This window comes from Pseudophryne corroboree, chromosome 11 (genome assembly GCF_028390025.1).
Source record: "Pseudophryne corroboree isolate aPseCor3 chromosome 11, aPseCor3.hap2, whole genome shotgun sequence".
Lineage (NCBI taxonomy): Eukaryota > Metazoa > Chordata > Amphibia > Anura > Myobatrachidae > Pseudophryne > Pseudophryne corroboree.
The window spans coordinates 73820279-73892367 of record NC_086454.1 but is presented as its reverse complement, the minus strand read 5'-3'; the positions used below and the strand labels follow the sequence as shown (position 1 = coordinate 73892367).

The 72089-nt window shown below is 45.5% G+C and overlaps 1 pseudogene; it reads right to left on the bottom strand.

The window, feature by feature from the left end:
• Positions 1 to 24994: 24994 nt before the first annotated feature.
• Positions 24995 to 25113, bottom strand: LOC134971375 (5S ribosomal RNA; annotated as a pseudogene).
• Between the last annotated feature and the right edge of the window lie 46976 nt (positions 25114 to 72089).

Here is a 72089-nt window from a genome sequence, read left to right as displayed (position 1 = left end):
CTGGAGGGGGGGACCCCTTGATTTAAGGGGTTCCCACTCCTCCAGGGTACCCCGGCCAGGGGTGACTAGTTGGGTATGTTATGCCAGGGCCGCAGGGACCACTATAAAAGTGTCCCCCGGCTGTGGCATTATGTACCTGGCTAGTGGAGCCCGGTGCTGGTTTCAAAAATACGGGGGACCCCTACGCATTTTGTCCCCCGTATTTTTGGAACCAGGACCAGGCGCAGAGCCCGGTGCTGGTTTATGAAATATGGGGGAACCCATGTAATTTTTTTCCCCATATTTTGTAAACCAGGACCGGCTCAAAGAGCCCGAGGCTGGTTTTGCTTAGGAGGGGGGACCCCACGCATTTTTTTTTTAAATTAACACTTTCCCACCCCTTCCCACTGATAAACATGCACGGATCTCACGGATCCGTGCATGCCTATCAGAACACGGTAAAAAAAAAGCAGGTCTATTTTAAAACTGCTTTTTTTTACGATTTGTATTTATTCACGGCAGTGTTTGGCTATTGCCGGCAGTGTTTGTGAAATACAAATTTTAGTAAATGACCGAGTTCTATCAAATAACAGGCGTATTTGACCGATGGTGTATTCATTCGTATTTTTTTTCTTGGACTTCAAAAAAAATACGAATGCCCTCATCACTGCCGAGATTTGTGCTTAGTAAATTCCCGAGGTGACACTTTGAAGAAAAAACGCAAAATCGGTCAAAATTGGGAGCTTAGTAAATATACCCCATAGAATTTGTCGGCAGATAAGAACCACTTGGTCCATCTAGTCTGCCCCTTTTTTTTTTTTTTACAGTATTTTTATCTCTAACCTTATTTGATCCTTATTTCTTGGTAAGGATATCCTTATGTCTATCCCATGTATGTTTAAATTGTTCTACTGTCTTAGCCTCTACAACCTCCGATGGGAGGCTATTCCACTTGTCCACTACCCTTTCTGTGAAGTAATTTTTCCGCAAATTTCTCCTGAACCTCCCCCCCTCCAGTCTCAGTGCATGTCCTCGTGTCCTATTGCTTCTCTACATTTGGAGAATGTTTCCCTCCTGGACTTTGTTAAAACCCTTGATATATTTGAAAGTTTCTATCATGTCCCCCCTTTCTCTTCTCTGCTCCAAACTATACATATTGAGATTTCTTAGTCTTTCTGGGTATATTTTGTGATGTAGGCCATGCACCATTTTAGTTGCCCTTCTTTGTACAGTTTCTAATGTATTAATATCCTTTTGAAGATATGGCCTCCAGAATTGAACACAGTATTCTAGATGAGGCCGTACCAATGACCTATACAGTGGCATTATTACTTCTTTCTTTCTGCTGCTGAATCCTCTCCCAATGCAGCCAAGCATCGGAATAGCTTTCCTCATTGCTTTGTTACATTGCTTACCTGCCTTTAAGTCATCTGAAATAGTGACTCCTAGATCCCTTTCCTCCTCAGTAGTTTCCAGTATAGTGCCATTAATACTATATTTAGCCTCTGGATTTTTGAGACCCAAGTGCATGATTTTGCATTTTTTGGCATTAAACTGTAATTGCCACACTCTTGACAATTCCTCTAGTCTACCTAGATCCTCAATCATTTGTTTTACCCCACCTGGTGTGTCTACCCTGTGGCATACCTTTGTGTCATCTGCAAAAGGCATACTTTCCCTTTAATGCCATTTGCAATATCACCAATAAAGATATTAAAAAGCACTGGTCCAAGTACAGATCCCTGGGGTACTCCACTGGTAACACTTCCCTCCTGTGAATGCACTCCATTTTTCACAACTCTCTGTTTTCTATCCTTCAACCAAGATCTTATCCATTCAATAATCTTAATATCCAATCCCAAACTTTCAAGTTTATTTAGCAGTCTGCAATGTGGAACAGTGTCAAAAGCCTTACTAAAATCTAGATAAGCTATATCCATTGCTCCACCTTTATCCATCACTTTAGTCACACAGTCAAAAAAGTCAATAAGATTTGTTTGATGTGATCTCCCCCCAGTGAATCCATGCTGTTTGGGATCCTGTAAATTGCCGGATTTGAGATAATCTACAACTATTTCTTTTAAGAGTGTTTCCATCAATTTCCCTACTACTGATGTAAGACTCACTGGTCTGTAGTTGTTTGCTTCTTCCTTGCTTCCACTTTTGTGCAGTGGGACTACGTTTGCTCTTTTCCAGTCCTCTGGAATTACTCCTGTAGCTAATGACTGGTTGAATAATTCTGTCAATTGTGCTACCAGCACCTCTTTAAGGGGGTAATTCTGAGTTGATCGCAGTAGGAATTTTGTTAGCAGTTGGGCAAAACCATGTGCACTGCAGGGGAGGCAGATATAACGTGCAGAAAGAGTTAGATTTTGGGTGTGGTGTGTTCAATCTGCAATCTAAATTGCAGTGTAAAAATAAAGCAGCCAGTATTTACCCTGCACAGAAACAAAATAACCCACCCAAATCTAACTCTCTCTGCACATGTTATATCTGCCTCCCCTGCAGTGCACATGGTTTTGCCCAACTGCTAACAAAATTCCTGCTGCCATCAACTCAGAATTACCCCCTAAGCTCTTTTAGTATCCTTGGATGTATCCCATCTGGCCCCATAGATTTGTCCACTTTCAGCTTTGAGAGTTCTGTTAGGACCTTCTCCTCTGTAAATGTACTTGTGTAATTTTCCTGAATATCCCTGCAACTTAACTGTGGCCCCCTTCCCCTCTCTTTCAGTAGTAAATACTGAGCAAAAATAATTATTGAGATAATCTGCTATTAAATTGTCTCCCTCAACAAGACTCCCGGTGTCTGTCTTTAGTTTTATTATTCCGCCTTTTGTTTTTCTCCTTTCGCTTATATACCTAAAAAAAAGTTTTGCCTCCTTTACCCACTGACTGGGCCATTTTTTCCTCAGCTTGTGCTTTTCCACATCTGATTACCTTCTTAGTCTCCTACTGTCTAACAAGATATATCTCTTTGTCTTCATTATTTTGTGTCTGCTTATATTTCCTAAAAGCCATCTTTTTTGCTTTCACAATATTTGCTACTTCTTTTGCAAACCACACTGGCTTCCTTTTCCTTGTGTTTTTCCTAACACTTTTGATACAAAGGTCTGTTGCCTTTAATATTGCACATTTTAATGTTTCCCACACAAATTTTGCAGATCCGAACTGAACCAAAACCTGGTCCAAATCTCCCGAGGAGATCCGAACCGAACCAAGTCCAGTTTTATCTTTGGAATTTGGATTTTAAATCCGAATTTCAGGTTTTGGATTGCTAAAATTACATGGTTTTAGCTGTTTTTATTGATTTTTATAAATGATTTTCATGTTTTTGTTGATTTTAAACCGAACCAAAAACCAAATCCGAACCAAAAACAATTGAGGTGGTTGTGCCAAAACCAGATCATGGCGGATTGTGCACACCTCTAGCACTTATTTATTAACATTTATTCATGTCATGCCAGCTTATACTATGCTATACTATACTATACTATGCAGGTATCTGGTATCTGCAGCAAATGGAAATGGTGGCACTCTGATCTATTACAAACCAGTGCTGTAACACAATCAGTGTTTCAGCTCTTTAGTACACTTTTTTCATGTTCTGTTAATCTTGAAAAAAAAAGCTCATTAAAGAGCTGAAACATTGATTTAACACACCATTGTGTTACGAGTTGGTTTGTAATAGTCCAGAGTGACGCTCTTTGTTTTTTTTTTGTTTGCTATTTACAAACACACACACACACACACACACACACACACACACACACACACACACACACACACACAGTATAAGCGGTTCCGGTATGAATGGTCGATCATGTTATGGTCGACAGTCATTAGGTCGACCACTATTAGTCGACATTGACATGGTCGACACATGAAAATGGTCGACACATGAAAAGGTCGACATGAGTTTTTTTTACTTTTTTTGGTGTCGTTTTTTGCGTAAAGTGACTGGGAACCCCAATTAGTGCACCGCATCCCCTCGCATGGCTCACTTCGCTCGCCATGCTTCGGGCATGGTGCCTTCGCTTCGCTCGGCACAGATTACCATTCCAATCGTAGTCCACGTGGATCGTAAAGTATGGAAAAGTTCCCCAAATTAAAAAAAGTTAAAAAACTCATGTCGACCTTTTCATGTGTCGACCTTTCATGTGTCGACCATTTTCATGTGTCGACCATGTGTCCATGTCGACCATGTCAATGTCGACCAATAGTGGTCGACCTAATGACTGTCGACCATAACATGGTCAACCATGTGAACGGATACCAGTATAAACACCATGTATACCCACCCACCCACATTCTACACTATGTATACCCACCTTATCCCTCCCCCCTATTCTACATTTAATTTTATTTGTGGTTTCTTATTTACTATCCCTGTTGTTGTGACAATAACACATGCTGCAACGAATGACCCCTTTCTTCCTTGCAGCCTGTGTAGGCTGCAGACAGGAACAACTGAGGAGCTCAGTGTCTCAGTAATCACTTAGCTGTGCTGTTGTGATGAATATGAAGGTGGTCTGAGGCTCTGCACAGCTGGACAGAACTGATTGGCCATGGTGAGCTACCATTTCCCTCACTCGTGGCTGGACTCCACTCCCCAACTCACAGACGGTCCCCCTTCCCCACTTGCGGATGCCCCCTTTCTCACCTTATACTAAATCCAACCCCGGCTGCCACGCATGTGCGGCAGCTCTGATGACTGAACGGGTAGCGTGTGGAAAGTGCAGAGACCTCTGAAAATATGTGGTATGTTAGGGGGGGTTTCTGGGTACTCAGAAACCCTTCCTGTGTACGGTGGTCTTCCTGGGCAGGCGGCACATGTTATATTTCTGCGGCACATCTCCTCATGCTGCTGGCTGCCGCTGCTGCCTGTGGTAAGTGTTACAGGTGCTGGCAGCAGCGGCAGCCGAAAGCAGCAGACAGGACAGTGCGGCTCGTCAGTGAGGAGGCAGGGAGACGGGAGACGCTGTTCATGCTGCTGGCGCCGCTGATGCCTGTTAGAGTGACAGGCGCTGGCAGCCGACATCAACAGCACACATCAGCAAGGTCGCACAGAGGGGAGAGCGCCTCTCAGACCCGGCGCCTCCCTGCTTTGCAGGACCTTGCTGATATAGATGGCTACTGAGTTGCTGTCTCAACACAATAAGTCGGATCATTTAGAAGTTGGAATGATTGGAGTCACTCACAGTTTGGTGTGTTGAGACAGCCCCCAGTAGCCTCTCTCAGTCAGTCACAGTGATTGGGTGGCAGCACTCATGGGTGACACCCCCTGGGAGGGAGCAGTGTAATGCTGCTCAGTGTCAGGGCTGCTGCTGCTCTGCCTGGCTTCCTGTGACACTGAGTTGAGACAGTGAACAGCTCAGTGGAGACTCATAGGATTCATTACTGATTCATCCAGTGCAGCTGAACAGCAGAGGTATGAGTCACTGACTAACTGTGAAACTGATGCTCACTCAGTGGAGATGGATCAGAATCATTACTGATTCATCCAGTGCAGCTGAATAGCTGACACATTCCCAGAGGTCTGACTCACTGAGCACTGACTGCCTGTGAGACTGATGCTGACTCAGTGGAGATGGATCAGATTCATTGATTCATTCAGTGCAGCTGTATAGCTGACCCACTCCCAGATGTCTGAGTCAGGTGTGGATCATTGGGTCGACCCTATCCAGGTCGACAGTCACTAGGTCGACCACTGAAGGTTGATAGTGAGTAGGTCGACACTGACTGAAGGCCAACACATGACTATGTCGACATGTAAGGAAGGTCGGCATAGGCTAGGTCGACACACAAAGAGTCGACACAGTTTTTAGTGTTTTTTTGGGGGGGGTCTTGACCTGAATTTCCATCTGGAACCACCAACAAATAAAACATATTCGCTCGCCACGCTTTGGGCGCAGTGTCTCGTTACGCTCACCACAAGATTTCTAAACAACTCTATGCTCACTTGGATAGAAGAGGTATGAAAAAGTCCTGAAACCCCCCAAAAAACTGTGTCGACCTTGCCCATGTCGACCTAATGACCATGTCGACCTATGCATGTGTCAACCTGATCACTGTCGACCTTCAGTGGCCGACCTAATGACTGTCAACCTAGACAGGGTCGACCTAAAGACCGGATACCGTCTGAGTCACTCCCTCCACGAGTCCCAGCACTGCCAGCAGTCTCTGAACTCTCTGCATGTGCAGTCTGCAATGCATTACAAAAGAGCCATATACTGAGACACTGTCTCCAGACACTACACTGAGCTGAGTCATGTGTCCCAACTCACTTCGCTCTATCTCTTTGCCCATGACTACTTGCTAAGTGGGTAGCGCCGGACCTGCATGCAACAATGTTAGGCTGGGGTCATAGGATTGCTTGAGTATGGAAAGAGAACATCGGCGGAAGGGGATACATATGAAATCCTGGAAGACGGGATGCCGGCTGTCACTAGACCGACAGCGGCATTCCATCTGCCAGAATCCTGGCAGCAAGTCACCTAGCGAGCTCGCTATACTCGCCACGCATCGGGCCCGGCAGCTCACTGCACTTGCCACAGGTTCTATTCCCACTCGGCTGGTGGCGTGGATCCACTGGGAAAATGGGAATGCCAGGTCGGTGTTGGGATTCCGGCTGTTGGTTTATCGGTGGGTGTCGGGATTCCGGCGTCGGTCTCCTGTACGCCGGGATCCCAACAGCCAGTGAAGTGACTGTATGCAGCATGAGATCGCCGGAGTTGCGAGAAGCCAGCCGATATCTGACTTTTTTTTAAAGGGGCAATCACTTACAAGACATGGATTTGCCTTGTACGTTTTTGCCCCTTTAAAAAAATGTCTGAGATCAGCCGGCTTCTCGCAATTTCCTTTGCCGTCCCGTCCCCCCTCTAAAAAAATTAGTACATCCAGTATATTAGTTTGAGCAGAACGATATGTGGTGTACTAAGGCCCTCATTCCGAGTTGTTCGCTCGCTAGCTGCTTTTAGCAGCATTGCACACGCTAAGCCGCCGCCTACTGGGAGTGAATCTTAGCTTTGCAGAATTGCGAACGAAAGATTCGCATAATTGCGAATAGAAATTTCTTTGCAGTTTCTGAGTAGCTCGGGACTTACTCTGCCACTGCAATCAGTTCAGTCAGTTTCGTTCCTGGTTTGACGTCACAAACACACCCAGCGTTCGCCCAGACACTACCCCGTTTCTCCAGCCACTCCCGCAATTTTCCCAGAAACGGCAGCTTTTTTCCGCACACACCCATAAAACGGCCAGTGTCCGCCCAGAAACACCCACTTCCTGTCAATCACACTCCGATCACCAGAACGAAGAAAAATCCTCGTTATGCCGTGAGTAAAATACCTAACTTTTGAGTAAAATAACTAACCGCATGCGCTCTGCGAACCTTGCGCATGTGCAGTAAGCGACTAATCGCAATATAGCGAAACTTGGCAACGAGCGAACAACTCGGAATGAGGGCCTAAATTCTTGGATTAGTATGTTAACTGACCACTCTATACTAGTGATGTGCACCGGAAATTTTTCGGGTTTTGTGTTTTGGTTTTGGATTCGGTTCCGCGGCCGTGTTTTGGATTCGGACGCGTTTTGGTAAAACCTCCCTGAAAAATTTTTGTCGGATTCGGGTGTGTTTTGGATTCGGTTTTTTTTTTACAAAAAACCCTCAAAAACAGCTTAAATCATAGAATTTGGGGGTCATTTTGATCCCATAGTATTATTAACCTCAATAACCATAATTTACACTCATTTTCAGTCTATTCTGAACACCTCACACCTCACAATATTATTTTTAGTCCTAAAATTTGCACCGAGGTCGCTGGATGGCTAAGCTAAGCGACACAAGTGACCGACACAAACACCTGGCCCATCAAGAAAAGCACTGCAGTGTCAGGCAGGATGGCACTTCAAAAAAATTGTCCCCAAACAGCACATGATGCAAAGAAAAAAAGAGGCGCAATGAGGTAGCTGTGTGACTAAGCTAAGCGACCCAAGTGGCCGACACAAACACCTGGCCCATCTAGGAGTGGCACTGCAGTGTCAGACATGATGGCAGATTAAAAAAATTGTCCCCAAACAGCACATGATGCAAAGAAAAAAAGAGGCGCAATGAGGTAGCTGTGTGACTAAGCTAAGCGACCCAAGTGGCCGACACAAACACCTGGCCCATCTAGGAGTGGCATTGCAGTGTCAGACAGGATGGCACTTCAAAAAATAGTCCCCAAACAGCACATGATGAAAAGAAAAAATAGGTGCACCAAGGTCGCTGTGTGACTAAGCTAAGCGACACAAGTGGCCGGCACAAACACCTGGCCCATCTAGGAGTGGCACTGCAGTGTCAGGCAGGATGGCACTTCAAAAAAATTGTCCCCAAACAGCACATGATGCAAAGAAAAATAAAAGAAAAAAGAGGTGCAAGATGGAATTGTCCTTGGGCCCTCCCACCCACCCTTATGTTGTATAAACAGGACATGCACACTTTAACGAACCCATCATTTCAGCGACAAGGTCTGCCACACGACTGTGACTGAAATGACTGGTTGGTTTGGGCCCCCACCAAAAAAAGAAGCAATCAATCTCTCCTTGCACAAACTGGCTCTACAGAGGCAAGATGTCCACCTCATCATCATCCTCCAATTCCTCACCCCTTTCACTGTGTACATCCCCCTCCTCACAGATTATTAATTCGTCCCCACTGGAATCCACCATCTCAGGTCCCTGTGTACTTTCTGGAGGCAATTGCTGCTGGTGAATGTCTCCACGGAGGAATTGATTATAATTCATTTTGATGAACATCATCTTCTCCACATTTTCTGGAAGTAACGGAGGTCATTCCGAGTCGTTCGCTCTGAAAATTTCTTCGCATCGCAGCGTTTTTCCGCTTAGTGCGCATGCGCAATGTCCGCACTGCGACTGCGCCAAGTAAATTTGCTATGAAGTTTGGATTTTTACTCACGGCTTTTTCTTCGCTCAGGCGATCGTAATGTGATTGACAGGAAATGGGTGTTACTGGGCGGAAACAGGCCGTTTTATGGGCGTGTGGGAAAAACGCTACCGTTTCCGGAAAAAACGCAGGAGTGGCCGGAGAAACGGAGGAGTGTCTGGGCGAACGCTGGGTGTGTTTGTGACGTCAAACCAGGAATGACAAGCACTGAACTGATCGCAGATGCCGAGTAAGTCTGGAGCTACTCAGAAACTGCTACGAGGTGTGTAATCGCAATATTGCGAATACATCGTTCGCAATTTTAAGATGCTAAGATTCACTCCCAGTAGGCGGTGGCTTAGCGTGTGCAATACTGCTAAAATCGCCTTGCGAGCGAACAACTCGGAATGAGGGTCAACCTCGTACGCCGATTGCTGACAAGGTGAGCGGCTGCACTAAACACTCTTTCGGAGTACACACTGGAGGGAGGGCAACTTAGGTAGAATAAAGCCAGTTTGTGCAAGGGCCTCCAAATTGCCTCTTTTTCCTGCCAGTATACGTACGGACTGTCTGACGTGCCTACTTGGATGCGGTCACTCATATAATCCTCCACCATTCTTTCAATGGTGAGAGAATCATATGCAGTGACAGTAGACGACATGTCAGTAATCGTTGGCAGGTCCGTCAGTCCGGACCAGATGTCAGCACTCGCTCCAGACTGCCCTGCATGACCGCCAGCGGGTGGGCTCGGAATTCTTAGCCTTTTCCTCGCACCCCCAGTTGCGGGAGAATGTGAAGGAGGAGATGTTGACGGGTCACGTTCCGCTTGACTTGACAATTTTATCACCAGCAGGTCTTTGAACCTCTGCAGACTTGTGTCTGCCGGAAAGAGAGATACAACGTAGGTTTTAAATCTAGGATCGAGCACGGTGGCCAAAATGTAGTGCTCTGATTTCAACAGATTGACCACCCGTGAATCCTGGTTAAGCGAATTAAGGGCTCCATCAACAAGTCCCACATGCCTAGCAGAATCACTCTGTTTTAGCTCCTCCTTCAATGTCTCCAGCTTCTTCTGCAAAAGCCTGATAAGGGGAATGACCTGACTCAGCCTGGCAGTGTCTGAACTGACTTCACGTGTGGCAAGTTCAAAGGGTTGCAGAACCTTGCACAACGTTGAAATCATTCTCCACTGCGCTTGAGTCAGGTGCATTCCCCCTTCTTTGCCTATATCGTGGGCAGATGTATAGGCTTGAATGGCCTTTTGCTGCTCCTCCATCCGCTGAAGCATATAGAGGGTTGAATTCTACCTCGTTACCACCTCTTGCTTCAGATGATGGCAGGGCAGGTTCAGGAATGTTTGGTGGTGCTCCAGTCTTCGGCACGCGGTGGCTGAATGCCGAAAGTGGCCCGCAATTCTTCGGGCCACCGACAGCATCTCTTGCACGCCCCTGTCGTTTTTTAAATAATTCTGCACCACCAAATTCAATGTATGTGCAAAACATGGGACGTGCTGGAATTTGCCCAGATGTAATGCACGCACAATATTGCTGGCGTTGTCCGATGTCACAAATCCCCAGGAGAGTCCAATTGGGGTAAGCCATTCTGGGATGATCTTCCTCAGTTTCCGTAAGAGGTTGTCAGCTGTGTGCCTCTTCTGGAAAGCGGTGATACAAAGCGTAGCCTGCCTAGGAACGAGTTGGCATTTGCGAGATGCTGCTACTGGTGCCGCCGCTGCTGTTCTTGCTGCGGGACGCAATACATCTACCCAGTGGGCTGTCACAGTCATATAGTCCTGAGTCTGCCCTGCTCCACTTGTCCACATGTCCGTGGTTAAGTGGACATTGGGTACAACTGCATTTTTTAGGACACTGGTGACTCTTTTTCTGAGGTCTGTGTACATTTTCGGTATCGCCTGCCTAGAGAAATGGAACCTAGATGGTATTTGGTACCGGGGACACAGTACCTCAATCAAGTCTCTAGTTGCCTCTGAATTAACGGTGGATACCGGAACCACGTTTCTCACCGCCCAGGCTGCCAAGGCCTGAGTTATCTGCTTTGCAGCAGGATGACTGCTGTGATATTTCATTTTCCGCGCAAAGGACTGTTGGACAGTCAATTGCTTACTGGAAGTAGTACAAATGGTCTTCCCACTTCCCCTCTGGGATGACGATCGACTCCCAGCAGCAACAACAGCAGCGCCAGCAGCAGTAGGCGTTACACTCAAGGATGCATCGGAGGAATCCCAGGCAGGAGAGGACTCATCAGACTTGCCAGTGACATGGCCTGCAGGACTATTGGCTTTCCTGGGTAAGGAGGAAATTGACACTGAGGGAGTTGGTGGTGTGGTTTGCAGGAGCTTGGTTACAAGAGGAAGGGATTTAGTGGTCAGTGGACTGCTTCCGCTGTCATCCAAAGTTTTTGAACTTGTCACTGACTTATGATGAATGCGCTGCAGGTGACGTATAAGGGAGGATGTTCCGAGGTGGTTAACGTCCTTACGCCTACTTATTACAGCTTGACAAAGGCAACACACGGCTTGACACCTGTTGTCCGCATTTGTGTTGAAATAATTCCACACCGAAGAGCTGATTTTTTTTGTATTTTGACCAGGCATGTCAATGGCCATATTCGTCCCACGGACAACAGGTGTCTCCCCGGGTGCCTGACTTAAACAAACCACCTCACTATCAGAATCCTCCTTGTCAATTTCCTCCCCAGCGCCAGCAACACCCATATCCTCATCCTGGTGTACTTCAACAGTGACATCTTCAATTTGACTATCAGGAACTGTACTGCGGGTGCTCCTTCCAGCACTTGCAGGGGGCGTGCAAATGGTGGAAGGCGCAAGCTCTTCCCGTCCAGTGTTGGGAAGGTCAGGCATCGCAACCGACACAATTGGACTCTCCTTGGGGATTTGTGATTTAGAAGAACGCACAGTTCTTTGCTGTGCTTTTGCCAGCTTAAGTCTTTTCATTTTTCTAGCGAGAGGATGAGTGCTTCCATCCTCATTTGAATCTGAACCACTAGCCATGAACATAGGCCAGGGCCTCAGCTGTTCCTTGCCACTCCATGTCGTAAATGGCATATTGGCAAGTTTATGCTTCTCATCAGACGCTTTCAATTTTGATTTTTGGGTCATTTTACTGAACTTTTGTTTTTTGGATTTTACATGCTCTCTACTATGACATTGGGCATCGGCCTTGGCAGACGACGTTGATGGCATTTTATCGTCTCGGCCATCACTAGTGGCAGCAGCTTCAGCACGAGGTGGAAGTGGATCTTGATCTTTCCCTATTTTAACCTCCACATTTTTGTTCTCCATTTTTTAATGTGTGGAATTATATGCCAGTATCAATAGCAATGGCCTACTACTATATATACTGCTCACAACTAAAATGCACCACAGGTATAGAATGTAGATGGATAGTATACTTGACGACACAGAGGTAGGTACAGCAGTGGCCTTCCGTACCGTACTGCTATATATACTGGTGGTCACTGTGTCAACAAACTGCAAAACTAAAATGCACCACAGGTATAGAATGTAGATGGATAGTATACTTGACGACACAGAGGTAGGTACAGCAGTGGCCTTCCGTACCGTACTGCTATATATAGTATACTGGTGGTCACTGTGTCAGCAAACTGCAAAACTAAAATGCACCACAGGTATAGAATGTAGATGGATAGTATACTTGACGACACAGAGGTAGGTACAGCAGTGGCCTTCCGTACCGTACTGCTATATATACTGGTGGTCACTGTGTCAGCAAACTGCACAACTGAAATGCACCACAGGTATAGAATCTAGATGGATATTATACTTGACGACACAGAGGTAGGTACAGCAGTGGCCTTTCGTACCGTACTGCTATATATACTGGTGGTCACTGTGTCAGCAAACTGCAAAACTAAAATGCACCACAGGTATAGAATGTAGATGGATAGTATACTTGACGACACAGAGGTAGGTACAGCAGTGGCCTTCCGTACCGTACTGCTATATATAGTATACTGGTGGTCACTGTGTCAGCAAACTGCAAAACTACAATGCACCACAGGTATAGAATGTAGATGGATAGTATACTTGACGACACAGAGGTAGGTACAGCAGTGGCCTTTCGTACCGTACTGCTATATATACTGGTGGTCACTGTGTCAGCAAACTGCAAAACTAAAATGCACCACAGGTATAGAATGTAGATGGATAGTATACTTGACGACACAGAGGTAGGTACAGCAGTGGCCTACTGTACCGTAATGCTATATATTATATACTGGTGGTCAGCAAACTGTGCAAAACTGAAATGCACCACAGGTATGGGTGGATAGTATACTTGACGACACAGAGGTAGGTACAGCAGTGGCCCACTGTACCGTAATGCTATATATTATATACTGGTGGTCAGCAAACTGTGCAAAACTGAAATGCACCACAGGTATGGATGGATAGTATACTTGACGACACAGAGGTAGGTACAGCAGTGGCCTTCTGTACCATACTCCTTTATATTATATACTGGTGGTCAGCAAAATTTTGCACTGTACTCCTACTATATACTGTCTACAATGCAGCACAGATATGGAGTGTTTTTCAGGCAGACAACGTATACTGGTGGTCACTGGTCAGCAAAACTCTGCACTGTACTCCTCCTATATAATATTATACTGGTGGTCCCCAGTCCCCACAATAAAGCAGCACACTGAGCACAGATATGGAGTGTTTTTCAGGCAGATAACGTATACTGGTGGTCACTGTCAGCAAAACTCCTCACTGTACTCCTGCTATATAATACAGCTGCTCCCCAGTCCCCACAATTAAGCAGTGTGAGCACAGATATATGCAGCACACTGAGCACAGATAAGGAGCGTTTTTTTCATGCAGAGAATGGATAAAACTGGTGGTCACTGATCAGCAAAACTCTGCACTGTACTCCTCCTATATTAATATACAGCTGCTCCCCAGTCCCCACAATTAAGCAATAAGTAAAGCAAGCACAAATATTTGCATCAACAATACACGGAGAGGACGCCAGCACGTCCTCTCCCTAACATTTCCAATGCACGAGTGAAAATGGCGGCGACACGCAGCTGCTTATATAGAATCCGAATCTCGCGAGAATCCGACAGCGGGATGATGACGTTCGGGCGCGCTCGGGTTAACCGAGCCATACGGGAGAATCCGAGTTTGCCTCGGACCCGTGTAAAAAGGGTGAAGTTTGGGGGGGTTCGGTTTCCGAGAATCCGAACCCGCTCATCACTACTCTATACCCCTACGCTACATCCTTGTGATGGCTAACATTGCTGCATCATAGCACGGAGGTCATGGGTTCGATTCTCACCATGGCCCTAACTGTGTGGAGTTTGTAGAGTCTCCCCTTGTGCGATGGGAAGAAGGTGAGAGGAAGAGGGTGTCAGGGAGAGGCACAGGGTGACAGGGAGAGGAGAAGAAGCCAACGAACAATGAACAATCACAATTGCAGTGTGGGCGACCCCACCTGGTGACATTTAAGAATACATGATACACAAATTTTTACTCTTTACTGCAATACATACCGACACCAGGAACCCAACAGCCAGAATACCGACGCCGAGCGCAGCGAGCCCACGAGGGGACATGCTACACTCACCGTCGCAAGGTGTAGGGTCGTGCATGCGCACTACGTGCAGTGTGCATGTGCAGACCCTCCGAATGCAGTCGATGCATACAGACGTGCGCAGTGTCGGACTGGGGCATATAGGGCCCACCTGGGGAATGCAGGGGTAGGGGCCCATGTTATGGGGTGTGGCCAGTCTGCTGAGGGGGTGTGGCCTGCCACCTTACTGGTTTGACTAATCATTAGAGAGTCCAACGTCTGGGCCCAGGGATTAGGCACTATTGCAGGCTGTAAGGAGGAGATGATGTTATAAGTAAGTGAAGAGCTTACATAATAGATATATCACAAAGTCTGTATTTAATCAATACTTCAGCACCATTTTATGCACTGCTTTATAATCTACATCTATTTATTATCCATTGGTAGCACTAATACATAGAATTTCCGTCTATTTATAATTTTCTTTTATTCATGTAATATTTTATAAGTAATAGAGCTATTTATTTATACAGTTATTACATTTCCATTTGTCAGATTACAATCATCTTCCTTGAAGTTAACCTTTTGGCACATTTCACTTTACTAAGATATTTACACTGTCTATCCAAGTACAATAAAACCTGTCTTTTAACCTTTATTAATATTTGCTTGGCATTCTCACCATGATGTGCCCAAGAACATGTCGTGAACAAATGTCGATTTAACATTTCCACCACTAAACCTTTGTGACAGCCATGCAACTTAAACATTTTCACAATCCATAGTTTAAGAAGTTGAGATGTTTGTATTAAAAACTTCAAATTGAACATTTTGAGAACTTTACAAAACATCTTGTCGAAATATTTTGTTTTCAAAATGCTACTCACAGTAGGCTTCTCGTTGCTGTGATGGTGGAGACTCTGCTGCTGTTCTCAAATCACAGTAATATAACTTCACATAGCTTTTGACCTGAAGAGAACAGCAGTGAATCATACAGATGGAGTAGAATGTGTTGTAGTGAACTGTGGAACACGGCAATTTTTTTTTTTTTACAATTAACTTGAATATTGCGATGTATCCACAGCACACGTAATCAGAGATCTATCAGAAGATAGCACATATTCCTTACTTTGGGACATATTCCAAACAGGTTCAGTATGAAGCCGGCAGCCAGGATCCCGTTGTTCGAAATACCGACATCGGGATTCCGACTGCGAAGAAGCCGACAGGGGTGAGTAAGGGGTGCAATACCCTCTCCCCTAACCCTCCCTACCCGGTGCCAAACCCTAACCTCCTCCTTAGTGCCTAACCCTAACCTTCCCCCCGTAAGTGCCTAAACCTAAACTCCCGTCCCCGCTGCCTAAACCTAACCCTTCCGGCCTGCAACCTAACCCTAACCCTTAAAGGGGGGTGCTTAACCCATACTGCCCCCTCCATAACCTTCCCGGGACGCAGTCTAACCCTAACCCTCCCACCGCAGCTTATCCTAACCCCCCTCGCGGCTTATCTCCTCAGTGCCGTTGTGTCAGGATGTTCGGCATCCCAGCTGTCGGGATTCCGACGCCAGGATGTCTACCTATTTGGGATGCCGTCTGTAATATGACTGCCGGGATCCCAACCGGCTGGATCATGACTGCATCCCTTCAGAACCAGGAGGCCTACTTGTCAAGTAGGTGTCTCCAGTGTGCTGGATGGACGTGTAAGCAGCAACTCACCACAGAGCACTGGGATTCTGTGGATAGGTGGCTATCAGGAGCCAGGCGCTGTGTATACAGCTGCAGTGAGACACAACATTGCAGCTCTGCTGTGAGCCGCTGTTTGCATTGCTTTTGGTAAAACCTGGAGGCGCGGAATTTGTTCACAGCACATCCTAGACTACAGTATATTTTGGTGTAATAGCCGTGGTTATAATGGGCAAACAAGAGTAATTCAAAGAGATTCTAAAATGTGCAATACTGTAATAAGAATGGAATCAGAACTCAGCATCATCTACAAACTGTCACTCTAGGCTGCTAATAATACTGTTTTTTGCAAGCAATGGAGAATGATTATGAGCTACAGTTTGAATGTTTTCTTATTGTTAGCAATAAGAAACTGTGGGGCAGATGTACTAAGCCTTGTAAAGTGGACAAAGTGGAGAGAGATAAAGTACCAGCCAACAAGCGCTTAACTTCTTCAGTCTGTAACATGGCAGTTAGGAGCTGAATGGCTGGTACTTTATCTCTGGACACTTTATCTCTCTCAAAGGCTTAGTATATAGGGGGTAATTCAGACCCGATCGCTAGGCTGCGTTTTTGCACACAGTCTGCTATCTGCATCGGTGCCTGGTGACGGGATGGTGCGAAAAAAAATATTGCACGGGCGATCGCAAGGAGATTGACAGGAAGAGGCCGTTTGTGGGTGGCAACTGACTGTTTTACAGGCGTGTCCGGAGAAACGCAGGAGGGACCAGGCGTTTTGAGGGAGGGTGTCTGAAGTCAGCTCCTGCCCTAATCAGCAGGAAACAATCACAGCGGCTGAGTAAGTCCTGGGCAGTGCAGAGACTGCACAAACTGATGTTTGTGCAGGTCTCCTAGAAAAGCAAACACACACCTGCACACACTCCATACCCTCCCCCTGTAGGTGGCGACTACCGGATCGCAGGGATGCAAAAAACGCACCCTAGCGATCCAGGTCTGAATTACCCCCTTAGATCGCTTTATCTCTCTCAACTTTCTCTCTCTACAAGGTTTATTGGGGGTCATTCTGAGTTGATCGATTGCTAGCAGTTTTTAGCAGCCATGTAACGCATAGTCGCCGCCCACTGGGGAGTGTATTTTCGCTTTGTAGAAGTGCGAACGCTTGTGCAGCAGAGCGCCTGCAAAATCTGTTTGTGCAAAACAAGACCAGCCCTGTAGTTACTCTTCGTGTGCGTTGATTCTAACGACGGAGGGACGGCTTTTGACATCACACACCTGCCCAGCGAACGCCCAGCCACGCCTGCGTTTTTCTGCCATGCCTGTGTTTTACCAAACACTCCCTGAAAAAGGTCAGTTGCCACCCAGAAACGCCCACTTCATGTCAATTTCCTTGCGATCAGCTGTGAGTTTTGGAATCGTCGCTAGAACCAGTGCAAAACCACAAAGGACTTTGTACCCATACGACGAGCATGCGCATTGCGGCACATATGCATGCACAGATTAGCCTTTTTTTCACTGATCGCTACGCAGCGAACAACGGCAGCTAGCGATCAACTCGAAATGACCCCCATTATATCTACCCTTGTGTAATCACTGTGTATAAATACTTTTCTCTGACGTCCTAGTCGATGCTGGGTACTCCTTAAGGACCATGGGGTGTAGACGGGCTCCGCAGGAGACTGGGCACTCTTAAAAGAAAGATTAGGTACTATATCTGGTGTGCACTGGCTCTTCCCTCTATGCCACTCCTCCAGACCTCAGTTAGTATCTGTGCCCGGCCAGAGCTGGATGCACTCTAGGGGCTCTCCTGAGCTTCCTAGAAGAGAAAGTATTTGTTAGGTTTTTTATTTTCAGTGAGATCTGCTGGCAACAGACTCACTGCTACGTGGGACTGAGGGGAGAGAAGCGAACCTACCTGCTTGCAGCTAGCTTGGGCTTCTAAGGCTACTGGACACCATTAGCTCCAGAGGGATCGAACACAGGCCCAGTCCTCGGTCGTCAGGTCCCGGAGCCGCGCCGCCGTCCCCCTTGCAGAGCCAGAAGAACGAAGAGAAGTTGAAAATCGGCGGCTGAAGACTCCGGTCTTCATTAAGGTAGCGCACAGCACTGCAGCTGTGCGCCATTGCTCCCTTAGCACACCACACACTCCGGTCACTGATGGGTGCAGGGCGCTGGGGGGGGGGGGGCGCCCTGGGCAGCAATTAGATTACCTTACTTGGCGAAAAGCACCCAATACAGTCTGATAAACTGTATATGTGCATTAACCCCCGCCATTAAAGTACATAAAAGGACAGAAGCCCGCCGCTGAGGGGGCCGGGCCTTCTTCCTCAGCACACCAGCGCCATTTTCTCTTCACAGCTCCGCTGGAAGGAAGCTCCCCAGGCTCTCCCCTGCAGTATCCTGGTACACAAAGGGTAAAAAAGAGAGGGGGGGCACATAAATTTAGGCGCAAAACTGTGTATATAAGCTGCTATAGGGGAAAAATCACTCAGTATAGTGTACATCCCTGTATTATATAGCGCTGTGGTGTGTGCTGGCATACTCTCTCTCTGTCTCTCCAAAGGGCCTGGTGGGGGAACTGTCTTCAAATAGAGCATCCCCTGTGTGTGTGGTGTGTCGGTACGTGTGTGTCGACGTGTCTGAGGTAAAAGGCTCCTCTAAGGAGGTGATAGAGCGGATAAGTGTGTGGGAGGGTGTCTCCGTCAACAACGCCGACACTTGTTTGGATATGTGTAAGTGCTGAGGTAAAATTATTGCACAAAAGGTTAGGGAACAGAAAGGAAATCTACCCTGGTCTGTCCCTATGTCACAGAGTCCTTCAGAGTCTCTCTATGTTCACTATCCAAAATAACAAAGTATCGACACGGAGTTTAACTCCACTGTCGACTACGATAATGCAAAGTTACAGCCAAGAGGGCTAAAAGATATTCAATATATGATTATTGGAATAAAAGATGATTTGCATATCACTGATGACTCATCTGTCCCTGACACGAGAGTACACATGTTAAGGGGAAGAATGCTGAGGTAAATTTCCCTCCTCTCATGAGGAAAAAGAGCGGGAATCTCCAGACAAGAGACGGCAGCTTCCCACAAGAGAATTCTCAGGCTGTATACTTTCCCCACTAGGGCCAGGATGTGTTGAGAATCTTCCCCTTGGGTGTCCTGTTTGCACTAGCTATTCTCAGGGATCCTGCAGATAGCGTGCACATTCTAGTATACTACACAGACAGGCGCTTGTGTCGGCATGGGTTTATAGCGCTGTGGCAGCGGGGACATGTACCTTATCAGCAGAGATTGAGACCCTAGTATACATATAAATATTTTAAGATGCTGTCTTAAGTGATAGATATATAATTATAAAGCATGCCCAAAGGGACATGAGTATACTGGGTCCTAGAGACAAAAGCTATGTCGATTTCTGCTTGACGTGTCCTGTAGAATATACATTGGACAGATGATGCCGACTTAAGAGGCATATGGAAGGCTGAGGATTGTGTGGAGAAAGGTTCTCTGGCCTGGTCTCCACAGTTATAGCTGGTAATTCTGATATTTTGCCTTATATTCCTGCACAGCCTAGGAAAGCACGACATTATTAAATGCAGCTTTTTGAATAAAGAAACAAGAAAGTCTGAGGTGCGTCCTTTCTTGTCAGAGCCGGGGGCAGAGGAAAGAAGCTGTACAACACAGCTAGTCCCCAGGAACAGAAGTCCTCCCCGGCCTCTACAAAAATCCACCGCATGTCGCTGGGGCTCCACAGGCGGAGCTAGGCCCGGTGGGGACACGCCTTCGTAAGTTCAGCCACAAGTGGGTTCACTCCCTGTTAGATCCCTGGGCAATAGAAATTGTATCGCAGGGATACAGGCTGGACTGTGAGAAGATGCCCCCTCACCGAGGACCCGGCGGGCTTCCCCACAAGAGAGGGAGCCAGTGTTAACTGCAATTCGTAAATTGTATCTTCAACAGGTGGTGGTCAAGGGTCCCCTCCTTCAACAAGAGGGTGTTATTATTCGACCATGTTATAATCCCGAAACCAGACGGTTCGGTTAGACCCATATTGAATTAAAATCCCTGAACATATACCTGAAAAGGTTCAGGTTCAAGATGGAATCGCTAAGAGCGGTCATTGCATGCCAGAAATGAATCGGGACATAAGGGATGCATACCTTCGTGTCCCCATTTATCCACCTCATCAGGCATACCTCAGAATTGCGGTACGGGATTGTCATTACTAATTTCACCAAGGTAATGGCGGATATGATGGTGCTCCTGCGGAAGCAAGGTGTCACTATTATCACATACTTGGATGATCTCCTCATAAAAGCGAGATCAAGAGAGCAGTTGCTGGACAGCGTATCACCTTCTCTGGAAGTGAAACGGCAACACGACTGGATTCTATATATTCCAAAGTCGCAGTTGGTTCCTACAGCTCATCTGCCTCGTCTAGGCATGATCCTAGACACAGACCAGAAGAGGGTTTATCTCCCGATAGAGAGAGCTCAGGAGCTCATGACACTGGCCAGGAATCCATTGAAAACCAAAACAGGTGTCAGTGCATCACTGCACTCGAGTCCTGGGAAGGATGATGGCATCATACGAGGCAATCCCCTTCGGCTGGTTCCATGCAAGGACAATGGAACTTACTGGACAAGTGGTCCGGATCACATCTTCAGATGCATCGGTTAATCACCCTATCCCCCAGAGCCAGGGTGTCTCTCCTGTGGTGGCTGCGGAGTGCTCACCTTCTCGAGGGCCGCAGATTCGGCATTCAGGACTGGGTCCTGGTGACCACGGATGCAAGCCTCCGAGGGTGGGGGGCAGTTACACAGGGAAGAAAATTCCAAGGTTTGTGGTCAAGCCAACAGACTTGCCTTCACATCAATATCCTGGAACTAAGGGCCATATACAACGTCCTAAGTCAAGCGGAGTTCCTGATTCGCGACCAACCGGTTCTGATCCAGTCAGACCGCAGGGGCTCATGTAAACCGCCAGGGCGGCACAAGGAGCAGGGTGGCGAGGGTAGAAGCCACCAGAATTCTTCGCTGGGCGGAGAATCAAGTAAGCGCACTGTCAGCAGTGTTCATTCCGGGAGTGGACACGACCTCCACCCGGGAAAGTGGTGACTTCATCAGGAAGTCTTCACGTAGTTTTGCAAATTGATGGAAACTGCCTCAGGTGGACTACATGGCGTCCCACCTCAATAAAAAGATAAAAAAAGGTTTTACGCTGGGTCAAGGGACTCTCAGGCGATAGCTGTGGTCGCACTAGTAACACCGTGGGTGTTCCAGTCGGTCTATATATTCCCTCCTCTTCCTCTCAGACCCAAGGGCTGTGAATTGTAATAAACGGAGGAGTGTGAACAATATTCTTTGCTCCGGATTGGCCAAGAAGGACTCGGTACCCGGAACTGCAAGAAATGCTCTCAGAGGACCCATGGCCTCTGCCTCTCAGTCAGGACATGTTGCAACAGGGACCCTGTCTGATCCAAGACTTACCGCGGCTGCGTTGGACGGCATGGCGGTTGAACGCCGGATCCTAGCGGAAAAGGGCATTCCGGATGCAGTTATTCCTACGCTGATAAAGGCTAGGAAAGACGTGACAGCAAGACTTTTTCACTGTATATGGCGAAAATAGGTTGCTTGGTGTGTGGCCGGGAAGGCCCTACAGAGGAATTCCAGGGGGGTCGATTCCTGCACTTCCTACAGTCAGGAGTGACTATGGGCCTAAAATTAGGATCCATAAAGGCCAAGATTTCGGCCCTATCCCTTTTTCCCTCAAAAAGAACTGGCTTCACTGCCTGAAGTTCGGACGTTGTTACAGGGGTGCTGCATATTCAGCCCCTTTTGTGCCTCCAGTGGCACCTTGGGATCTTAACGTGTGTTGGATTCCTAAAATCCCACTGGTTTGAGCCACTTAAGACCGTGGAGATAAAATATCTCACGTGGAAAGTGGTCATGCTTTTTGCCTTAGCTTGGACTAGGCGTGTGTCAGAATTGGCGGCTTTGTCATGTAAAAGCCCATATCTGATCTTCCATATGGAAAGGGCAGAATGGAGGACTCGTCCCCAATTTCTCCCTAAGGTGGTATCATTGTTTCATTGAACCAACCTATTGTGGTGCCTGCGGCTACTAGGGACTTGGAGGATTCCAAGTTGCTGGACGTAGTCCGGGCCCTGAAACTTTATGTTTCCAGGACGGCTAGAGTCAGAAAAACTGACTCGCTATTTATCCTGCATGCACCCAACAAGCTGGGTGCTCCTGCTTAAAAGCAGACTATTGCTCGCTGGATCTGTAGCACCATTCAGCTTGCACATTCTGCGGCTGGACTGCCGGATCCTAAATCAGTAAAAGCCCATTCCACGAGGAAGGTGGGCTCTTCTCGGGCGGCTGCCCGAGGGGTCTCGGCTTTACAACTTTGCCGAGCTGCTACTTGGTCGGGTTCAAACACTTTTGCTAAATTCTACAAGTTTGATACCCTGGCTGAGGAGGACCTTGAGTTTGCTCATTCGGTGCTGCAGAGTCATCCGCACTCTCCTGCCCGTTTGGGAGCTTTGGTATAATCCCCATGGTCCTTACGGAGTACCCAGCATCCACTAGGACGTCAGAGAAAATAAGAATTTACTCACCGGTAATTCTATTTCTCGTAGTCCGTAGTGGATGCTGGGAGCCCGTCCCAAGTGCGGACTCTCTGCAATACATGTATATAGTTATTGCTTAACTAAAGGGTTATTGTATGAGCCATCTGTTGAGAGAGGCTCAGTTATTGTTCATACTGTTAACTGGGTATAGTTATCATGAGTTGTACAGTGTGATTGGTGTGGCTGGTATGAGTCTTACCCTGGATTCCAAATCCTTTCCTAGTAATGTCAGCTCTTCCGGGCACAGTTTCCCTAACTGAGGTCTGGAGGAGGGGCATAGAGGGAGGAGCCAGAGCACACCAGATAGTACCTAATCTTTCTTTTAAGAGTGCCCAGTCTCCTGCGGAGCCCGTCTACACCCCATGGTCCTTACGGAGTACCCAGCATCCACTACGGACTACGAGAAATAGAATTACCGGTGAGTAAATTCTTATTTTCTGCATTTCTGAACCAAGTATTGTTTCATAAAAAAACATTATATATATATATATATAATATATATATATATATATATATATTTTATATATATATATATATATATATATATATATATATATAAAACTAAATTTCAGCTTCTAATTTCTTTTATGTTTAAGCCTTTTTTATTGGTTTGCAGTAGTAAATACAAAGGCTTATTGTCAGTGATAACACTGCTCACACCAGCAGTAACTTTAGATAACTTTTGGTTCTGAAACATGTATTTAAAAAATACATGCATAGGAACCATGGGTCTGATTATGAATAGCAGGCAAAGTGGCTGTAGCTGCTAGAAGCCACAGAACCGTGATTTATGGGTCTAGTCTTGGATGGAGATAAAGTGGACGGAGATAAAGTCCCAGCCAATCGGCTCCTAACTGCTATGCCACAGGCTGTGTTTGAAAAGTGACAGTTAGGAGCCGATTGGCTGGTACTTTATCTCCAGCTAATTTATCTCCATCCAAGGCTTAGTAAATAGACCCCTTACTATCATATGTTAATGCAGGATTTCGCCGGACTGATGAATGGGATACCCGGGTCCACCATCATTAATAATACCAGCAGTTGTACCTACCAACCCCATGCTACAGTAGGTGAAGAGATCCATCAGAAACAGGCTTCCCTTCTCCATATGCCTGACTCAGAGAGTCATTAAGAACGTTAAATGTACACCCAAGATACTCACATGACACTCCCACAAGTCAGGGTGGTTCGATGTACTCGCATGGTTGACCACCCCAAAACGCCCACTTTCCACAGAAAGATAGATCTGATCCAGTTCTGTCTGACATATGAATGGACATATACAAAAATACATAAATTCGCACCTGCGCATGTGCTGAATTCAAAAATGCAAAAGCTCGCCTTTTGCATCAGGTCTGACGGACTCTTTACATGAAAAAACAATGGTTGTTGATCCTGCACAGAACTAGATTCAAAGATACAGAATAAATTATATGAAAGCCAGAAATGGACGATAATATTTAGGAATTCCTATCTGTCCGTATGGCGGTGCGCCCAAGGTCATAGGAAGCAAGCAAAAATATACAAAGAGAAAAAGTATGACTCTAGTTTGGGCGCACTCTTATTATTATCTTAAATGATGATCAAATGAGAAATGAGCCTAAAGCTTGATATTGACGTCTAAGGCTTGTACTCTTCTCCGCACTAAAAACTCAAAACAGGATATATTCTACATGAATAACCATGTTTATATAATGGAAAATGTGTCTGGAAGGAAAACCATTATATGTTTCAAAATAATGTGTGAAATGTTCAGATCTTAATTATACCTGGATAATTGCATAATGGAAGGTAGCTACATCTCAAACTGCCTCCGTCTGCCAAAGATCTGTACAAACTTTGTTTGTATTGATGCGGCCCTGAATAGGGTTGGATTAGTGAGTGAGAGAGCCCACACACTGTTAAACAATTTCTAGTAGTTTGCCACTATCATTGAAAGTAGTGATGAGCGGATTCGGTTTTACTCGGTTTTACTCGGTTTTACTCGGTTCTCAAAACGGCATCTTATTGGCTCACGGATGTCACGTGTTTTGGATAGCCAATAAGATGCCGTTTTGAGAACCGAGTAAAACCGAGTAAAACCGAGTAAAAACGAACCTCGCTCATCACTAATTGAAAGGTAAATCATTAGGAGATTAAGGAAATAGTTGGAATCAGTAAAGTAGTGATACTGCTGTTGGCGTTATTACCATAGGTAAATGTTCCTACTTCACCGGGTATTCCCTAGTAGTCACCTGTCTAGGTACTGACCCAGCCCACCTCCGTTTAGCTTCCAAGATCGGACGAGATTGGGCGTGAACGGAGGGGTATGGTCGTAGAGAGAGCTTGCCCTACATCGCCAATGAGAGTGCACCGAAACGGAAGGATTGATTCCTTCTCGGGAGGAATTATGATGAGACTGTAGAATGATTGAGTGGATATCGATAGATGATTAGGTGTGAATCTGCTGTCCCGTTAGACTGGCAAGACGTGTACCCTGGGGGACTAGTCCGCCTGAATCGTGGATGAGAGTTCACGGAAAGAAGGAAAGTAGGAACGTAGAAAAAAGGTTACGAAGTCTTAAAGGACCAATAATTTGAAGTTCTTGGTTTCCTTACGGTCACCTGTTTAATTTGAATATAATATAAATATAATATAAATATAAATCTTGGTGACGGTGAACAGTATCATGCAGATATCACAAAAGAGAAGGAAACAATGAAAAATGTAAACATGATGCCCATGCAATGACACATTTACGTATGTTTAACACATCCTATCAAAGACCTAGAAAGAAATTATTTCTAAGTGGTCACTTCTGACAGTGGCAAAGTATAAAATGTTAACTGTCTCCTTGGTGGCAGGTCGTCAAAGGGGCAATACCATAGAGTTGCCTTTGAAGCAGTGTCTGACGCAGGCCACTTGTGGAACCAAATGATATCAATCCCACAATAACAATCCCTGTAATCATAGGTATATAACGAGGTATTTGTTGCTAACTATGCATAAACAAGAGAATTGAGCGGAGGATCAAACAAAAAATATAATAATCCCTATGAACAGTCATAAGTATATTAGAGATGAGCGGGTTCGGTTTCTCTGAATCCGAACCCGCCAGAACTTCATGTTTTTTTTTACGGGTCCGAGCGACTCGGATCTTCCCGCCTTGCTCGGTTAACCCGAGCGCGCCCGAACGTCATCATGACGCTGTCGGATTCTCGCGAGGCTCGGATTCTATCGCGAGACTCGGATTCTATATAAGGAGCCGCGCGTCGCCGCCATTTTCACACGTGCATTGAGATTGATAGGGAGAGGACGTGGCTGGCGTCCTCTCCGTTTAGACACTTGATTTACTAATTTTGGGGAGCATTAGGAGTACTCAGTAGTGTACAGTGCAGAGTTTTGCTGATAGTGACCAGTGACCACCACTTTTACTTATAATCCGTTCTCTGCCTGAAAAAAGCGATACACAGCACACAGTGACTCAGTCACATACCATATCTGTGTGCACTGCTCAGGCTCAGGCCAGTGTGCTGCATCATCTATTATCTATATATAATATTATATATCTGTCTGACTGCTCAGCTCACACAGCTTATAATTGTGGGGGAGACTGGGGAGCACTACTGCAGTGCCAGTTATAGGTTATAGCAGGAGCCAGGAGTACATAATATATTATATAGTGAGTGACCACCAGACACACAGTGCAGTTTATTTAATATATCCGTTCTCTGCCTGAAAAAAGCGATACACACAGTGACTCAGTCAGTCACATACCATATCTGTGTGCACTGCTCAGGCTCAGGCCAGTGTGCTGCATCATCTATATATATTATATATCTGTCTGACTGCTCAGCTCACACAGCTTATAATTGTGGGGGAGACTGGGGAGCACTACTGCAGTGCCAGTTATAGGTTATAGCAGGAGCCAGGAGTACATAATATTATATTAAAATTAAACAGTGCACACTTTTGCTGCAGGAGTGCCACTGCCAGTGTGACTAGTGACCAGTGACCTGACCACCAGTATATAATATTAGTAGTATACTATCTCTTTATCAACCAGTCTATATTAGCAGCAGACACAGTACAGTGCGGTAGTTCACGGCTGTGGCTACCTCTGTGTCGGCACTCGGCAGCCCGTCCATAATTGTATATACCACCTAACCGTGGTTTTTTTTTCTTTCTTTATACATACATACTAGTTACGAGTATACTATCTCTTTATCAACCAGTCTATATATTAGCAGCAGACACAGTACAGTGCGGTAGTTCACGGCTGTGGCTACCTCTGTGTCGGCACTCGGCAGCCCGTCCATAATTGTATATACCACCTAACCGTGGTTTTTTTTTCTTTCTTTATACATACATACTAGTTACGAGTATACTATCTCTTTATCAACCAGTCTATATATTAGCAGCAGACACAGTACAGTGCGGTAGTTCACGGCTGTGGCTACCTCTGTGTCGGCACTCGGCAGCCCGTCCATAATTGTATATACCACCTAACCGTGGTTTTTTTTTCTTTCTTTATACATACATACTAGTTACGAGTATACCATCTCTTTATCAACCAGTCTATATTAGCAGCAGACACAGTACAGTGCGGTAGTTCACGGCTGTGGCTACCTCTGTGTCGGCACTCGGCAGCCCGTCCATAATTGTATATACCACCTAACCGTGGTTTTTTTTTCTTTCTTTATACATACATACTAGTTACGAGTATACTATCTCTTTATCAACCAGTCTATATATTAGCAGCAGACACAGTACAGTGCGGTAGTTCACGGCTGTGGCTACCTCTGTGTCGGCACTCGGCAGCCCGTCCATAATTGTATATACCACCTAACCGTGGTTTTTTTTTCTTTCTTTATACATACATACTAGTTACGAGTATACTATCTCTTTATCAACCAGTCTATATATTAGCAGCAGACACAGTACAGTGCGGTAGTTCACGGCTGTGGCTACCTCTGTGTCGGCACTCGGCAGCCCGTCCATAATTGTATATACCACCTAACCGTGGTTTTTTTTTCTTTCTTTATACATACATACTAGTTACGATTATACTATCTCTTTATCAACCAGTCTATATATTAGCAGCAGACACAGTACAGTGCGGTAGTTCACGGCTGTGGCTACCTCTGTGTCGGCACTCGGCAGCCCGTCCATAATTGTATATACCACCTAACCGTGGTTTTTTTTTCTTTCTTTATACATACATACTAGTTACGAGTATACTATCTCTTTATCAACCAGTCTATATATTAGCAGCAGACACAGTACAGTGCGGTAGTTCACGGCTGTGGCTACCTCTGTGTCGGCACTCGGCAGCCCGTCCATAATTGTATATACCACCTAACCGTGGTTTTTTTTTCTTTCTTTATACATACATACTAGTTACGAGTATACTATCTCTTTATCAACCAGTCTATATATTAGCAGCAGACACAGTACAGTGCGGTAGTTCACGGCTGTGGCTACCTCTGTGTCGGCACTCGGCAGCCCGTCCATAATTGTATACTAGTATCCAATCCATCCATCTCCATTGTTTACCTGAGGTGCCTTTTAGTTGTGCCTATTAAAATATGGAGAACAAAAATGTTGAGGTTCCAAAATTAGGGAAAGATCAAGATCCACTTCCACCTCGTGCTGAAGCTGCTGCCACTAGTCATGGCCGAGACGATGAAATGCCAGCAACGTCGTCTGCCAAGGCCGATGCCCAATGGCATAGTACAGAGCATGTCAAAACCAAAACACCAAATATCAGTAAAAAAAGGACTCCAAAACCTAAAAAAAAATTGTCGGAGGAGAAGCGTAAACTTGCCAATATGCCATTTACCACACGGAGTGGCAAGGAACGGCTGAGGCCCTGGCCTATGTTCATGGCTAGTGGTTCAGCTTCTCATGAGGATGGAAGCACTCAGCCTCTCGCTAGAAAACTGAAAAGACTCAAGCTGGCAAAAGGCAAAGCACCGCAAAGAACTGTGCGTTCTTTGAAATCCCAAATCCACAAGGAGAGTCCAATTGTGTCGGTTGCGATGCCTGACCTTCCCAACACTGGACGTGAAGAGCATGCGCCTTCCACCATTTGCACGCCCCCTGCAAGTGCTGGAAGGAGCACCCGCAGTCCAGTTCCTGATAGTCAGATTGAAGATGTCAGTGTTGAAGTACACCAGGATGAGGAGGATATGGGTGTTGCTGGCGCTGGGGAGGAAATTGACCAGGAGGATTCTGATGGTGAGGTGGTTTGTTTAAGTCAGGCACCCGGGGAGACACCTGTTGTCCGTGGGAGGAATATGGCCGTTGACATGCCAGGTGAAAATACCAAAAAAATCAGCTCTTCGGTGTGGAGGTATTTCACCAGAAATGCGGACAACAGGTGTCAAGCCGTGTGTTCCCTTTGTCAAGCTGTAATAAGTAGGGGTAAGGACGTTAACCACCTCGGAACATCCTCCCTTATACGTCACCTGCAGCGCATTCATAATAAGTCAGTGACAAGTTCAAAAACTTTGGGTGACAGCGGAAGCAGTCCACTGACCAGTAAATCCCTTCCTCTTGTAACCAAGCTCACGCAAACCACCCCACCAACTCCCTCAGTGTCAATTTCCTCCTTCCCCAGGAATGCCAATAGTCCTGCAGGCCATGTCACTGGCAATTCTGACGAGTCCTCTCCTGCCTGGGATTCCTCCGATGCATCCTTGCGTGTAACGCCTACTGCTGCTGGCGCTGCTGTTGTTGCCGCTGGGAGTCGATGGTCATCCCAGAGGGGAAGTCGTAAGCCCACTTGTACTACTTCCAGTAAGCAATTGACTGTTCAACAGTCCTTTGCGAGGAAGATGAAATATCACAGCAGTCATCCTACTGCAAAGCGGATAACTGAGGCCTTGGCATCCTGGGTGGTGAGAAACGTGGTTCCGGTATCCATCATTACTGCAGAGCCAACTAGAGACTTGTTGGAGGTACTGTGTCCCCGGTACCAAATACCATCTAGGTTCCATTTCTCTAGGCAGGCGATACCGAAAATGTACACAGACCTCAGAAAAAGAGTCACCAGTGTCCTAAAAAATGCAGCTGTACCCAATGTCCACTTAACCACGGACATGTGGACAAGTGGAGCAGGGCAGGGTCAGGACTATATGACTGTGACAGCCCACTGGGTAGATGTATGGACTCCCGCCGCAAGAACAGCAGCGGCGGCACCAGTAGCAGCATCTCGCAAACGCCAACTCTTTCCTAGGCAGGCTACGCTTTGTATCACCGCTTTCCAGAATACGCACACAGTTGAAAACCTCTTACGGCAACTGAGGAAGATCATCGCGGAATGGCTTACCCCAATTGGACTCTCCTGTGGATTTGTGGCATCGGACAACGCCAGCAATATTGTGTGTGCATTAAATCTGGGCCAATTCCAGCACGTCCCATGTTTTGCACATACCTTGAATTTGGTGGTGCAGAATTTTTTAAAAAACGACAGGGGCGTGCAAGAGATGCTGTCGGTGGCCAGAAGAATTGCGGGACACTTTCGGCGTACAGGCACCACGTACAGAAAACTGGAGCACCACCAAAAACTACTGAACCTGCCCTGCCATCATCTGAAGCAAGAAGTGGTAACGAGGTGGAATTCAACCCTCTATATGCTTCAGAGGTTGGAGGAGCAGCAAAAGGCCATTCAAGCCTATACAATTGAGCACGATATAGTAGGTGGAATGCACCTGTCTCAAGTGCAGTGGAGAATGATTTCAACGTTGTGCAAGGTTCTGATGCCCTTTGAACTTGCCACACGTGAAGTCAGTTCAGACACTGCCAGCCTGAGTCAGGTCATTCCCCTCATCAGGCTTTTGCAGAAGAAGCTGGAGGCATTGAAGAAGGAGCTAAAAGGGAGCGATTCCGCTAGGCATGTGGGACTTGTGGATGCAGCCCTTAATTCGCTTAACAAGGATTCACGGGTGGTCAATCTGTTGAAATCAGAGCACTACATTTTGGCCACCGTGCTCGATCCTAGATTTAAAGCCTACCTTGGATCTCTCTTTCCGGCAGACACAGGTCTGCTGGGGTTGAAAGACCTGCTGGTGACAAAATTGTCAAGTCAAGCGGAACGCGACCTGTCAACATCTCCTCCTTCACATTCTCCCGCAACTGGGGGTGCGAGGAAAAGGCTCAGAATTCCGAGCCCACCCGCTGGCGGTGATGCAGGGCAGTCTGGAGCGACTGCTGATGCTGACATCTGGTCCGGACTGAAGGACCTGACAACGATTACGGACATGTCGTCTACTGTCACTGCATATGATTCTCTCAACATTGATAGAATGGTGGAGGATTATATGAGTGACCGCATCCAAGTAGGCACGTCACACAGTCCGTACTTATACTGGCAGGAAAAAGAGGCAATTTGGAGGCCCTTGCACAAACTGGCTTTATTCTACCTAAGTTGCCCTCCCACAAGTGTGTACTCCGAAAGAGTGTTTAGTGCCGCCGCTCACCTTGTCAGCAATCGGCGTACGAGGTTACATCCAGAAAATGTGGAGAAGATGATGTTCATTAAAATGAATTATAATCAATTCCTCCGCGGAGACATTGACCAGCAGCAATTGCCTCCAGAAAGTACACAGGGAGCTGAGATGGTGGATTCCAGTGGGGACGAATTGATAATCTGTGAGGAGGGGGATGTACACGGTGATATATCGGAGGGTGAAGATGAGGTGGACATCTTGCCTCTGTAGAGCCAGTTTGTGCAAGGAGAGATTAATTGCTTCTTTTTTGGGGGGGGTCCAAACCAACCCGTCATATCAGTCACAGTCGTGTGGCAGACCCTGTCACTGAAATGATGGGTTGGTTAAAGTGTGCATGTCCTGTTTTGTTTATACAACATAAGGGTGGGTGGGAGGGCCCAAGGACAATTCCATCTTGCACCTCTTTTTTCTTTTCTTTTTCTTTGCATCATGTGCTGATTGGGGAGGTTTTTTTTGAAAGGGACATCCTGCGTGACACTGCAGTGCCACTCCTAGATGGGCCCGGTGTTTGTGTCGGCCACTAGGGTCGCTAATCTTACTCACACAGTCAGCTACCTCATTGCGCCTCTTTTTTTCTTTGCGTCATGTGCTGTTTGGGGAGGGTTTTTTGGAAGGGACATCCTGCGTGACACTGCAGTGCCACTCCTAGATGGGCCCGGTGTTTGTGTCGGCCACTAGGGTCGCTAATCTTACTCACACAGCTACCTCATTGCGCCTCTTTTTTTCTTTGCGTCATGTGCTGTTTGGGGAGGGTTTTTTGGAAGGGACATCCTGCGTGACACTGCAGTGCCACTCCTAGATGGGCCCGGTGTTTGTGTCGGCCACTAGGGTCGCTAATCTTACTCACACAGCTACCTCATTGCGCCTCTTTTTTTCTTTGCGTCATGTGCTGTTTGGGGAGGGTTTTTTGGAAGGGACATCCTGCGTGACACTGCAGTGCCACTCCTAGATGGGCCCGGTGTTTGTGTCGGCCACTAGGGTCGCTAATCTTACTCACACAGCTACCTCATTGCGCCTCTTTTTTTCTTTGCGTCATGTGCTGTTTGGGGAGGGTTTTTTGGAAGGGCCATCCTGCGTGACACTGCAGTGCCACTCCTAGATGGGCCCGGTGTTTGTGTCGGCCACTAGGGTCGCTAATCTTACTCACACAGCTACCTCATTGCGCCTCTTTTTTTCTTTGCGTCATGTGCTGTTTGGGGAGGGTTTTTTGGAAGGGACATCCTGCGTGACACTGCAGTGCCACTCCTAGATGGGCCCGGTGTTTGTGTCGGCCACTAGGGTCGCTTATCTTACTCACACAGCGACCTCGGTGCAAATTTTAGGACTAAAAATAATATTGTGAGGTGTGAGGTATTCAGAATAGACTGAAAATGAGTGTAAATTATGGTTTTTGAGGTTAATAATACTTTGGGATCAAAATGACCCCCAAATTCTATGATTTAAGCTGTTTTTTAGTGTTTTTTGAAAAAAACACCCGAATCCAAAACACACCCGAATCCGACAAAAAAAATTCGGTGAGGTTTTGCCAAAACGCGTTCGAACCCAAAACACGGCCGCGGAACCGAACCCAAAACCAAAACACAAAACCCGAAAAATTTCAGGCGCTCATCTCTAAAGTATATACAGATATATTTTTTTGCATTACCAGAAAGATTGAGCGAGGGATCCAACAGAATCCATTACTGTAATCATGTGTATATGCAGAACTCTCAATGCTTGATATGCATAGTCTAAGGGAAGTGAGTAGGTATGCTTTGCTTCTTCTCCAGGAACATAAAGAGTATAACAACAGAGTTTCCTGTGATATACAATGTAACTGGCTGAAGCATGCAGAGATATTAGTGCTTAATATGCATACACAAAAGATATGAGCAGATATGCCATGCTCCCTCTCTAGGAGCATGAGATATATAGATAGCAACAATGGTTCCTGATATATACACTGTTATTGGCTAAGGCGTGGAGGTTTATGCCAGCTGAGACAGAAATTTTATGTGGGTTTTACCTCATGAGCCTGTGAACAGGCAGTACAAAATATTGAACTAATACAGAAATGTTTAATCAGAGGTGGGCAAAGAATAACACCCACAGAAAATATATATTTTTTTCTTTGATAAATCCTGTGACTTTTAAATAGCCAACAGGTGGTATGCCTGCTAACAAAGCAGGAAAGCAAATTGTTTAATTATGCACTCCTATAGTAGGGTATTACAGGTGGTGTGCCTGCTAAAAAAGAGAGCAAAGAAACAAAAAGTGTTTAAATATGCACAATTATCGTAGGTTATTAGATATCTCTATTATAGTAACAGATAGGCAAAAATGCCCACAATGAGATAAGTAGAGTATTAAATATCACCCATTCAGATGTCAGACATGAAAGGTGCCCCTTAGAAAGCACACCTATCGTAGGGTATTAGATATCACCTATTATAGTGACAGATAGGCAAAAATGCCCACAATGAGTTACGTAAAGTATTAAATATCACCCATTCAGATGTCAGACATGAGAGGTGCCCCTAGAGTCATACTTTTTCTCTTTGTATATTTTTGGACTCTTTACATGCTCTAATACTGTATGTCAATTTTTTTAAATACATATTTTTTTAATCTGCACATGTGCAAACAGTCTAGATGGCTCACACTTTCGCAGAAACTGGTGCAACAATGCATTATAAAGTCACCAGTGATCCGGGGTCTGATTTTTTTCCCCCAGCTGAGGTCAGTGGAGTAATGGGTTACTCCAAAGCAATCACAGATGTGCAATCTGATTGCTATCATCAAAAGAGTTTGGGTGGGTGGGTCGCTTTATGCAGCCATCCTAGATCTGGGGTCTGTATTGTAAAATCACCATACTGGAATTTGCATTTTGCAGCCATCAGAGATTTTAACGGACTACATTGTAAAATCATTTATTTAGGGGCCTGTACTGTAACAGATATTTTTGGGGCTGCGTTTTTTATAGTGGCATAAAGAACATACCGTAGTTCACATTGAATTGTAATCACTAGTACTGTATTTTGTTTTTACTACTGGCCAAAATAATGTTCTCTATATTGTATATAGAGGTAATTAGACTGATTGGTCATTAAAAAGTAACTAGAATGCTCACTCTCTCTTGAATTATTAGGATGTTCTGGTCATTATGTGTTGGTTACTGGAATGTTCTCTTTTTTTGACTGAAATGTTCTCTTTCTTGCCTAGATATAACGAGATTTATGGTAAGAACTTACCTTTGTTAAATCTCTTTCTGTAAGGTACACTGGGCTCCACAAGGATTGGACATTGGAGTGTAGAGTAGGATCTTGATCCGAGGCACCAACAGGCTCAAAGCTTTGACTGTTCCCAGAATGCACAGCGCCGCCTCCTCTATAACCCCGCCTCCCTGCACAGGAGCTCAGTTTTTAGTTAACTAGCCCAATGCAGTAGCAGGAAAAGAGACAACAACAGTTAGTAGCCACTGGGCTCCTTGTGGAGCCCAGTGTACCTCGCAGAAAGAGATTTAACAAAGGTAAGTTCTTACCATAAATCTCATTTTCTGCTGCGGGGTACACTGGGCTCCACAAGTATTGGAAAATGGGGATGTCCTAAAGCAGTTCCTTATGGGAGGGGACGCACTGTAGCGGGCACAAGAACCCGGCGTCCAAAGGAAGCATCCTGGGAAGCGGCAATATCGCAGGCATAGAACCTTATGAACGTGTTCCCAGAGGACCACGTAGCCGCCTTGCACAATTGTTCAAGGGTCGCACCATGTTGGGCTGCCCAAGAAGGTCCAACAAACCGAGTAGAATGGGCCGTAATGTGAGCAGGAGCTGACAGACCAGCCTTCACATAAGCATGTGCAATGACCATTCTAATCCATCTGGCCAGGGTCTGCTTGTGAGCAGGCCAGTCACGTTTGTGAAATCCAAACAAAACCAAGAGAGAATCAGATTTTCGAATAGAAGCAGTTCTCTTTACGTAGATACGGAGAGCCCGTACCACATCCAAAGACTGCTCTTTGGGAGACAAATCAGGAGAGACAAAGGCCGGAACCACAATCTCCTGATTAAGGTGGAACGAAGAAACCACCTTAGGTAAATATCTGTGACGAGTCCCTTGAACCGCCCAGTCACGGTGAAAAATCAGATATGGGGAACTACAAGACAAGGCACCCAGATCCGACACTCTTCTAGCAGAGGCAATAGCCAGCAAGAACACCACCTTAAGGGAAAGCCACTTAAGGTCAGCTGAACCCAGGGGTTCAAACGGAGGCTCCTGCAACGCCTCCAAAACCACCGACAAGTCCCAAGGAGCCACAGGCGGGACATAGGGAGGTTGGATACGCAACACACCCTGAGTGAAAGTATGAACGTCAGGTAAAGTCGCTTTTTTCTCTGAAACCACACCGACAAGGCCGAAATATGAACCTTGAGGGAGGCCAGATGCAGGCCTAAATCTAAGCCCTGCTGCAGAAAAGCCAAAAGTTTGGCTGTACTAAACCCGGAAGCATCATAATTGTTATGTAAAGTAGGAATGCCAGACCCTATAGTAAATCCAAGCAGAAGCCAGTTTCCGGGCACGCAACATAGTTTTAATGACCTCTTCAGAAAAACCCTTAGCCCTCAAGACGGAAGCTTCAAGAGCCACGCCGTCAAAGACAGCCGGGCTAGGTCCTGGTAGACACAGGGGCCCTGAACGAGGAGGTCTGGGCATTGTGGAAGCAGAAGTGGACGCTCTGACGATAGGCCTTGCAGGTCTGAGAACCAGGGCCGTCTGGGCCACGCCGGAGCTATGAGAAGCAGATTTCCTTTTTCTTGCTTGAACTTCCGAATTACCCTGGGCAGGAGTGACACCGGAGGGAACACGTACGGCAGCCGAAACCTCCACGGCACCGCCAGCGCATCCACGAATGCGGCTTGAGGATCCCTTGTCCTTGCTCCGAAGACCGGAGCCTTGTGATTGTGTCAAGACGCCATCAGATCTACATCTGGAAGACCCCACTTTTCCACTAGGAGTTGAAACACTTCTGGATGAAGGCTCAACTTGTTGGCATGCACGTCCTGACGACTGAGACAGTCTGCTTCCCAATTCAGAACTCCCGGAATGAATATTGCTGATATGGCCGGTAGATGGCGTTCCGCCCAAGGTAGAATCCGTGAGACTTCCTTCATTGCCAAACGGCTTTGAGTGCCACCTTGATGATTTATGTAAGCGACTGTAGTGGCATTGTCCGACTGTATTTGAACAGGACGGTTCTGAATTAAATGCTGGGCCAGGTTCAACGCATTGAAGACCGCCCGCAATTCCAGAATGTTAATCGAGAGGAGAGATTCCTCCTTGGTCCACCGACCGTGAAGGGAGTGTTGCTCCAGCACCGCGCCCCAACCTCTTAGACTGGCATCTGTCGTCAACAGGACCCAGTTGGATATCCAGAAGGGACGGCCCCTGCACAACTGTTGGTCCCGGAGCCCCCAAAGTAGCGACAGACGGACCTCCGGAGTCAATGAGATCATGTGAGACCTGATCCGGTGAGGCAGGACATCCCACTTGGCTAGAACCAGCCTCTGGAGGGGGCGAGAATGGAATTGAGCATACTCCACCATGTCGAATGCTGAGACCATGAGGCCCAGCACCTGCATCGCCGAATGTATCGACACTTGCGGATGAGAAAGGAAGCAACGAATCCTCTCCTAAAGCTTCAGGACTTTCTCCTGAGACAAGAACAACCACTGGTTGTTAGTGTCCAATAGCGCTCCCAGGTGCACCATGCTCTGAGCAGGGACCAGGGAGGATTTCTACCATTTGATGCGCCACCCGTGGGCTTGTAGAAACTGGACCGTCATATCCAGATGACACAGGAGAAGTTCTGGGGAATTTGCCTGGACTAACAAGTCATCCAGGTACGGCAGTATCCTGACCCCTTGATGGCGGAGTACCACCGTCATCACCGCCATTACTTTGGTGAAAACTTGCGGAGCCATTGTTAAACCAAAACGTAATGCCCGAAACTGGTAATGAAGGTTGCCAATAGCGAACCTCAGGTATTGCTGATTTGACGCTGTTATAGGAATATGCAGGTAAGCATCCTGTATATCCAGGGAGACCATGTAGTCCCCAGGTTCCAAGGCCAGAACTATGGAGCGAAGGGTTTCCATACGGAACTTGGAAACCTTCACAAACTTGTTCAATGCTTTGAGGTTGAGAATGGGCCGGGAGGACCCATTCGGTTTCGGGACTAGAAACAGCGGAGAATAGTACCCCTGGCCCTTCTGAGCAAGAGGCACCTGTACTACAACTCCTGTATCCAGGAGGGTCTGTACCACCGAATGCAGAGTGTTTGCCTTTGTCTGGTCCGACGGGACGTCTGTCTGGCAAAATCGATGAGGGGGGTCGGTTTTTGAAGGCTATGGCGTAACCTCGAGTGACGACTTCCCGTACCTAGGTATCTGAAGTGGTCTTCAACCATTCCTGGGTTTACCCTAGAAGCCGGCCCCCCACCCTGGGATCCCCCAGGGGGAGGCCCACCCCGTCGTGCGGCAGACTTATCGGTCTTGGAAGCTGGCTGACGGGCAGCCCAGGCTCTTTTGGGCTTCGGCTTACCAGGTTTGGAAGTGCGGGCCTGCTTGTGGTACGCCTGACCTTTTGCTTTACCTGAAGAGCGAAAGGGGCGAAAGGACGTACCTTTAGCCTTCGACACAGAAGGAGCAGTATTTGGTAGACAGGCAGTTTTGGCAGTAGCCAAGTCAGCCACTATCTTATTTAAGTCCTCCCCAAACAGAATATCTCCCTTGAAAGGGAGTACCTCCAGATCCACAGACCAGGATCTCAGCCACAATATCCGGCGAGCCAGGACTGACGTAGTAGAGGCCTTGGCTGCTAGGATACCGGCATCCGAAGCCGCCTCTTTAATATAGCGAGAAGCTGTGACAATATATGACAAGCATTGTCTAGCATGGTCAGAGGAGAATTCAGTATCTAACTCCAAGGCCCACGCTTCAATAGCCTCGGCAGCCCATGTAGCTGCAATAGTGGGCCTTTGCGCAGCACCCGTGAGGGTGTAAATCGCTTTCAGACAACCCTCCACACGCTTATCCATAGGCTCTTTTAGAGACGTGACGGTAGTGACAGGCAGAGCTGAGGAAACCACCATCCTGGCCACATGTGAGTCCACTGGAGGAGGCGTTTCCCAATTCTTAGACAGCTCTGGCGTGAGGGGATAGCAAGCCAGCATCTTCTTGTGAGGCACAAACTTCGTACCCGGGTTTTCCCAGGGTTCCTGACGTATATCCACTAGGTGGTCAGAGTGAGGTAAAATTGGTTAACCACCTTCTGAAGCTTGAACCTATCTGGTTTCTTAGGAGGGACGGATGGCTCGGGATCATCCGTAATCTGTAGAATTAACTTAATAGCCTCCAAAAGATCAGGAACATCCACATGTGAACTACCCTCCCCATCACCCGTATCTGAGTCAGAACCTGTGGGGTCAGTATACGTGCCGTCTTCATCAGACGAGGTGTCAGTGACAGCAGTGGATTGTGAGGAGACAAGCACTCGCTTAGAGGAACCCTTGGACTTAGGCGAGCGATGGTCAGACTTTTTAGTAGTCAGGGACTGGTTCAACTTCTTTAACTGAGCAGATAATTCGTCCGCCCACGGCGGGTTAGCTGCAGGGACCACATACGGTTGTACCGGCATTGAGGGTCCCATAGGGGGTGTTAGTTTATGAACTAGCGTATGCAGAAGTGTGGAAAAAGCGGCCCACGGTGGGTCAGTATGTGCCTCCGTTGCCACAGTCCCACTGGGGGGCAAGGAGCCCCCAGAACCAGAGCCCACAGCTGCTATATTCTCCTCATATGGGTCTGTGGTTTCAGCAACACCGGCAGTGTGTTCAGCCCCAGAACCGTTACCCTCAGAAGCAGACATGATATAACTTGCAGTATGAGGTAACACAGTACAATTATCAGCAGCACTATATCTCTAAACCCAAACCCCTGCGCAGTGTAGTCAGCACTAGCAGAGATAAAGGAGAGATATGGTGACTAAATCACAGAGAAAAATACGTAATACAGTATATCTTTGTGAAAATCCTATGTTAGATAAAACCTGACGCACCAAGCCCCCTCAGGTTATAGAATATAGAGATAGCAGGTTGAGTGAAAGACACGAAATGGACACCACTCAGCTATCAAATGCACACAAAGATAGTCACAGTTTGTACAATGCAGAGGTTATTACTGACAATAATACTGCATTGGACTAGCTTACACAGCTATATAACAAATGATATAACAGTACACAGTAAGAACTGGATGTATATCACAGGGTAATTGTACTAGAAAACCCTGACTAAATAGTGCATTTAGTCAGGGTTTTCTAGTACAATTACTAACACTGACTAAAAAAGGCAGGTAGAATACTTAAGTGTCATGTAAAGTCACAGCACTGACAACCAGGCGGCTTTACATAGGAGGATTTGCCCAAGCAGTCCCAGGAACAGTGAGCTGAGGGATAATGGCGCCGCAGACACCGACAGGGAGTGAGGAAAAGACAGATATGCAGCTCCAGGGCGGGAACACTTTCTAGAAATGGCGCCCTGGGGCTGGGGGAGGGGCTTCAGGTCTAAGTCTTATCCTCTCTGCTGGCAAAACCACCGGGTACTGTGGGCGATATAAGAATTGGTTTAGAGAGAAAACCTCACCTGCGCCCATGCCCTAGTGATCTAGTGGGATCGCCTGTATCCACAGTGTCCACCGCCAGCGCACGCGGCCCGCCTCCCACTGACCGCGCCGGATCGCGATAAACACCGGGCAACTTACCACCTCCCGAAGCACGGCCACGCGATCCTGGAGAGCCCCAGCCGTGTGTGTCTAACGTGAAGAAAACCGGAGCCTCCGCTGTAGGTACCCGGCAACCAGGGCTCGGGAGTGTACAGCGTCGCTGGAGAGAGCTGGAGCTGCAGCAGTGAATGTCACAAGACATATACCACCACTGCTGCCCTTGAAGTCTTCACTTTTTACCTCATAAAAAGCTTTTCTTAGGGCTGCCTGGAGCAGCCCCTCTGTTCAGTGCCTGCTTACTGCAGCACCAACTTACAAAACTGAGCTCCTGTGCAGGGAGGCGGGGTTATAGAGGAGGCGGCGCTGTGCATTCTGGGAACAGTCAAAGCTTTGAGCCTGTTGGTTCCTCGGATCAAGATCCTACTCTACACCCCATTGTCCAATCCTTGTGGAGCCCAGTGTACCTCGCAGCAGAAATGTTAGTAGAATGCTTTGTGTATTGTAATATGGTTACTTAAATGTTTTGTGTTTTATAGTGATACCCTTGAAAATGTCCTTTGTATGACACCAGGATGCCCTCTGTATTGTAGAGATTATTGAAACACTGTCTGTATTATACAGAGATTTTTAGATTGCTTTTCATTTTGTATATATTTTACAAAAAATTCTCTCTATATTAAGTAGATGTACCAGAATGGTCTATATATTGAACTGAGGTCACTGGGATGCTCTCTGTATTCTGTATATGTCTCTAGAATACTTGCTGTGTTATATATCGGACAACTGAATGCTGTCTGTATTGCATTAAGGTCACTAGAATGCTCTTTATTGTACAGTATATTTATACTGTGTGGATTTCGCAAGGATGCTCTCTTTAATATATGACATCACTAGAAGGTACTTTGTATTGTTTAGATGATACTAGAATGCTCTCTTTTATGTATGAATGATACAAGAATGGTCTCTATAGCGTATAGAGGTCACGTGAATGCTTACTGCATTGTATTGAGCTCACTAGAATGCTTGTTGTAATGTGTAGATGCTATTAGAGTGTTCTCTGTATTGATGTCACTAGAGTGTTCACTATATCATTTATCTGACTCTAGAATGCACTGTTTTGTATATTGATCTCTAGAAGAGGTTTCTGTATTAAATATAGATAACTGGGAGAGAGGAGAGCGGCCAGAGGAGGTGTATCTGACCCATTTTAATGTGTAGCTAATGAAGTGCTGACATGATGAAATAAATACAATTCTGGATTGAATCAGAAGTCTCATTTATTCTATACATGCCACCCTTTATAGCCCTTCGAGTCTTGAGGAAAACAAGGTTATTGGAGATATGCCTCAATTAGTCCTGGTTCATGACTACAAGGAGGCCAATCGGTAGTCATAGAAGGTAAAACATACTGTACTTCTCTAAACAAATCAGTCTATCCTGGATGGCAGAGTAATAATAGGCGACTCCATGGATGGTAGAGAGAGTAGTATAATGGGAGGTGGTGGTCATAGGATGGAAAGCTGGCAAATAGTGGTGGATGTAATCATGGTCATACAGTAGGAGTAAAGACTGTACAATAAAGTCAAGACAGTACTAATCTCTTAACAAGGCAACACCGTAATTGAAACCTGGAACCTCCAAAGCTAGATTACGCAGGCAGCAATCAAGTCTTGTTCCTCAGTTCTAATTGTTGCAACCAGAAACCTAGAATACTTGTGTTTCTGTTGGTTGTACTGCTGCCATCTCCTGAGAACTGCTGCTATAGGCTGATTCCATACAATGCAGGTCTGCTCCATGGTGGGAATTGCCTATATAACATTGACTGTTTATTTTTTACTATAATCTGTCTGAATATTAATATAACATTGCATCATATGGGAATTGTTATCGCTTTTTTACACAGTGACAGCACCATATACAGATGGAGCTATGCTCATCTTTGCCGTGATGCACCATGCTGCAACACAGCTTGCTGCATGGCATGCTAGGCTGCGACTATTCGTAGCCGCCGATCCCTCCATTAATTCCTAAGGAATTACTGGAGAGATTGCCGGGTGCAAATAGTAGCAGCCTGGAATGCCATACCTCTGATAGTCTATCAGAGGCATCACTGGGAGTGGTGACACCTGGTGCGCTCACCTGATCTCCCAGCATGCTCACTGAGAAAGGGGGCATGGCCTTATATAGAGGGGCGTGGCCTCATGGGGATCCCGAAAATTGTCACTCCGGGGGCGTGCCCAGCATCTCCGGAGATGCTGGGCTAATCCTGGAGACAGTCTCCTTACGCTGTCGGCTCCTCTTCTACATACCCTCCAACTGTACCTTTTTTTTTTATGGTCTGTACCGATTTTTGGCTCTCCAAACTTCCATTGAAAGTATAGGAAAAGTTTAACCATGGTCACGCCCACTTTTCTAATTTGTACCGATTTTTATGTGTAAAATGTTGGAGGGTATGCTTCTATGACAGGAGCTGGGTGCTGTAGGAAACTACACTGCAGCACCTGGCTCATGTCACTGCAGAGGAGCTGATATTTTGGTGTCACCCCGGGTGCAGGCCATACCCCACACACCTGCCTTGTGACACCACTGACATTTATACATCATGAGTTTCATACTGATTATCCCTTGTGTATACACACGGTGAGATCCTTGCTATGCCCGATTTTGACTATGTGATTTTCCCTTGTTCTCCCCCAGAGCCCAGATAGCACAGATTTTGACCATCTGTACTTTCGATTTTGTCTATGTACTAGATAGTACATAGCAAGAGAGGGTGACAGGTGAGTTCTCCGTACGCGGCGGGGGTTACACAGCCGGCTGCTCTGTAGAGCGCTATCTGAGTTTCCCCATTTGTCAAATACATTGTTCCCCCATATACTGGGTCTCATTATATCTACATCAACATATCTATATCAGTTGTGCCATCCATCTGTCCTTTCTCACGACCAGCAGTGCACGTTAAGCACATATCCTTGCTCTACCCATTCAGTATTAGTGCATCACACACATTAGGGGCTGAGCGCAGTTCACCCGTGATCTATCCACATACTTGTTCAATTTAATATATAGGTTGGTTGGGACACCCACCAGAACGAGCAGCACGCCCCGGACAGTCCAATCTACATAGCCTCAGTGCGCAGAGTTATCCATTTTTACACTAGATAGTCAAGATTGACTTGCCTGCACATTGCATTGCAAGCTGCCTAATACCTTGAGATGTACACTAACTTTCCTTAAGATGTTGACAATATACAGATGGAGCCACGCTAATTGCGGATATTGCCGGGTCCAAGGCGTTTGCGGGTCCGTGATGCGCACATGCCCCATTCACTAGAATGGAAGTGCCTCAGTGCGTTCCCAGCGTGACTAGGCGGATGAATCGCTTAGTCACGCGGGGAGCGCTCGTGTGCGACGGAGCCGCCTCAGATGAGCGCGGATCCATCTGTAGTCAAAATCTTACAGCTTTATCTCACCATGGGGGATATCCAATTATCCTCGTTAAAACATCAGGTCCGAAAAACTGCCGTTTTCATCCGTTTATCGGACTTTTCCGATGTTTCACTGATTTTTTTTTACAGGCTATCCTGTTAAATCGCATGTAAAGAAAAAAAACCTTTCTCCCGAAAACACACAGGTTCAGTGAAACCTGTGTTTTCGGGTGAAACTGCCCCGTTTTCGGATGAAAACGGGACTGTTTCCGGGGATTCTGCTTTGTTTGCCGGAAGCAGGTGGAAAAAATCCCTGATAAGCCGGCGCGTGCCGCTGCTTATTGGGGCTAATTAGATATCCCCCCATGTGTACACACCTTTAGTCATATGTGTATTTCTAGTTATATTCCTGTCTGCTGGGATAGAATCAGGTGGATTCTGACAATGAAAGACAGAAAAGTAAAATGTATTTCTACTCGTTTCTATGTGTCATTAGTAAATGTACTCTATTGACACTCGGATGCCTATATACACTAAATTATATTTCTGTCTATGCCTCAGAAACAGGGTTGGCTATAGAAAGCACAATGCTTTTGCACCAATGTGAATGTAGTCTGAAACCATTTCTGTAAGATGAGATAGTTACAATAGTTATATTCACTTCTTCAGTTGTATCTGGAAACATGACTGCATCTCTAAAATATTCTGCAATACCTCTCATCTACTTGGTCCAATCGCTAAAAATAGTTAAGGGGGTGGTTTATCACAGTTTGGACTAGAGATGAGCGGGTTCGGTTCTCAGAGAACCGAACCCTACCGGACTTCACACTCTGAGCCCGGTTCCGAGTCAGGCTCAAGTTTTCCCGCCCGACTTGGAAACCCGAACGAGGCAAAACGTCATCATCCCACTGTCGGATTCTCACGGGATTTGGATACCATATAAGGAGCCGCGCGTCACGGCCATTTTCACTCCAGTGTCGTAGAGTGTAGTGAGAGGACGTGTCTACGTCCTCAGTGTCTGTGTGGGGTCGGGAAAGTGGGGTGACGAGTCTTGTGCTGCGTTGTGCTGCTCAGTCCAGTCCAGTATAGTCAGTGTCTTATGCTGCATCAGTCCAGCCAGTCACAGTGTTGGTGTCCTCTGCTGCTATATGTTCCCAGTGCTGCTGGCTGCTGTATAAATCCCATGCATTTTTGCTGTGTTGTCTTGCATCAGACCAGGGGTATTGTCTTATGCAGCATCAGTCCAGTGACCAGTCACAGTGGTGGTGTCCTCTGCTGCCATATATCCAGTGTAGCTGTATAAGTCTCTTTCAGTGGTGCTGTGTTGTCCTGCATTAAACCAGGGGAAGTGTCTTGTGCAGCATCAGTCCAGTGACCAGTCACAGTGGTGCTGTCCTCTGCTGTCATATATCCAGTGTTACTGCCGTATAATTCCTGTGATACTGGCGTATAATTCCTGTGATATTGCCGTATAATTCCCGTAATACTGGCGTCTAATTCCTGTGACATTTCCGTATAAATTCTTGGAATACTGGCGTATAATTCCTGTGACACTGACGTATAATTCTTGGAATACTGGCGTAAAATTCCTATGATATTGCCGTATAAATCCTGTGATATTGACGTAGAATTCTCGGAATACTGGCGGATAATTCCTGTGATACTGCCATATAATTCCCGTGATACTGGTGTATAATTCCTGTGACATTGCCGTATAATTCTCGGAATGCTAGCGTATAATTCCTAAAATATTGCCGTATAATTCCTGTGATATTGCCATATAATTCTCGGAATACTGGCGTATAATTCCTGTGAAATTGAAGTATAATTCTCAGAATACTGGCGTATAATTCCTATGATATTGCTGTATAATTCCTGTGATATTGCCATATAATTCTCGGAATACTGGCGTATAATTGCTGTGACATTGCCGTATAATTCTCGGAATACTGGCGTATAATTACTATGATATTGCCATATAATTCTCGGAATACTGGTGTATAATTCCTGTGATACTGCCATATAATTCCCAGAATATTGGCGTATAATTCCTGTGATGCTGCCATATAATTCTCGGAATACTGGCGTATAATTCCTGTGACATTGCCGTATAATTCTCGGAATACTGGTGTATAATTCCTGTGATACTGCCATATAATTCCCGTGATACTGGCATATAATTGCTGTGACATTGCCATATAATTCCTGTGATATCATCATATAATTCTCTGAATACTGGCGTATAATTCCTGTGATACTGGCATAAAATTCCTGTGACATTGCCGTATAATTCCTGTGATATTGCCATATAATTCTCGGAATACTGCCGTATAATTCCTGTGATAATGCCATATAATTCCCGTGAAACTGGCATATAATTCCTGTGACATTGCTGTATAAATCCTGTGATATTGCCATATAATTCTCGGAATACTGACTTATAATTACTGTGATACTGTCATGTAATTCCCGTTTTACTGGCATATCATTCCTGTGACATTGCCGTATAATTCTTGTGATATTGACATATAATTCTTGGAATACTGGTGTATAATTCCTGTGATACTGCCATATAATTCCCGTGATACTGGCATATAATTCCTATGATATCATCATATAATTCTCTGAATACTGGCGTATAATTCCTGTGATACTGGCATAAAATTGCTGTGACATTGCCGTATAATTCCTGTGATATTGCCATATAGTTCTCGGAATACTGACGTATAATTCCTGTGACATTGCCGTATAATTCTCGAAAAGCTGGCATATAAATCCTGTGATAATGCCATAGAATTCCCGTGAAACTGGCATATAATTCCTGTGACATTGCCGTATAGTTCCTGTGATATTGCCATATAATTCTCGGAATACTGATTTATAATTCCTGTGATACTGCCATATAATTCCCGTGATACTTGCATATCATTCCTGTGACATTGCCGTATAATTCTTGTGATATTGACATATAATTCTCGGAATACTGGCGTATAATTCCTGTGATACTGCGATATAATTCCCATGATACTGGCATATAATTCCGGTGACAATGCCGTATAATTCCTGTGATACTGCCATATAATTCTCGGAATACTGGCGTATAATTCCTGTGATACTGCCATATAATTCCCGTGATACTGGCATATAATTGCTGTGACATTGCCGTATAATTCCTGTGATATTGCCATATAATTCTCGGAATACTGGTGTATAATTCCTGTGACATTGCCGTATAATTCTCGGAATACTGGCGTATAATTCCTATGATACTGCCATATAATTCCTGTGATACTGGCGTATAATTCCTGTGACATTGCCGCATAATTCTTGTGATATTGCCATATAATTCTCAGACTACTGGCGTATAATTCCTGTGATACTGCCATATAATTCCTGTGATACTGGCGTATAATTCCTGTGACATTGCCGTATAATTCCTGTGATATTGCCATATAATTCTCGGAATACTGGCGTATAATTCCTGTGACATTGCCGTATAATTCTCGGAATAATGTCGTATAACTCCTATGATACTGCCATATAATTCCTGTGATACTGGCGTATAATTCCTGTGACATTGCATATAATTCCGGTGATATTGCCATATAATTCTTGGAAAACTGGCGTATAATTCCTGTGACATTGCCATATAATTCTCGGAATACTGACGCATAATTCCTGTGATACTGCCATATAATTCCCGTGATACTGGTGTATAATTCCTGTGATACTGGCGTATAATTCCTCTGATATTGCTGTATAATTCTCGGAATAATGCTGTATAATTCCAGTTATCCTGCTGTATAATTTCTTATAAATCCATATAACTCTGTATAAATCCAGTCCAGTGTTGCTGCCATATAAATTCAGTGGTGCTGTCCTGTGCTGTATATTATTTACTCCAAATAAAGGGGTCATTAATATTTAATCCAAATCATTTCTACAGGGTTTTCCCTGTGTGGTGTAGGGGTACGCTCTCTTGTGCCGCATATTGTGTTATATAACTCCAGAAAAATAATGAGAACAAACATTTGGAGGATAAAATAGGGAAAGATCAAGAACCACTTCCTCCTAGTGCTGAAGCTGCTGCCACTAGCCATGACATAGACGATGAAATTACATCAACGCCGTCTGCCAAGGCCGATGCCCATTTTGATAGTATAGGTCATGTAAAATCCAAAAAGCCAAAGTTCAGTAAAAAGACCCAAAAATAGAAATTTAAATGGTCTGAGGAGAAACGTAAACTTGCCAATATGCCATTTATGACACGGAGTGGCAAGGAATGGCTAAAGCCCTGGCCTATATTCATGACTAATGGTTCAGTTTCACATGACGATGGAAGCCCTCATCCTCCCGCTAGAAAAATTAAGAAAGTTAAGCTGGAAAGAGCACAGAAAAGAACTGTGCATTCTGAGATGGTATCACAAATCCCCAAGGAGAGTCCAAGTTGTCGGTGGTTGCGATGCCTGACCTTCCCAACACTGGATGGGAAGAGGTGTCTCCTTCCACCATTTGCATGCCCCCTGCAAGTGCTGGAAGGATCACCAGCAGTCCAGTTCCTAATATTCAAATTGAAGATGTCACTGTTGAAGTACATCAGGATGAGGATATAGGTGTTGCCGGCGCTGAGGAGGAAGTTGACAATGAGGATTCTGATGGTGATGTGGTTTGTTTAAGTCAGGCACCAGGGGAGACACCTGTTGTCCATGGGATGAAGAAGCCCATTGTGATGCCTGGGCAAACTACCAAAAAAGCCACCTCTTCGGTGTGGAATTATTTCTCCACAAATCCGGACAACAGGCGTCAAGCCATCTGTTGCCTCTGTTAATCTGAAAAAAGTAGGGGTAAGTATGTAATCACCTAGGAACATCCTCCCTTATACGTCACCTGCTGCGCATTCATCAGAAGTCAGTGTCAAGTTGTGAAACTTTGGGTAAGAGTGTAAGCAGTCCACTGACACCTAAATCCCTTCTTCCTCCTGTACCCAAGCTCCTGCAAGCCACACCACCAACTCCCTCAACGTCAACTTCCTCCTCAGTCAGGAACGTCAGTAGTCCTGCAGACCATGTCACTGTCAAGACTGAGGATTCCTCTCCTAACCGAGATTCCTACGGAGGATCCTTGAGTTGTACGCCTGCTGTTGCTGCTGCTGTTGTTGCTGCTGGGAGTCAATCGTCATCCCAGATGGGAAGTTGGAAGACCACTTGTACTACTTCCAGTAAGCAATTGACTGTCCAACAGTCCATTGTGAGGAAGATGAAATATGACAGCAGTCATCCTTTTGCAAAGTGGATAACTGAGGCCTTGACAGCTATGTTGGTGTTAGACGTGCGTCCGGTATCCGCCATTAGTTCAGTGGGACTTAGAGAATTGTTTGAGGTACTGTGTCCCCGGTATCAAATCCCATCTAGGTTCCACTTCTCTAGGCAGGTGATACTGAGAATGTACACAGACACCAGTGTCCTACAAAATGCGGTTGTATCCAGTGTCCACTTAACCACGTACATGTGGACAAGTGGAACAGGGCAGACTAAGGACTATATGACTGTAACAGTCCACTGGGTAGATGTATGGCCTCCCGCAGCAACAACAGCAGCGGCATTAGTAGCAGCATCTCGCAAACGCCAACTCATTCCTAGGCAGGCTACGCTATGTAACACCGCTTTCCGTAAGAGGCACACAGCTGACAACCTCTTACGGAAACTGAGGAACAATATTGCAGAATGGCTTACCCCAATTGGACTCTCCTGGGGATTTGTGATATTGGACAACGCCACCAATATTGTGCGTGCATTACATCTGGGCAAACTCCAGCATGTCCCATGTTTTGCACATACAATTAATTTGGTGGTGCAGAATTTTTTGAAAAGTGACAGGGGTGTGCATGAGATGCTGTCGGTGGCCCGAAAAATTGCAGCACCGCGTGCCGAAGACTGGAGCACCAGCAAACATGCCTGAACCTGTCCCACCATCAACTGAAACAAGAGGTGGTAACGAGGTGGAATTCAACCCTCTATATGCTTCAGAGGATGGAGGAGCAGCAAAAGGCCATTCAAGCCTATACATCCATCTACAATATAGGCAAAGGAGGGGGAATGCACCTGACTCAAGTGCAGTGGAGAATGATTTCCGTCTTGTGCAAGGTTCTCCAACCCTTCGAACTTTTCACACTTGAAGTCAGTTCAGACACTGCCAGCTTGAGTCAGGTCATTCCCCTCATCAGGCTTTTGCAGAAGCAGCTGGATAAATTGAAGGAGGAGCTAAGACGGAGCAATTCCGCAAAGTATGTGGGACTTGTGGATGGAGCCCTACATTCACTTTGCCAGGATTCACGGGTGGTCAATCTGTTGAAATCAGAGCACTACATTTTGGCCACTGTGCTCGATCCTAGGTTTAAAGCCTACGTTGTAGCTCTCTTTCTGGCAGACACAAGTGTGCAGAGGTGCAAAGACCTGCTGGTGAGTAAATTGTCAACTCAAGTGGAACGTGACCCGTCAACAGCTCGTCCTTCAATTTCTCCCGCCACTGGGGCTGCAAGGAAAAGGATAAGATTTCCTAGCCCACCCACTGGCAGTGATGCAGGGCAGTCAGGAGCGAAAGCTGCCATCTGGTCCAGACTGAAGGACCTGCCAACGATTACTGACATGTCTACTGTCACTGCATATGATTCTGTCAGCATTGAAAGAATGGTGGAGGATTATATGAGTGACAGCATCCAAGTATGTATGTCAGACAGTCCGTATGTATACTGGCAGGAAAAAGAGGCAATTTGGATGCCCTTGCACAAACTGGCTTTATTTTACCTAAGTTGCCCCCCTCCAGTGTGTACTCCGAAAGAGTGTTTAGTGCAGCTGGGAACCTTGTCGGCGATCGGTGTAGGAGGTTACTTCCACAAAATGTGGAGAAGATGATGTTCATCAAAATGAATTATAAATTCCTTCAGGAAGACCTTTACCAGCAATTGCCTCCAGAAAGTACACAGGACCCTGTGATGGTGGATTCCAGTGGGGATAAATTAATACTCTGTGAGGAGGAGGATGTACACACTGAAAGGGGTGAGGAATCGGAGGATGAGGTCGACATGTATGCATCTGCAACTGCATTATAGTTGACAAAATTAGCAGTGTTCACTTGCAACTGCACTATCCCTGTTGCAAGAGATCCATCTTAAAATATAGTAAGTGTATTTACGCATACACCAAACTTTGAATAGGTTGCAATCAGGGGCGTATTATGAGAGGAGAGGGCCTGTGTGCAGTCTTCAACTGTGACCCCTCCTCTATCTCTTATCGGCAGCCAGGCAGCATAGTCAGTGTCACTGAGTGATGGCATCGAGCGCCAGTAGACTGTAGAGCAGTGCTAGAGTCTACTGTGCATTCCCTTACTGCATACCCGCCAACATTTGACACTTAAAAATCGGTACAAATTAGGAAAAGGGGCGTGACCACGTGTAAAGGGTGTGTGGCCTATACTATCAATGGAAGTTTGGAGAGGCAAAAATCGGTACAGACCATAAAAAAAGGGTACTGTATCTGCCAAAAAGGTACAGTTGGAGGGTTTGCTTACTGTGCATGCATAAAACTCCAGGAAAATGTCCACCACTTCATTTTCCCAGTGAATTTGCAGTGCTGCTGTAGTGGACACTGTACTCTGGAGAGGTGAGTACTGAAGAAAATGATTGCACCCATTATAACTACACCACTGTTTGCAATTCAATTAACATTCCCTTGACATGCTTTTGCTAAATTGTGTCTGTGTAACACCTCATTAACACCCAGTTAAGCTTCTTCAGCCACAAGCGGAGATGCACTGACCTGTGCAATATCACTCTTATGTGGTCATTCCGAGTTGATCGCAGCCAGCAACTTTTTACTGCTGTTGCGATCAACTAGTCCACACCTATGGGGGAGTGTATTTTAGCTTAGCAGGGCTGTGATCACTTGTGTAGCCCTGCAAAGCTAAAAGAAATTCATGCAAAACTAGACTAGCCCTTGACACCTTGACATACTTACCCTGTGCGATGGAACCAGCGATGATGGGCCCGGCTTTGACGTCACTCCTCCGCCCTCCGTTCTGCTGGACACACCTGTGTTATACTCACCACTCCCGAAAACGTCTCCAACCGGTCCGAATCCGCCCTGGCACGCCTCCTTCCTGTCAATCTTCTTAGCGGTCGGCTCTGCGACCGCTTCCTTTGTAAGTCGCAACCTAACCCGGCGACCCCCGTCGGCGGGCATCGTAGCGCATGCACACTGTGCCTGCCGCGCACACGCATTCCGCACCCGTTTGCACCACAGCGATAAACCGATGCGTGCGAACGGGTCGGAATGACCCCCTTAAATGTGTGGGATCAGCTATTATTAATCTTTATATGGCGCCACAAGAGATGCGCAGCGCCCAGTTACAGAGTACATAAACAAATAAACGCAAAGCAAGAAAACAATGACTTACAGTTCTAGACAATATAGGACAAGTACAGGGTATATAAACATAGCTGCATCAGTTGACGGCACTGAAATTAGTATCAGGGTGGCAGAAAACAGGGATTTGGTGCCGTCAAAGGGAGTATTGAAAAGAAGACAGGTTAAGTAAGAGACGGAAAAGCACTTACTGTAAGGGAAGAGGGCCCTGCTCCTGAAAGCTTACATTCTAATCAGCAGACAGTGCAAAAACATACAAGTACTGTAACTTAAAAACGGACTTTTACATTCAACCCTGCATCTACCCCATATTTCATTTATCTTAGGTTTTCAACAAGTTTCATTTATGTTAATTTTATTTTCATTGGGTTTTTCTTTGCCGTTTTTATTAAATTTTTCTATAGATGGACTTTTTTGTAACACTCATCTAACCCAAAAAAGTCATTTGCTCATTGAAATGCATCAAAGATCAGAGAACTTGTCAGGTGTTATATTTTATTAATCTATGTTGTGTGTAGGAGGTATTTTCTTTTCTTCATAATGAAGAATCATGATGCTATTTGTTACACTTTCCTACGCCATCAGATTATGTTCCGTGTTGGCATATCATCACTGTCTGCCTAAGCAGTCTTACTCACCCTGCTTTGCATACCTTTACAGTACCAAAAAGGTTAAATCATCAGTGTGCCATTTTCCTAGTGCATATTTCACATAATTGGAGTTTTATAGAACAATTCTATTTGCTTATTACAGCAGGAAAGGCTAGATCTCTCAATCAGAAAAGCAATCAATATTTAACCTATAAAGATCTCTGTCTAACGGGTCATTCTGATGATGATACTTGTCAGGTTTCTAGAAGCAAAACACAACATTTCAGAAGAAAGTAGAAAAGGGCAGTCCTTCACCGAGCCCTTTCCAATTAACAAAAAAGATTTTCAGCTTAGCCTTAAGTGCATACGGGGGCGGCAAAATCTTGGCTATTCAATCAAAATGACAGGTTTTGTCTCACAAACAAGCTTGGTCAACATAAATGAAGGTGATTGCAAAGTGACTAATGATTAGCAAGAATATGGAAAACTGTTGTCTTGTCCATTGCTAGGAAGAGGAGGAGCTAAACCATAACAAGAGCCAAGTCATTGCCTGCATACCTCAAAGTATGATCCAGCTGCTAAAAATGAAATCTATTAATGGTTTCTAATTTCTCCACTGGGAAACATTTATCCTAATGCATTCTAATCTATATCAGGATCTCTGCATCAAAAATGGGGACAAGTCATCCCAGAAATGTTGTGAATTAAGTCGAAAACACTCAAAGCTCATGACATCCTCCTGTAACTGCAGCACATTGTGCACACATTGGGGCTGATGAAGAAATGAACATAAGTCAGTTTTGAGGGCGTGTCTTGTATGTTTTCACAATGCGCATGGTCTGGAGCTGAGCATATACAACTACAGGAGCTACTGCGTTATACATATCTTTGCAGGAGAAATGGTGTGGCTGGTTTGTAACAGGGCATGAACTGTTGGCAGAGTCTAGCAAGGGTTTGTCCATAGAATTGTGGGCTATGAAGAGTTGTGAGTCTGTTTTTAGACAGAAAATACACATTTAGGGGCTGATTTTAAGATAGGGCTAAAGCAAAAAAAGAGCAAGTAACTTGACAAAACCATGTTACACTGCAGGCGGGGACAGATAGAGGGGTCTATTCATGAAGCAGTGGAGAAGTGAGCCAATGGAGAAGTAGCCCATGGTAACCAATCAGCTGCTCTGTATAATTTTATAGTATGCAAACTATAAATGTTACTTCAATGCTGATTGGTTACCATGGGCAACTTCTCCACTGGCTCACTTCTCCACTCTTTTCACTCCTTCATGAATAGACCCTATAAAATGTACAGAGGGATTTAGATTTGAGAGGGGTGCGTGCATGTTCAGGAAACGCATCACATGTAATGGCTGAATTGCTCACATCTAACACTTGTTGGATACAGTAGGGTGAGGCGGGGTAACAAGGTTTTGTGAACAGTACAGGAATGTTTGTGGTATTGCATACTGATGCAGGCCTGTCAGAGGCAAATGTAAAAAAGTATATCAAATGCGGGTTCTTAAAGACAGGCAGGAATTCACACTGATGATAATAATGATCACCAGCAGTCACTAATTACTCCTAATTGGCTACAGTTTCATCACTGTAGCTAGTAGGTGCCTTTTTCAAGATGTGTTGTCAAGTACCAGTAGCCATATCCCACTTACTTACCGAATGCATGACTTTGCCACTGCAGCCCAGCTCCTGTTGCCCCTGCATCCGCCTGAAAGTTCCAGGCTGCATCTGCAAACTTGTTGAGTCCACCTCTGGCGTCTTCTGCAGTCAGTTCCACCAGGTTCATCTAGTGGGCGCAACCACCTTGGAAGGAGTCAGATGACTGCCGCTTGACCAATGGTGCTGCTGCAATCAGTCAGATGATTATACCCTTCAATCCCATTGCAGCAATGGTTATAAAATTACTTCCTGGCTTACTGACCAATTGCCAGAGCAACATCGGATATTCCATGCTTCTTGTTGCTCCAAATTTCTAGATTAACCTAGTATCATGTATATGTGCTTCCTGGTTCTGCTTCTACTGCTGTTCGCTACTTCTGGGGACCCAGTGTCATAATTTATGCTCCAGTGACTTCACTATTTCATCTTTTCTACCTGCAGTACAGTGGGTTCTTACCAGTATATAACGGCACTAGTACCTGCTTAGCTAGTCCCAGTCCAGAAATCCTGAACTTAGCTGGTCCCAGTCTGGCAATCCTGAGCTTAGCTGGTTCCAGCCCAATAATTTTATCTGCTTAGCCGGTTCCAGTCCAGCAATCCAGAGCTTAGTCAGTTCCAGCTTGCACCTGTGACTTCTAGCCAGTCCCAGCCCAGCATCCAGCCCAGCATCCAGCCTGGTACCAGTATATATTCAGTTCAGCCCAGCATCCAAGCTTTTTGGTTCCTGTCCAGTAATCCAGCCCAGTATTCAAGTCTGTCTATATTCTGCTCATCTCACGTGTAAAAGCTACATACGTCTGCCCAGTTTACTGCACACGAGTCCCATTACTGAACCAGCTCCAGAGTCAACCCTTGGATCAAAAGAATCCCTAAACCTGATGTTTATTTTACAATCAAGAACATGCAGAGTTATATAAAAGGCAGTGGAGTCCGACGCAATAACATACTATTGTGATGGACAGTATGCTGTATGTGTAGAATTATGATGTCTAGGAGACTGTTGATATATAAGTAGTTTTTATAAAGAAAGTACATTACAAAAATACATACAATGTGCAATGCTAGCATAATCCCAAACTTGGATGTACTAAAATAGCATTAAGTAAATAATAGAAAAACAAGTGATAAAAATGTAAATAAACTTATGAAATGCATATACAGTATATAATGAAAACAAGAATAGAAATATTTGCTTAAAAGACAGTGTAATAATATATAGTCAGTGTCATATATTGCATCATAATGTTGCTGCTACAAAGTAGTCCTTTGGAGTCTTCTGCACAGACTGCCAAGCAATGATGTGGACAGATTGACAATGTACAGTATGCTGCATTTTTGCATATATTTCCTGAGCTGATATTTATAAAGATTTTGGAGCAGATGTTTTATGTTTTGGAGAGATAAACTACCAACCAATCAACTCCTAACTGTCATTAATCCAACATAGGGGCAAATGTACTAAGCCTTGGAGAGTGATAAATTGGAGAGAGATAAAGTACCAAGCAATCAGCTCTAACTGCCACGTTACAGGGGATCCGGAATCTCGAACGCCGGGATCCTGAACAAATGGGGGATGGAATGGGTTTAGGTTGCGAGGAGTTAGGGTTAGGCATGCTGGGAGGAGGGGTTAGGTTTAGGCTGTGGGGAGGGGGGGTTAGGGTTAGCTACCCACAGGGTGCGTTAGGCTGTGGGGTGAGGAGGGTTGGGTTTAGGCTGCGGGAAAGGGAGGGTTAAGTTTAGGCACCACCTATAAAGGACAGAGTTAGGCTGCGGGGGGTGGAGGGTGTTAGGATTTAGTCTTCAGGGAGGGAGGGTTATTGGGGAGGTTATAATAACTGGGATTCTAACCATAAGGATGCCGCGGTCAGTATTCTGTCCGCTGGCATTCCGAACACAACAGCATATCAGCCCAACTCGTTATAGGTTGGTTGTGGAAAGATGTGCTAAGTAGAGATATGGGGTTCAGTTTTCTTGAAATACAAACACACCCGAATTTAGGGGTTCCGAGTGGTTACAACTTTAGTCCAAGCTCAGGTTACTTTGGCTTGGGTCATCCCACCAAGTTCTGATCTCTGATCTAAAAACCGATTGTCGCATGTTTTGATACCATGTAAATACCTCCCTTGTAATTTCAGGTGTCATTTCATACTCAACATAACTGGAAGATAATGTTATTTATGCTAATAATACTGTAGGAACAAAAACAGGTCCAAATTATGGATACATGATTTTAGCTGTTTTTAGCTATTTTAAAGACATCATTCCAGATCCAGATCTAAAACCAAAATTATGCTAATCTCTAAATTTTAGACATACTGTATATTGCATTCAACTCTACATCAGCCCCAGAGATAGAGAACCTCAGACCCAACTGTGGAATCTGTAACACTAAAGTAACTGCAAGATACTGTACATAGAATTCTCATAGAATTCTGAGGAAACAGCCATGGCAAATAGGCTGGGAAACGTGTCAGTTAAGCTCTGCCCCCCTACAGTGAAATCTGCAGAAGTCCTCTACTCCAACACATGCCAAGTGTCCAAAGTAAAAGTCTCCCATGTCATGAACCTCACTTGCACTGATCACCAGAAGAGCAGGCTAATCCAGCGCATCAGCAGGTGCCCACTGCAAGAAGACCAGGTGCACATCGGAAGGCAAACAAGATGCAGCTATGAGCCAATCACTGAGTGACAATTAAGTATTGAGCAGCCGCACTGTTTAAAATCACAGTTCTATGGCCAGGTACCGGGAGCCCTCACCTACCAGGATGTGGTCAGCATCCCAATGACTGAAGCTAGAATTCCGACACCACTCGGAATCCCAACACCAGAACCCACACCGACGGCATCCCGAATGTAAGTTTTGGGGTGAGGAATAGGGCCCTGAAGGGGGTTGAGGGTAGGGATAGGCACTAGAGGGGGTTAGCCATTCCCAACACCCCCCCCCTCCCATTCTTAGCCTTAGCCGACACCCCTTGTGATTAGCCATGGCCAACGCACCCCACTAACTTAGCCCTAACTGCTACAGTGGGCTAGAGTAGGGGGCAGGGGAGGGGTAAATTATTTACCCCATCCCCTGTCGGCATTCATGTGACCACCGGTATCCAGACCATCAGGATATCACACCTCTACTACCAGGCAAAAAAATATAGGTTTAGGTACCACCAGGGAGGATTAACGTTAGACTGCGGGGAAGGGAAGGTTAGGTGTAGGCTGCGAGAGGGCTGGATTAGGGGGGTTGGTAGGGAAGGTAAGTATGCTTACCTCACCCCTGTCATGGTCTGCTCCATTGGGATGCCACTGTCGGTCATATGACCGTCGGCATCCCGACCGCTGGTAAATGGTATCACACCCATACAATTCATACATTAAATACTGAATGTGGTATTTAATTGGTGTAAAAAAAATGTGTTTTATGTGAATTAATGTTGTGGTTGTAGCAACAGTATTTCAAAAGAAGTTTATATTTCCATTATCAGGAGTTTTACCTGATATTTTCCAGCAATCTCATGAGTACAAGTAGTACATTGCTGAACTTTTCAGCAGGCTCAACGTAAAACCATCTTTTCTTCTCCAGACACAATGAAATATAAATATACAGTGATGACTCACCAGGCTGCACCTTTCTGTATTCAAAAGGAAAATGGAACACTGGCATTGAGGGATTGAAGTGACAGCATTTGATGTAAAGTATTCTTTTCCCAACTTTAATAAGGGCATTTGTTTCTTAGGGTCTCTGGCACAACGGGGTGAATAAATGAAAGTGTGTCCACCACATAGTAATCTGTTTTTGACATTTAAAGGATTACTCAACATACAAAAAAAAAAAAAAATCAATATTTTTCTTAGTTCTTCTCTATAGTTAAAACAAAAGCATAACCTAGAGTAATTATGTTGGTCTCACGAAACGCAACGCAAATTGTACATTATTGTGGTGATGCGGCAATATTCCTTTGGTGCTAGTGAACTGTGTGCAGTTGTTAGCAAATGTATATGCAGTCTACAGAAAGTGAAATAAAATGTATTATATTAAAAGTTTCCATTGAAGAAGCTCAACATTTTAAAACTAGAAATTAGTGTTCTCTTTGCACGATGGATAAGTAAGTACTAAAAGCATTATGGCTACACTTATAGGGGGAAATGTAATAGGGTGTGAGAATCAGAAAGTGAGAGATTTTGGTAAAATTCTCCTGTTTTTTTAAAGTGGCAATCCTTTAAATGGCAAAATCAACCTGGTTTTGCTATTTAAAGGATTGCCACTTTAAAAAAAAACAAAACAAAAAAAAAAAACAGGAGAATTTTACCAAAATCTCTCACTTTCTGATTCTCACACCCTATTACATTTGCCCCATAAAGTCGATATGGGTAAAATCTCAACTTACTCAACTAACATGCCGACATCCGAAAAATATCAACATGGACAAAATGTCAACAAATGACATTGACATAGTGAAAATGTTGAATTAGCTTAGGCTTAGGTTCAATGTCACAAATTGGGTACTTGGACCCTCTTACCCTACCCGGCACTGCTGATTTACTGGTTGGTGCATTTCTGCTGGCCAGTCATCTCAGGAATGCCTTGTAACTGCAGTGCAGTGCGGCATGGGCACCGCCATCTTGCTTGAACTCAGCTGAGATGGATTCAGCCATTCAAAGCATCTCTATATTGCACATGACTTTCATATCCAATCCTGTGATAGAGATCCCTATTTAAACTGCTCTATGTCACCTCTTCATTGCCAGTACAACTAGTTGTCTAGGTCTCCTGTAACAAAAGTGGCTCCCAGTTCCTGAGCTCCGGCATCTGTAGTTACTCTCTGGTGTTCATCACAGTGCTCCTATTCTACCAGTGGATTCTGCATTTCCTCAGTGCTCACCATTCTGCTGCAAGGAATTACCATCTGCTTTCCCTTGTTGTAGTCAATGCTCATCTTACACCAGTGTGTTGTCTGTCACCAGTAGCTATACCTATGCATTCCCTACAGTTGCTATACATAGCCTCCTGCATGCAGTCTTGCTCACCACATGTCATCTGACTTAAGAGCTGCTACTGACTCGAGATCTACAGCTGCCATTACAGGCACACATGTTCTAGTGTACTACAGACTGATCATTCCTGTATCCATAGCACTCATATGTACTAGGTTATTATAGTATAGTTGCCACAGTCAGGAAGCTTACCTGTTTAACCTAGATTTATTCTTCTCTCATAAACTCCATGTAGGTGATACTGAATGAGAAGTGTCAATAAACCTCCCAGTTTCATTCACTGTAGTGTAAGCCAGTCCTGCCCTGCGGCCCCAGATCTGGGTACTCTACATAGTCAAAATCTGACATTTAGGGGCTAGGGTAAGCATTATGGATACCTTATAAATGGATTGTTGACATTGTAACCATGGTGACATTTCATCAGTGTCGACATGCTGAATGTTGACATACTGATCATGTCTACATGTTGTCTATCAACATTATCACCATGACAATATTGTAATGTGTACATTATGAATTTTGATATGGTCACTGTTGACCTAATATACTGAACTCAGTAAGTGCATGCATCATCAATGTGTAGGCAGCATCTTTATTCTGTCAATCAGTGTGCACTATTTTTTAATTTTATATTTTTCTCCTGGGGGCATCCGTGTTCCCTATAAGGTCATATATAACAGCAGAATAGAAAGAAGAATGTAATACTGACCACTTTGTTGCATTAACAAGTACTGGTGGAGGGTATGATATTGTACAAAGGCATTTGGTAATCAACATCAGAAGATACTCATTGAGGATACTGATTCAAGTCACATCAGAGACACTAACTTTGAGGATTGAGATGCTCTGGCATCTTACTCCCTTGCTATAATCTCTCCATAGGAGCTCAATTGATTGCAACTCTTGACCCTACACCACTGTAGTTGGAGTCGCCTGATAGATACACATCTTGATAGGCCAGCTAGGGGCACTTATAGGAGGAGGAAGTGGGTACAAAGTGCCCAGGATGAGCAAGGGATGCCAAGGAGGCACAGTCGTGCCTTCAAAATGGGTTCACCATGTTCCATTCAGCAGGCAGCGCAGATGGCCCTGGTATGATGCTACTAAGACACTCATCAACTCATTGGTCATCTCCAGATTGGACTACTGTAATCTTCTCCTTTCTAGCCTCCCTGACATATATCTCTCTCCACTCCAGTCTATCCTCAATGTTGCTGCCCATGTCATCTTTCTCCCCTTCACTTGCTCCCTTTCCTATTCAAAATTCAAATAAAGGTTCTCACATTCACCTTCAAAGCCTTCACCCACTCTTCTACCTCTTACATCTCTGACCTTCTCTCTACACTCTCACCCGTCCTCTTCGCTGTGCTAATACACGCCACCTTTCCTGCCAACTGATTACCTCCTCCCACTCCCACCTACAAGATTTTGCACGTGCTGCTCCCTAACTCTGGAAATCTCCAACTCTCCCCATCCGACTCTACAGCTCTCTTCAAAACCTCAAATGGGGTCTCAAGACATATTTCTTCACCAAACCCAGCCAACACTCTTCCTAACCCTCTTGTCCATACTCACGGGCTACCCCTTCTGTGTCACTCAGGTCTATTAGCCCTTCACCTTTTAGATTGTAAGCTTGCAGTAGCAGGGCATTCTTCCCTCATGTGCCTTTCCTTTTCTTACTTACACTATTTTATACTCAATACTCCCTTTGATGGCACCTAACCCCTGGTTTTCTGTAAATACCTTGTACTTGTCCTATATTGTCTAAAACTGTAAGTGCTTTTTTTTCTTGTTTTGCTCATTTGTTTATGTACTCTGTAATTGGGCACTGCAGATCCCTTGTGGCGCTATATATATAAACTATAACAATAATAATAATAATAATAATAATAACAACAATAATAATAATAATAATAACAACAACGGGACATGGCCAAGCCCCTGTGAATTTGACCACACCCTCTAATAACATCTTTTTTGCTTTGAATTTCTTTGCAAACACAATCTGCACATGTCATGCCCTTTTCCCCAAAATACAACAGCTCATGAATATAATGGCTCACTTCCTTCAGCTGCACCAATCCATAATATGCAGTGAAAATTGCAATAGTTGAGCACACGGTTATAGTTAGAAAACTGTCTGCATGTGTCCCAGTTTTAACATCTCTTAACAATTCAAAATCCACTTATTTATGTATACATTGTTTGAATTCTGTGCTTAAAAAAGTACAGGCAATGTTGTTCTCAAATCCTAATTTTTTATTTATATATGTTTTTGGAATTTGTGGTTTTGGAGAACCCACAGGCAAACAGCAACAAATAACACATTCTTTACTCAACCTCAGCCCTTTCTGAGATGTAAACCACTATGAAAGCTAGCTCCGAGTGTTTACTTGACCACAATTTTCCACAACTCCCTGCCTATTATCAACATTATCCATTGACTAGCAACACTGGTATATAAAATAAAATATATGTTCGAGAAAATATATTCTCTTCTATCCCAAACCATAAACATATAACCTCAGAATCTTTATTTGACACTAATTAACCCTATTTGCCTGGCCAATAGCAATATTTAGCAAAAGTACACTGTATCATATTAACCTTGTCATCAAAAGAATGTTTTTTCTCTGACGTCCTAGTGGATGCTGGGAACTCCGTAAGGACCATGGGGAATAGACGGGCTCCGCAGGAGACTGGGCACTCTACAAGAAAGATTAGGTACTATCTGGTGTGCACTGGCTCCTCCCTCTATGCCCCTCCTCCAGACCTCAGTTAGATTTCTGTGCCTGGCCGAGCTGGATGCACACTAGGGGCTCTCCTGAGCTCCTAGAAAGAAAGTATATTTTAGGTTTTTTATTTTACAGTGAGAGCTGCTGGCAACAGGCTCACTGCAACGAGGGACTAAGGGGAGAAGAAGCGAACCTACCTGCTTGCAGCTAGCTTGGGCTTCTTAGGCTACTGGACACCATTAGCTCCAGAGGGATCGACCGCAGGACCCGTCCTTGGTGTTCGTTCCCGGAGCCGCGCCGCCGTCCCCCTTACAGAGCCAGAAGCTAGAAGAGGTCCTGAAAAATCGGCGGCAGAAGACTTCAGTCTTCACTGCAGCTGTGCGCCATTGCTCCTCTTGTACACCTCACACTCCGGTCACTGATGGGTGCAGGGCGCTGGGGGGGGGGGCGCCCTGAGCAGCAATAATTAGACCTTGGCTGGCAAAATAATCACAATATATAGCCCCAGAGGCTATATATGTGATAAATACCCCTGCCAGATTCCATAAAAAAGCGGGAGAAAGTCCACCGAAAAAGGGGCGGAGCTATCTCCCTCAGCACACTGGCGCCATTTCTCCCTCACAGCTCCGCTGGAAGGAAGCTCCCTGGCTCTCCCCTGCAGTCTGCACTACAGAAGGGTAAAAAAGAGAGGGGGGGCACTAAATTTAGGCGCAGTATATAATTTATAGCAGCTATAAGGGGATATAATTCAGTTAGTCCCTGTATTATATAGCGCTCTGGTGTGTGCTGGCATATTCTCTCTCTGTCTCCCCAAAGGGCTTTTTGTGGGGTCCTGTCCTCTGTCAGAGCATTCCCTGTGTGTGTGCGGTGTGTCGGTACGGCTGTGTCGACATGTTTGATGAGGAGGCTTATGTGGAGGCAGAGCAGATGCCTATAAATGTGATGTCACCCCCTGCGGGGCAGACACCTGAGTGGATGGACTTATGGAAGGAATTACGTGCAAGTGTCGACTCCTTACATAAAAAATTTGACGACATTCCAAATGCGGGACAGCCGGCTTCTCAGCTCGTGCCTGCCCAGACGACTCAAAGGCCATCAGGGGCTCTAAAGCGCCCGCTACCTCAGATGGCAGACACAGATGTCGACACGGATACTGATACCAGTGTCGACGACGAAGAGTCTAATTTAATGTCCACTAGGGCCATTCATTGCATGATTGAGGCAATGAAAGAGGTATTACACATTTCTGATATAAACCCAGGTACCTCAAAAAAGGGTATTATGTTTGGGGAGAAAAAACTACCAATAGTTTTTCCCCCATCTGAAGAATTAAATGAAGTGTGTGAAGAAGCGTGGGCTTCCCCCGATAAAAAATTGGTAATTTCTAAAAAGTTACTAATGGCGTTCCCTTTCTCGCCAGAGGATAGGTCACGTTGGGAAACACCCCCTAGGGTGGATAAAGCGCTCACATGCTTGTCAAAAAAGGTGGCACTACCGTCTCCGGATACGGCCGCCCTAAAGGAGCCTGCTGATAGAAAGCAGGAGGCGATCCTGAAGTCTGTATATACACACACAGGCATTATACTGAGACCAGCGATTGCTTCAGCATGGATGTGCAGTGCTGCAGTGCGTGGTCAGATTCCCTGTCGGAAAATATTGACACCCTAGACAGGGACACTATTCTGCTAACCGTAGAGCATATAAAAGACTCAGTCTTATACATGAGAGATGCACAGAGGGAGATCTGCCGACTGGCATCTAAAATAAGTGCTCTGTCCATCTCTGCTAGGAGAGGCTTATGGACTCGGCAGTGGACAGGGGATGCAGATTCGAAAAGGCACATGGAAGTTTTGCCTTATAAGGGTGAGGAGTTATTCGGGAATGGTCTCTCAGACCTAGTTTCCACAGCAACAGCTGGGAAGTCAGCATTTGTGCCCCATGTCCCCTCACAGCCTAAGAAAGCGCCGTATTATCAGGTACAGTCCTTTCGACCCCAGAAAAGCAGGCGGGGAAAAGGCGGGTCCTTTCTGTCCAGAGGCAGAGGTAGGGGAAAAAAGCTGCAACAAACAGCAGGTTCCCAGGAACAAAAGTCCTCCCCCGCTTCTTCCAAGTCCGCCGCATGACGGTGGGGCTCCACAGGCGGAGCCAGGTACGGTGGGGGGCCGCCTCAAAAATTTCAGCGATCAGTGGGCTCGCTCACAGGTGGATCCCTGGATCCTTCAAGTAGTATCTCAGGGGTACAAGCTGGAATTCGAGGCGCCTCCCCCCCCCCCGCCGTTTCCTCAAATCTGCCTTGCCGACAACTCCCTCGGGCAGGGAGGCTGTGCTAGAGGCAATTCACAAGCTGTATTCCCAGCAGGTGATAGTCAGGGTGCCCCTACTTCAACAAGGACGGGGTTACTATTCCACACTGTTTGTGGTACCGAAACCGGACGGTTCGGTGAGACCCATTTTAAATTTGAAATCCTTGAACACATACATAAAAAAATTCAAGTTCAAGATGGAATCGCTTAGGGCGGTTATTGCAAGCCTGGACGAGGGGGATTACATGGTATCCCTGGACATCAAGGATGGTTACTTGCATGTCCCCATTTACCATCCTCACCAGGAGTACCTCAGATTTGTGGTACAGGATTGCCATTACCAATTCCAGACACTGCCGTTTGGACTGTCCACGGCACCGAGGGTGTTTACCAAGGTAATGGCAGAAATGATGATACTCCTTCGAAAAAAGGGAGTTTTAATTATCCCATACTTGTACGATCTCCTTATAAAGGCGAGGTCCAAGGAGCAGTTGTTGGTCGGAGTAGCACTATCTCGGGAGGTGCTACAACAGCACGGAGGGATTCTAAACATTCCAAAGTCACAGCTGGTTCCTTCCACACGCCTACTGTTCCTGGGGATGGTTCTGGACACAGAACAGAAAAAAGTGTTTCTCCCGCAGGAGAAAGCCAAGGAGCTGTCATCTCTAGTCAGAGACCTCCTGAAACCAAAACAGGTATCGGTGCAGCACTGCACACGAGTCCTCGGAAAAATGGTAGCTTCATACGAAGCAATTCCATTCGGCAGGTTCCATGCAAGAACCTTTCAGTGGGACCTCTTGGACAAGTGGTCGGGATCGCATCTTCAGATGCATCGGCTGATAACCCTGTCTCCAAGGACCAGGGTGTCTCTGCTGTGGTGGCTGCAGAGTGCTCATCTTCTAGAGGGCCGCCGATTCGGCATACAGGACTGGGTCCTGGTGACCACGGATGCCAGCCTTCGAGGCTGGGGGGCAGTCACACAGGGAAGAAATTTCCAAGGACTTTGGTCAAGTCAGGAGTCGTCCCTACACATAAATATTCTGGAACTGAGGGCCATTTACAATGCCCTAAGTCAGGCAAGGCCCCTGCTTCAAAACCAGCCGGTACTGATCCAATCAGACAACATTACGGCAGTCACCCATGTAAACCGACAGAGCGGCACATGAAGCAGGATGGCGATGGCAGAAGCCACAAGGATTCTCCGATGGGCGGAAAATCATGTCTTAGCACTGTCAGCAGTGTTCATTCCGGGAGTGGACAACTGGGAAGCAGACTTCCTCCGCAGACACGACCTACACCCGGGAGAGTGGGGACTTCATCCAGAAGTCTTCCAACTGTTGGTAAACCGTTGGGAAAGGCCACAGGTGGACATGATGGCGTCCTGCCTCAACAAAAAGCTAAAGAGATATTGCGCCAGGTCAAGGGACCCTCAGGCGATAGCTGTGGACGCTCTAGTGACACCGTGGGTGTACCAGTCGGTTTATGTGTTCCCTCCTCTGCCTCTCATACCAAAGGTACTGAGAATAATAAGAAGGCGAGGAGTAAGAACGATACTCGTGGTTCCGGATTGGCCAAGAAGAGCTTGGTACCAAGAACTTCAAGAAATGATATCAGAGGACCCATGGCCTCTACCGCTCAGACAGGATCTGCTACAGTAGGGGCCCTGTCTGTTCCAAGACTTACCGCGGCTGTGTTTGACGGCATGGCGGTTGAATTCCGGATACTAAAGGAAAAGGGCATTCCGGAGGAAGTCATTCCTACGCTGATAAAAGCTAGGAAAGAAGTAACCGCAAACCATTATCACCGTATTTGGCGAAAATATGTTGCGTGGTGTGAGGCCAGGAAGGCCCCTACTGAGGAATTTCAGCTGGGTCGTTTTCTGCACTTCCTACAGTCGGGAGTGACTATGGGCCTAAAATTGGGTTCCATTAAGGTCCAGATTTCGGCTCTGTCGATTTTCTTCCAGAAAGAACTGGCTTCACTGCCTGAAGTTCAGACATTTGTAAAGGGTGTGCTACATATTCAGCCCCCTTTTGTGCCTCCTGTGGCACCTTGGGATCTCAACGTGGTGTTGAGTTTCCTGAAATCACATTGGTTTGAGCCACTTAAAACTGTGGATCTGAAATATCTCACGTGGAAAGTGGTGATGTTATTGGCCTTGGCTTCGGCCAGGCGTGTGTCAGAATTGGCGGCTTTGTCATGTAAAAGCCCTTATCTGATTTTCCATATGGATAGGGCAGAATTGAGGACTCGTCCCCAGTTTCTCCCTAAGGTGGTATCAGCTTTTCACTTGAACCAACCTATTGTAGTGCCTGCGGCTACTAGGGACTTGGAAGATTCCAAGTTACTGGACGTAGTCAGAGCCTTGAAAATTTATGTTTCCAGGACGGCTGGAGTCAGGAAAACTGACTCGCTTTTTATCCTGTATGCACCCAACAAACTAGGTGCTCCTGCTTCTAAGCAGACTATTGTTCGCTGGATTTGTAGCACAATTCAGCTGGCGCATTCTGCGGCTGGATTGCCGCATCCTAAATCAGTAAAAGCCCATTCCACAAGGAAAGTGGGCTTATCTTGGGCGGCTGGTCTCGGCTTTACAACTTTGCCGAGCTGCAACTTGGTCAGGGGCAAACACGTTTGCTAAATTCTACAAATTTGATACCCTGGCTGAGGAGGACCTTGAGTTCTCTCATTCGGTGCTGCAGAGTCATCCGCACTCTCCCGCCCGTTTGGGAGCTTTGGTATAATCCCCATGGTCCTTACGGAGTTCCCAGCATCCACTAGGACGTCAGAGAAAATAAGATTTTACTCACCGGTAAATCTATTTCTCGTAGTCCGTAGTGGATACTGGGCGCCCATCCCAAGTGCGGATTGTCTGCAATACTTGTATATAGTTATTGCCTAACTAAAGGGTTATTGTTGAGCCATCTGTTGAGAGGCTCAGTTATACTTCATACTGTTAACTGGGTATAGTATCACGAGTTATACGGTGTGATTGGTGTGGCTGGTATGAGTCTTACCCGGGATTCAAAATCCTTCCTTATTGTGTCAGCTCTTCCGGGCACAGTATCCTAACTGAGGTCTGGAGGAGGGGCATAGAGGGAGGAGCCAGTGCACACCAGATAGTACCTAATCTTTCTTGTAGAGTGCCCAGTCTCCTGCGGAGCCCGTCTATTCCCCATGGTCCTTACGGAGTTCCCAGCATCCACTACGGACTACGAGAAGTAGATTTACCGGTGAGTAAAATCTTATTATTTTATTTGAATATTTATTATGCCCTTTGATGCGCCAATCGTTGCGTACACATATCCATATGTTTGAAAATATTCCAGATAAGACTTAAGACACAGAGTACATTTGATTTACTCATAATGATGTTATAGTATTACACAGGTTTAAGTATAACCCTTAATCTTTAAAAAAAAAAAAAGAGCTAGTGCATTCTGTAATATTAAGGGAAAGTTACAGTATTTAGTTGTAAAAGTCAAAAGAAAATGAAAATGTTTTTGTATTATTTATAGAGGAAAATACAATTAGTGTAAAATGGACTTAAATTATATGCATTAAATATTAAGCATTTCTCTGCTTTGCCCGACAAAGTTTTTTCTTAATGGAATTAAATCTCCCAAACTGCAGTAACGTCATCACAGCCTATTTATAGCACCTTCACTGGGCCGGGAAGAGCCTTTTCATGTTTATATCAAAGCTGACTTTCTCTTTGCAGAAAACTTGTAATCTTAAATGAAAGTAATCCATTACTTGCTGAACAGAGCAGTCACAACAGAGAGTATGTCAAAAACAATACAGAAAGGTGTGGGTGTACATATACACGTAGGACGGGTATGCAAGATTATTCTGTATAGTGCTGATACACTTAGGTGTTTAACTGTTTCTTTGTGACTGATACTGTAACACATCTCTACAGAATTTCATATACAAATCAGTGTTACCTACTTGGCTCAATACTAGTAGATACCAGATAGGCGCTCAATATCAGAGATGCAACCTGATATAAAAACAGTTTGTTACAAAACAAGAACATAAAAGACAATTAAAAGACAATGGTATAGACCAAAAAATATTAATATGTCATCTCAGACTGAGGCATATAGGCCCTCATTCCGAGTTGTTCGCTCGGTATTTTTCATCGCATCGCAGTGAAAATCCGCTTAGTACGCATGCGCAATGTTCGCACTGCGACTGCGCCAAGTAACTTTACTATGATGAAAGTATTTTTACTCACGGCTTTTTCTTCGCTCCGGCGATCGTAATGTGATTGACAGGAAATGGGTGTTACTGGGCGGAAACACGGCGTTTCAGGGGCGTGTGGCTGAAAACGCTACCGTTTCCGGAAAAAACGCAGGAGTGGCCGGAGAAACGGTGGGAGTGCCTGGGCGAACGCTGGGTGTGTTTGTGACGTCAACCAGGAACGACAAGCACTGAAATGATCGCACAGGCAGAGTAAGTCTGGAGCTACTCTGAAACTGCTAACTCGTTTGTAATCGCAATATTGCGCGTACGTCGGTCGCAATTTTAAGAAGCTAAGATTCACTCCCAGTAGGCGGCGGCTTAGCGTGTGTAACTCTGCTACATTCGCCTTGCGAGCGAACAACTCGGAATGAGGGCCATAATACCTCTAGTATACATAAATACACATATTGTGCTAAAGAGGGTTTCACTGATAATGAACAGTAAGGTAAGTATAGTGCTTTAAATATAATCACTAGTGCTCATATAAATGGAGACTCTCAGGATACTATACTTACCTTACTGTTCATTATCAGTGAAACCCTCTTTAGCACAATATGTGTATTTATGTATACTAGAGGTATTATATGCCTCAGTCTGAGATGACATATTAATATTTTTTGGTCTCTACCATTGTCTTTAAATTGTTTTTTATTTTCTTGTTTTGTAATAAACTGTTTTTATATCAGGTTGCATCTTTGGTATTGAGCGCCTATCTGGTATCTACTAGTATTGGTTCAATTGTTTGAGGAGGCCGACTACCCCCTCACCAGGTGGCTGCTAATCCAAGGGTGTATACCTACACAGACCTGCCCAGTGCCAACAAACCTTTTTGTTGTTTGTATATATTCAATTACCTACTTGGCTAGCTGTTTGTGTACATACACTTTCTTGATAAATTGGTGCTCGCAATGCATGTTTAATGTGCAGTGGCATTTTAATAGTGGGGGTCACAAAAAATGATTTTCCAAGCTACTTAGTAACTGTGCACTTGAGCAAAACCATTTTAAATCAGCTATTTATTATATGAGTTCGATATGAAATTCTGGCGGTCAAAATCCCGACAACGGAATCCTGACGCTAAGAATACCAACTGCTTCCAGGTAAGTATTTTACCCCTAACCCATACCCATCCCTGCTGCAGCCTACCCCTAAGAGTACCCTCCTACTGCCCAACCCTAACCTCCCCCACCCCAGCAACCTAATCCCCCCCTAGTGGCTAACACTAACCCAAACCCTCATACTCACCTTGGGGATCCATTGGCATTCTCAGATACCAGTGTCGGTATTTGACTGCATCCCTCTTATATAGCATAACAATGTCAATTATAAGTACAAACTACAATGTACCGTATATACTCGAGTATAAGCCGAGTTTTTCAGCACATTTTTTGTGCTGAAAAAGCCCCCCCTCGGCTTATACTCGAGTGATGCTCCAGGACCACCATGAAAAGTACCTGCTTCCGGGTGAGCAGCCAGGGCCGCCATCAAGGGGGTGCTGGGGCCACAACTGTCCCGGGCCCGGCCTCTCTGACAGCGAGTGGAGGGCCCGGGACGTCGCATGCCACCCGCCAGCGGTGTATTGGGCTGGAGTCTTGCTGGACAGGACCCCTTCTTATTAGCAGCCACGGCCCGTTCTCGGTGACATCAAAGCAGCCGCACTTTACATGCACAGATCAGGAAAGGCTGAGCTGTGTGACTTTGAAGCTGTGTGTGTTCGTGGCAACGGCGGTGAGGTCCGGCCGGGTGACTGTTCAGCAAGTGAGATACGCGCTGCACTGCCGCCGCTGCTGCTCTTGCTGAAAAGTCACCCGGCCGGACCTCACCTCCGTTGCTGCTAACACACACAGCTTCAAAGGCACACAGCTCAGCCTTTCCCGATCTGTGCATGTAAAGTGCGGCTGCGGTGAGCATCAGCAGTGCAGTATCTCATGGCCCAGCTGCTTAACTTCCCAGTGACGGCTGATAGTTCTGCAGGACAGCAGCACCAATAGTCGTTCCTCCCTCCCAGCTGGCCTGAATAACAAACAGCCGCCCCAAATACAGCCCTCTCACTTTTTGATGGCTGATGGCGGAACCATCCAATCAGCGGCTGGCACCGCTGAGGCTGAACAACCACTAGAAGTAAAAAGAACGTACTCCCGACTCCCAGATGTTAGGACCATGCTGAGTGGCGTTTGGGATCCTGTGCTGTGTTTCAGGTACCACCAGTTTATCTATGCAATTTGGTAGTGTCCTGAATAATGTACAAGCAGCAAAGAGTTGATGTGCCCTGGCCGGGGGCTGCTGGCATGTATGTTAGACCCCTCCATGCCTGGGGCACAGTGGGCGGCAAGTTACTCATCAAACAGGGCTGCAATTGTACATGTGTATGTAGTGTTGTATCAGATGCTGGAGCCGCCAAATACTGTATACATGCAGTTACATGTGTGTGTGTGCATATTATATGTTTGTGTGTGTACGTGTATATATATAAATCTTTTCTTGCGCATCAACGTGCTCGCTGTGCGAATGGATGTGTACGGCTAGATCTGCATTTCCCACCCTAGGCTTATACTCGAGTCAATAAGTTTTCCCAGTTTTTTGTGGTAAAATTAGGTGCCTCGGCTTATATTCGGGTCGACTTATACTCGAGTATATATGGTAATACTTATACAGAGCAAAACTAGGCATAATATTATATATCAAGGAAGTTTATATCAGACAGCATATGTTAAGCTATATAGTGACGATATAAGTAATTTACAAATACTTAATGGAGAATCTTGAGGTTCTTGCGATCAAAAAAAGTCCTTTGATTTATTACAGACCAACTATATTATAATATCCATATCCAAAACCATGCTAAAAACTATTATAGGAAACATTCTGAACCCAGAATTTTGTTGACCACTTAGCACCACCGTGACTCTTGATTATCCAACTATATATCGCATAGTAGCCGAAGGTTAAGTATATTATATAAAGTGATGCGCAACAGGTTACTCGCTACTCCCAGAGAGGATGGCTGTATGCATCATAGGTCTGTTCACAGTCATCCTATCTTTATACTGATGTTCCATCTTGCCTATGTAATTTACTAAATTCTACAAGGTTTAAATCAAGGCAAACCTACTGGTACAAGACAAGTGGTGGTATATTTAACATTTTTGGACTGTACTGCATGTGGGTGTTTGATGTCATCCACACAGTAGTCATAAGTAACTGCATGTAACATATCCCAGACATTTGAAACAACCTATTTTTTTTACTTTATCCAATAAGTTCTATGTAGACTGTGTTACATCTCTGTCAAAGTCCAAATATCTGTGCACATTACCATGTTCTTAATATCTCTGTCAAACTATAAAGAATTTGTTTACTGTATGTTTTAAAGAGGATAATTCTGGGTCCATTTGTATTATGAGTCAACTAGCCAGAAGTGTCTTTGGAAGCCACCTGTGATAGTATAGAAAGATAGATAAATAGATAGATAGATAGATAGATAGATAGATAGATAGATAGATAGATAGATAGATAGATAGAGATGTTTGTAAATATGGACATTTTGTACCCAACTCTGTTATCTATCATGATATCGGGTAGTCCACTCCAGAATGAGACTTGGAGCGGAGATGCACGGCGCATGCCGATACCAGGAAATTACAGTAGTTAAACGGCAGGACAGAGAAAG